Source organism: Triticum urartu, chromosome 1, assembly GCF_003073215.2.
Source record: "Triticum urartu cultivar G1812 chromosome 1, Tu2.1, whole genome shotgun sequence".
NCBI lineage: Eukaryota > Viridiplantae > Streptophyta > Magnoliopsida > Poales > Poaceae > Triticum > Triticum urartu.
In genome coordinates, this window is record NC_053022.1 from 516,196,250 (window position 1) to 516,267,177 (window position 70,928).

Genomic DNA, 70,928 nt, shown 5'->3' on the forward strand with positions numbered 1-70,928 from the left:
GCTGGCCTTCTTCTTCTTCTTCATCGCCGCGCGGGCCGGCGGGTCGTCGTCGTCGTCCTCGGCGGAGTCGAGGTCGATCTGCCAGGAACGACGGCCTGGCTCCGGTACCCTCGCTGGCATCTGCACCACTTCTTCTTCCTCCTCCTTAGGCTCCCCCCCGATGCCCGCCGGCGGCGCGATAGCCGTCTCCCAGTACACTGCGGCACGGCGGTCATTAGGAGCCCAGTTGGTCTTGTACTTGCACCACTTCTTCCTCTGTTTAGCGTCGACGGAGATGGCCTGATTCATGGCCCAGCGAATGATGTCAACTGACATCGCGCCCTTCTCTGGGTCAGGAATCAGCGTCTTCAGCTCTTCTTTACTGGCCTTCATGAGCACTACATTAGATTCCTTCTGCTTGTCCGGCATGGAGCCGAAGTTCGAGCACACCTTCATGGTGTTCTCGAACTTGGTCCGGTCACCAGTCGTTCATCCGAGGAAGAAGGCCCTCCAACCAATACCCCAAGAGAAGGGGTTGGCGTTGGAGCTAGAGCTAGAGCTCATGGCGATGGGAGGATGAAGGTTGACAGTGAGAGAAGAGAGGGGGTGGGTAAGTTGTGGTGGGCAGGGTGAGTAAATATAGAGGGGTGGAGAGGAGGAGAAGAATGACAGTCGTGCTGTTTTAACTACAAGCTCTTCAATTAGCCATGAACCCTGTGTTGTGCGTGACTCCATGAATTGTGTGCAGATCGAGGAGAGCAATGAGATGGCCACGGATGTGCTCCCAGCCGTTGACAACAAGGGCAAGTAGCCCCTTCACCCAATGCCCGACGAGGTTGTGTTGCCGCCCACCGCCGAGGAAGACCCGAAGACGCCTGAGGGTGGCGACGGCGAGGGCATGGAGGAGCCCCCCAGCAACAAGCGTCGCAACTACGACCATTACCATCACAAGGATGGCCCAACTCACTTCTGCAAGGTCATCCTTGCACCGAAGCTTGAGTGCATCCCCATGCCCCTGGACTTCACCAAGCACTTCGTCGCGGTGCCGATGGAGTTCAAGCTCAGGAACAACACCGGCTGCTCCTGGAAGGTGACGGTGAAGCTGATGAACGGCAGGGTGACCCTGGATCAGAGTTGGGCCACCTACGCAGCCGTTCATCAGATCAAGATCAGCTACATGGTGACGTTCAAGCTCCTCACTCCCGACACCCTCAAGGTCATCATCTTCGACGACGATGGCATTGAGGTCGTCAACAAGTGCGGGAAGCACGACGAAGCCTTCGCCGCCAAGGAGTAGGGTCGGGCCATCTCTTTCCAGCGTACTATCGAGTCTGCTTTGAACATGTTTGTGGTTTATGCGTTGAACTGTTATGAAGTGTGATACTGCTTATATCTGAATGGCTAGTTGATGCTCTTTTTGTACTCTGTTGTGCTTATGATGTGTGCTGCGGAAGTGTGATGGTAACCTCACCAACTAGCCAAAGAGGTTACCACACACCAGGCGTTGCATACAACCAAACATCATGCCTTGGGTTTGTCCACTAACATGCAGGCAAAACCAAACACCAGACAGTGTGGTTCTGCCGATGCAGGCAAGAGGGCATGCAGACAATCAAACAACATGCAGATGATTCAGTTGATGCTGCATTTGCATAGTCAGGTTGGATGAAGAAGTGTATGCAATGCAAGTATTGTAGCGCACGACAACCAAACACGCCTATCTGTATCGATAGCGTATTTGGCAATACAAAAGCACCCCCGCGAAATGTAAAATTTGCAACGCCCAGGTCACATACATGATGGGGCCGTCTTGTTTAACTTAGTAACTAAGAATTCCCGGAAAGAAAAAATGGTAAATAAGAGGAACACAAAGTCATCAAAGATGAGTACTGCCGTCAAAAACAAAAAAACATGCATGGAAAAACGACGGTACACAATCTACACGCAGAGGAGAGGAGGAAGCAACCTCGCCGCCGTCGGATGCGCGCGTGCGAGGACGTCATCGGAAAGCACGTGCCGTTTGAGGAGCGCACCACCGCGTCCGTGTGAAAGCGCGCGGCGGGGCTCGACGACGACGTTGGCAACAATAACCGCGTCGCACTCGCGCGCCTGGGCTTCGTCGGCCTTTTTCGGCCGCACCCGAACCGGTGGCCGTGCGTAAGGAGTACCTGCCCCCGGCAGCGGGCCAGCCGCCACGGCCTGTCTTCGAGCCACCGCTGCCTCAAGTCTCTGCTTCTCGTCTCTTTTTTTCAGTTGGAAATTGTTGTAATGGAGCATTAAACAAATTGGACTGACTCCGAGCCTACCACCGTGACAACACACGCCGACGGGACCTGGAACCAGGTTTGTGACAACACACATCTCACAAGCATGTGGCGTGCCATGTACAGTAACTTATATCCAGAGTGCAATCCAAACAAGTTCGGCGCGTACATGTGCAATGCATGCACACGCTGACAACTTTTTAGTTTCGAGAACATTCGAAACGAGGCAAAAGATTTGCCGTTTTCATTGATTAAGAAGAAGAGAGTTTCCCTAATAATTAAAAGAGAATCGGGCGAAAATCTAAATTACAAACCCCACACAGGGCATATGCGGATGATCTGGCCACAGACAAGATCACAACACAACCGTCGAGAGGAAGCACCGAGCAACAAAGCAACGCCAAACAGTAGGTCGCGGTGTCGAAGACATGTCAGCTCTGATTTTGCTAACGAGCTTCACATAAAAAGTTGCAAGCCTCGCATCGACATTCTTTTTTTGATAAAAGAGAGCTTGCCTCTCCGATTTCATTTATAGAAATCAAATGTTCACAGACTCCAGGACCGAACCAGGACCGAACTCGCACCAACAATCTGACGATGCTATGTTAAAGGAGGGATCCATCCCTCCCTCCTCCCACACAGCAGCATGTCAAGATTGGCTAAATCCCCAGCGCCAAACAGCGCCATAGAAAACCAACATAGCTAGCGTTAAAAGTTCTACTTGCTATTACATAGAGGGATATAAGTCATTGCCATCATAGGCCAGAAGTTCAGATCACAACCCAAAAGCAATGGAAAGGAGAAAAACAAAAGAGCAAGAGGCAGCACAGAGAAGATAAGCTTCAGCATATTCTGATCTCCAGGAGCCTCCCAGTCTTGAAACTCCAGTCGTCCATCCACGCGTCGCTTTGAAAATCTCCGTGGCCACCTGCTCAACTTGATTTACGCCCTCCTTCATGCGATCTTTCTTCCTTGGTTTTTCCGCAATACACACCATTCATGCAAGTTCTTAATGATTTGATTTACAGGAACACAGGGGCTAATAACCCCGTGATTATCAAAAACTAGTCTATTTCTCAGTTTCCACATTGTCCAAAGCATAGCCGATATACCAACTGTCAAAAGGTTCTTATCATTTTTTTTCAAATTTGTTTATCCATCTGCCAAATATATCATTGATTTTATTAGGAACATAATGTATGCCAAAAGAACATTTCATAATTATCCACCGCATTTTAGCCATAGAGCAATGTACAAATAAATGTTCTATATCTTCCTCTCGCCCACAAAAGGAACATTTTGTATCCCCCTGCCATCCTCTTTTTTTTTCAGGTTTTGCTTGGTAAGAATACTTTTCCTCGGCAATAGCCACAAGAATACCTTGATCCTGGGGGGGGGGGGGCGCATTTTTGTTTTCCATAGGAATTTATATGGATAACGTAGCCCATTTTGAATCAAGTATCTATAGCACGTTTTGACAGTGTAATTACCATCTCCAGACAGATTCCATTTAATCTTGTCTTGGATTTCATCAACCGTCACACTCTCACACACCTCTTTTATGTGCTCCCATAGATGCAGGGATTCCCCACATAACGATCTTCTAAAGCTAACTTTATCAAGCCCTTTTTCCAAAACATGAGCCATCGATTTTTCCTTATCAAAACATATGTTGTAGATGTGTGGATAGCTATCTTTTAAAGCTTTAGGACACCTCGCACCGACCTAGTCCAGCGCAACCTCCGGAGAGCAACACCCGCTGAAGACCGCCCTCATTGAGTCATCATTGCCTCAGTGGCCCTGCCGCCCGCGGCTTCGACTTCTTTGTCATAGCCAGAAACAAGCATAGGCACCAGACCTTCGACATCAGAAGAACAAGCCGCGACCCGGCTCTGCTTGTCACCATCGTGGTTGCCACAGGCGTTGCAACGCCACAACAACCTCACCGTCGACCGGGCACCTGCCGACCACGATGATGTGCACGTCCAACGTCCAGGAAGCATAGATAAGACCAAGAACTCCAAAATTGCGCCCCAAAGAGGGAATACGACATTGAAGACGACGCCACCGCCTGATCCAATCAAGATCTTGACTTTGGCCCGAGAGAAGAGGACATGACATGCTGACATTATACTATGTTCGTGTCACACGCACACTGTAGGCAGGCACGCGAGGCCTCTGACTTTGGGAGCAGCGAGTCGGTGCGGTGCATTTCTGCTCTGGGACTGGGACTGGGAGGATACATAGATAATCGTATATAATCATAACCCAACCCTGTAAGTATACGTACATTGACTCGTCTAATTCACACCGGCGTGCGTTGACATGTGGCTCGTGGTTACGCGTCCGTTGGGTTGGGTTGGGTTGGGTGTCTGTTTGCTCTTGGGCAAGCGCATGTACCGGGACCGGGAGAGAAATGGACAGCTCAGGTTTGTTTGCGAGTGATGATTGATGGAACCATTGCCGTGTGCCCTTCGTTTGACATCTACTCCTACTAGTATGTTGGTACGTGCACAGCACGTGCAAAGTTCAATTCATGAGTTTTGAAGGAATCATCTTGTTCTATGTGTATGTAAAGCTCTTGTGATAATTATCGTAATTTCATTAATCAGTACTACAACGTGTTTCGATGCGCTTTGTTTAGCAATGCATAAATCGTAGTTACCTTGTTCCTAGAAAAAACATATATACTCCAGTCTTTGCATAATTATGACCACACAAAAAATTGTAGTACTACTATAGGGAAAACATACACACCAAAAAAAACTTTTGGAGCTAATGTTATGCTAAATTACAAGACGGCTTGACTAATGTGCTGGCAACTCGTGCTCACTCCCTTTGCCTGTCCTTCAACTACTAAAAAGGACGGAGGTATGGCGAGGCGAGGCAACTGCTACGTCGCAGGCTGGGTAACATCGTTCTGCCTACGCAAGCCATTGCAAAATGTCCACGTGATCTACAGTCAATGCCTGGGAGGGTCTAGAATTTTCCTGAATAAAGTGAGATGACACACTGGTACTGTAGATGCGAATCCCTTCGCTGTGAACCGTAGGATTGGCCTTCATCAATGGCTCAAATTGCTTCCCAGGCCTAGGATTCAAATTTCAAAACTCATACACTATATAGTAGTATAGTATAGATATGTGGTGGAGATTTTCTCTTCTTCTAATATTGTCTTGTCAACATCGATCGCGTCTCACCTTTGCCTCCCTCGCTCCCGGGGGAGAGAGAAAACTCCGCACACTTTGGATTGTGCATGTGACACATGGCGAGATGGAGGCGTCTTGTGTTTATCCTTCCGAGTAAGTAATACCGTCAGGTGGTCAAAAGGTGGCGCACGCAAAGGCAGGCACAAGTCGCTACGCCGTCAGGTACGTAGGTCGCAAAGTAAGCAACCGCGTCGTGCTCGCGGCCCCGTCTGCTGCATTCGCGCCACTGTCGCTGGGAAGCGTTTTCTGGCCTGCTTCGCCTGCCTTTTTCCGTCTCCTTCCACGTACGCCCACCACTACCACTCCATCAGTCCTGATCCACACGAGTCCGCTAGCACCGCCCCGTTCAGGTGCTCATGCCACACGCCATCGCCACGATCTCCTTCAGCCGGGCAGGGTGTCTGGGAGACCCCTGAACAGCCATCCATTATACTGCAGTGACCCTTACATCAATCTTCTTCTTTTTGAAGAAAACCGTTACATCAATCTTACAAAGCACGTGACGTATGTGCGTACATGCTTTTATACTAAGGGGGCAATGAATCGGCGCAATGCATTTGACTTGACCGATCGCCAGAGATGTATAGCCGCCGTGCCTACTGTTAATCTATACCCAGTCCGTGCGTACCACGTAGCCATCGTGTATTGTTTACAGTCGGACGTTGACCTTTAGCCTATGCTTACGCTTCCCCTACAATTATCTAGCCAATGTAATTGTCACCTGATCAGCTTACTTTGGTTTGCTATAAAATGGAGTGCCCGCGTCGATAAGTATCTCGTGTTCTATGTATATACGTGTGGTTGCATGCCGTTAGCTAGTCTAAGCTCTACTTGCACTGTTGCACAGGGGGGGGTCTTGTTAGTGTTGGAAATAATGCACCGGTTCAGAGAATTCCAAGTCTGATGCTTTGGGCATATCCTGTCACGTAACAAACTGAAACTTTATGCACGCACGTTGCTGGCCGTTCGGCAAGCTGCAACTCCTTCCCGAGTCCTCTGCTAGGACGTGAGCATTATCCTGCTGTTCCTCCCGATTCTCCTGGTTCCAACGAGTGCACCGCGCTTCGCTCGGCAAGACGTTTCATTGAAACGTTGCTCGTTGGACTTCTTCCTTCACAATCTGTATAAAGGGCGGAGAGCATCGGGAGAAAAACACAACACATCTCCATCTTCTTCCTCACATACCACAAGTGCTGAGCCGCCGTCTGAACGAAGCCGGCCGTGCTGTCCGTCGTGCAACGGCAGCCCAGCGAGCGGTGTCTCCGTGACTCCGGCCGCATCCTTCGACCCTGCACGGGGGCGGTCTAGAGTTTTCTGGGCAGCGTCCGCGCGACCGCTCCTTCGCCGTCCTCGACGACATCATCTCCGACGACGGCTGCTTCGTCGACGTCCTCGACAACATCGTCTCCGGTGACCGCTGCTTCCTCAACGTCCTCGTCGACATCGTATCTGCGACCGCTGCTTCCTATACGAGATCGTCTCCGACAAACTCCATCCACGAACACCAGTGCACCAACTTCTAGACTGTAAGTTGCATCTGCTCATTTCTAGTACAAGATAAATCTGTCCATACTCTAGCCGTTCTCCATCAGGTTTATCTAGTGCCTTAGACTGTTTTCTGCTCTTGCTGCTAGTGGTTTCAGCCATGTCCTCTGTGTTCGATAGATTCAGTATCTCTGTTTTAATCTGCCTGTACTACTACTCGGCCGACACTAGTATGGTAGATAGTCCTAGCTCGTTACGTGATGTTTTCTTTTGCATGCTAATTATACATGGTTGGGTGCTATCAATCTGCTCATTTCTGAATCTATGCTGCATGCTTCTGAAGAAAACCATTTGGCTGTTTAACCTGCTCCCGTACGTACTAGTTAAAGGAATTAAATTGATGACAAATTATGTATTGTTTTTAACAGTTAGTTGCTTTAGCTAGATATATACTTCCTACGTCCATAAATACTTGTCCGAGAAATGGATGTATCTAGATGTATTTTAGTTATATATATACATTTGTATCCATTTTTATGATAAGTATTTTCGAACGAAGAGAGTAATTTATACCGTCAAATGATAGTCATGCGAAGTCATGATACTCCACGGAAAGGAAGGGAGCGAGCAGCCTCGCGGTCGCGTACGTACGAGGGCGTCACCAGAACAGAAAGCACGTACTACCACTTGAGCGCACCACCGTGTCCGTGTGAAAGCGCGCGGCGGGGCTCGACGACGTTGGCGATAACCGCGTCGCTCTCGCGCACCTGGGTTTCGGCCTTTTGGGACGCGCACCGCGTCGTCGTCTGCACTGAGCCATTTCGGCTGCCTGTATTGCAATTGCAACGGTGGCGTGCCGCCCCGGCCGTTGTAAACAAAGGACTTCCGCACGAATCCCATGTCCGATAAGGATTTGCTTTACGATGCCTTTGGGGTTGTAAGATTTTTTACCTTTGGAAATTCCTATAGGGATCCTTACTTTTCTTCACATTTTGAATGATTCTGAACATTTTCTCAAACATTCTGATTTTGAGAAATCTAATGCAATACGTGTCTTCCCCTCTTCTCTTTGTCTTGGAAGAAATTATTTCTTGCAGTGGACCATCTTTTTCCTTTCTGATCTATTCATCTTTAATCTTGACACACAATACATCAAACACCAAAAATAATAAAATATATATTCAGATTCATAGATTAGCTAACGACGACTACAAACACTAAAGCGAGCCGAAGGCGCGCCACCGTCATCGCCCCTCACTTGCTGGAGCCAGGTAAAATTTGTTGTAGTAAGCAGTCGGGAAGTCGTCGTGCTAAGGCCTTATAGGACCAACGCACTAGTACAACAACCACCACTGTTGAAGAATAGCATAGACCGGAAGGATCCAACCAGAAGCCACATAAACGTAGATGAACTATGACCAGATCCGAGCAAATCCATCAAGGACAAATCCGTCGGAGACACACCTTCACACACCCAACGACGATGCTAGACGCATCAGTGGGGCGAGGGCTAGGTGGGGAAAACCTTATTCCATCTTCAGGGAGCCGCCGTCATCTCCTCTTCGTCAACTGGACACAAAACCTAAACCATGTCTTCTTGCATTGGAATTGATTTGGGATGCACTATGTATATGATTAGTTACAAATATTGACATTATGAGAAAATTAAGAAATGATAGGCTAGACACGTGTCTAGTAAAGACACTTTGTTTGAAAAAAGCAATTCAATAGCACAACATGTCCTGTTGATACTGGTGATGCAGTTTTAATTGAGTTATGTTCTAATGGTGATAATTCTGATATTGAATTGGAAGAGAAATACTTGGATAAATTAAAACATGTATTTCTTTCAAGAAAATCGGGATCCCTTATCACCTACAACCGCTAGGTTGAGAAATGGTATTCCTGTCAATAGAACTGATGGTAATGGCAAAAACCCATGGCTATAAAATGAGAGTGGAAGTGCATCTAACCGCTTAGGTGGATTTTGGTAATTCATGCCAACATATCTCAAGGAACTAATGCCCGACGAACTTTGGGCCTCCGCTCTCTGGTTGTCCGGTCTCTAGACCCTCTAACACACGCACGGAGGCATTGACACATCATGAGCATCTCCCACAGTCCCACTAGTCGCGTCCTCGTTAAGCGCCCGATCAGACGACCACAGAGGTATACCCTATTCCCCCATATGTATATTGATAATTGAATAATTTGCCATCAATCATACCACCACAATGTACATAGCTTGTACACTTCAAATTTTGATGCAATTCTATGACCCTCTTTGTTCTTTGGTTACCTAAATTTTATTGACACCAATCAATTGTTCCGCCATTGTCTTCCTTGTGATCGAACCATCTTCGACCGCCACCCACGGCTGGTGTCATGCTACCATGTCATCCTGTGTGAGAACCTTGTACGGGTCTGGCACCGCGACCATCACTATAATCCTCTTCTTTGATGTCGGTGACCCCTCAGACCACATGACACTTGTATCAGTCAATCCCTGGCTTCGGCCTATCGACCGCGTCTTGGGTCTCGTCATGACCAACAACGGCCGTGCGCCTGCCCTGGTCAGGGGTAAGCAAAATTCCCCTCGCACGTTAGTTCAGTTTGAATTGGAGGCCGGTGCTTATTCGTGTAATCACACTCCTGGGTCTGGATTTCGTTCGGGAAATCCTGGTGGACATATGCATAAAATTGATTTCCCAAAATTTGATGGTTAAAATTCTGTTTGTTGGAAAACCTTGCGCGAAAAGTACTTCATTGTGTATCTTTGCCACATGTTACTTGGGCCAGTTTTGCAGCTCTGCATTTTAGAGGCAATGTTGCTTTGTGGTTACAAACTTATGAAGCTATGCATAACAATGATAGTTGGGAAGAATTAACAATTGCTATTTCTCAAAAAGTTGATAGAGATAAGTATCATAGGCATTTAGAAAGTTTGGAATGCATTAGATAGACTACTATAGTAGAAGAGTATCATCACAAATTTGAGGAGCTTATGCACAAGGTGTTGGTATATAACAGAAATTATGATGTAACATTCATAGTTACCAAGTTTGCAAAAAAGTTAAAACCTAAAATCCAGTCAGCTATGAATGTTACATCATAATTTCTGTCACATCATAATTTATGCACAAGAGTACCATCATTTCTGCTACATTCATAGTTACAAAGGCCCAGTTTGGATACTCTAACTCAGTTAGAGGTTAGAGTTAGATTCTAACCCTGAACTAACCCTGAACTAACTCTAACCAAAAAGTTGTTTGGATGATAGAGTTAGATTGATAATAAATATTTTTTCTCAATCATTTGACTATTTTGGACCCTGTTTGGATGGGAGGGGTAACTTTTTTTAATATTTTTTCTAGTGGGCCCAGGAGAACTAACCCAAATAAGCTCCTCTAGTGTGGGCTAGTTTTTTGGTGTGGATTAGATCCAACTAACCCAAACTAACCCATCATGTTTGTATACTTTTGGGTTATTTGAGCCTCAACTAACTAAAACTAACTCTAACTTAGGGATCCAAACAGGGCCAAAATCGAATCAACAGAAATTATGATGTAACATTCATTGAACATATAAAGGATGAGCCAGTGCGCCCAACTAGCGGCCGTGGCCACGTCTCCTTTTATTCCCGAGCGCTCGCTTCCTCCCGCCGCCTCCTTCTCTTCCTCTTCCTCTCCCTCGGCGTAGCCCCTCCACCTCCCTCCTCCTTCGACGTCGCCTGGTCCAGATCGGGCTCAGGTCGTCTCCATTGAGAGCAGGGGTGAACAACGGGAAGCGGTGGGGAGAAGCGAGTGGCAGCCGGCAGGGAGAGGCGGAGAGCCACGACGGGGTGGACAGCGGGAAGCGGTGGGGAGAAGCGAGCGGCAGTCGACAGGGAGAGCCACGACGATGGCCGGCGTCAGCTGCCACTTCCTTCCCTCGTCGGCGCCGCGAGGCCGCTGAGCCTGTGCCTGAGCTTCCTGTCCGTGAGCGATCGCTCCGCCCACCGGCCGTCCCCCGTCCGTGTGCTTCTTCTCGGGATGTCGACGCCACGGAGCTCGTCAAGGTGCCCTCTCGTCCCTCTTCACCTCCTCCACGCGTCTGTCTCTATTCGATTTGGTCCTCTGATTCAGATTTCTCACACAAGCGGATGGTTGTTGTCCTTTGTTCGTGTTCGCGCTCGTGCAGCTCCCTCTCTGCTGCTGCAGGAGGATTGGATTGGATTGTTTTCTACTTGCTCTATTATCTATTTGAGGAATCTGAGATGCCCTCTGTTCGTGTTCGCGCTCGTGCAGCTCCCTCTCTGCTGCTGCAGGAGGATTGGATTGGATTGGTTTCTACTTGCTCTATTATCTATTTGAGAATCTGAGATGCGGCCCTCCAAATCTTCGGCCCTAGAAGGAGGATTTGAGAGTGGAGAAGGGTCACCTGAATGTGATTTGGAGGAAGGAGTTGTCCAGGAATCAAAATGTTATTATTTTACTATTTTGCAGGGGAGAATCTAAAGATTATTTGTTTCTTTTTATGCCTGCAGATCGTGTTTAGTGTTTGGGATTCACACCATGCATTGATAAGGTCTGAATTAACATCCACTTTTAACACTGGGTTCCTCAAGTGTTTCAGTTCGTACTTTGCCGACGTACAATCTATTGGCCACATTTTCTAGCACACTTAGTCCAACTGAAGTCAGCTCCTGCTTGCACTTCTCCACTGAGTGAATGCTAATAGTTCTAAAAAGATAAACCACCCATAGAATTGGTTCTAATTAGATCCTATGAAAGATCCAAGCAGCTAGAGTACCTTAGTCCATAGGAGTCCTGGAACTGGTTCAGAAGTTCTTGAGTAAACTGGATCAGTGAGAATATTAATTGAGTCGCTGCTCAAGAAACAAAGTAGAATAACGACAACGTAACTAATACCATTTGTCCCTGCATGATGTATTTTGATCTCAAATGCATTTGAATGGCTTGATTTTTGCAGAGATCTTGTCACCTGCGCCCTTGTTTGGTCGTACATAAAACTGTCGTCTTGCTTTAAATTCAAGTGGTTAGGTCTTTGATAGTACGCATGGCTGAACCCACCTTTTGTTGAATTTGGGAACTGTCTAATATAGCTATTTTTTAAGAAGGAGCTATCTCAGTATATGTTAATTTTGTAGAACTAAAGGAGCCTGACTGACTAGGTAATTCCCAGCGAACTGAAGCAGCTAAGCTTGTAGGCATGTGTACTGTAAACAGAACCAAGTTCTGCATATATTGTATTTGCAGAAAATGTTTTTGGCATGTACGGTTCTAACAAATTTGAGGTGATAAATTCTGAACACTAAAAGAATTAGTTTTGTAGGACCAGTTTTCTTGTATGACCTTGCACCACTGTATTGATTTTCTTGTACTTGCATGGTCGGACTAATAATCAGCACAGTATATTACTAATTCAATAGGACTAATTTATTTGAACTAAAGCCTTAGTATGTATGTTCATAATATGTGCAAATCACCACATGCAGACTATTCATTCCTTGCCAAACTGCACATGCTAGCTACTGTTTGAAGATTGTTAAACAGAATATTATTATAGATTAGAAGGCTGTTAATATTTGTAGTTATCTCCTTAGCTCTTGTAACAACCTATGTAATCTCGGCTATGCCGTGCCCTAGAGGCTGCATATATAAACACTCCCCCGGACGCCCTATGGGCTGTGCCGAATCCCAATCTCTTCCTTCTGTTTCACATGGTATCAGGCCATCCCGCTTAATCACAAGATGGGTTCCCCGACGGCCTCCGCTTCCTCCTCCGCTGCTCTCACAACCCTATCCCTGCCCGCCGCCTTCAATGGGCCGCCGGCGTCCGCCGTCCCTCCGCCTTCTGCCAGCCTCATCACCGCCAAGCTCACCACCTCCAACTTCCTCCTATGGCGAGCTCAGGTTCTTCCTCCTCTGCGCATCGCCGGAGCTACGGGCTACGTCGACGGCACACTCCCAGCCCCTGCCAAGCTCCTGGAACCCGATGACAAGGGTGAGCGCGCTCCAAACCCTGCATATGCAAACTGGTACCATCAGGACCAGATTGTTCTCAGCTACCTCCCCGCTTCTCTCTCCGATGAAGTGCTGTAGCAGGTGCATCGCTTTGAAACCTCTCGTGTCATCTGGGCGCATGTCGAGGAGATGTACAACATCCACTGCCGTGCCAGCATCGTCCAGATCAAGCTGGACATGGCGGTCTTCCGGAAGGGCAACCTCTCCATGGCGGACTACTTCGCCAAGTTCCGCGCCAACGCCGACCAACTTGCTGCCGTCGGCCGTGCCATGCGTGATGAGGACATCATCACCGCCGTCATCACCGGTCTCGACAGCGACTACGAGCCACTCATCACTGCTGCCACGACTCGTCTTGATGGCATGTCTCTTGGGGAGTTTTACTCCCACGCCATCGCCTTCGAGCGCCGTCGTGAGTACAACGCCGCTCGCCTTCATCCCAGCGGCTCCTCCGTCAACTACGTCGCTCGGGACTCCAACGGCAACACCAACAACAACCCTCCCAATCGGGGCAAGGGCAACTACCGCGGCAAGGGCCGTGGCAACGGCGGTGACCGCGGCGGCTACAACAACTCTCGCGGAGGTGACCGCGGAAACCGTGGTGGTGGTGGTGCGCGCCAGCAAGGCGACTTCGGTGGCAACCGCGGCGGTGACCGCGGCGACTACGACGATCGCGGTGACAACCGCGTCTAGTGTCAGCTCTGCCGTGGCCTTGGGCACTATGCCTGGGAGTGCGGCCAACGCTACAACCACGCCTTTCAACCCCAACAATCCAAGATGGATGGTCTCGCTGCTGCATCTCCTCCTTCCATCTTAGGAGATCCCGCCTGGTTCACAGACACCGGCGCCACCGACCACATCACCGGCGACCTCGATCGCCTCACGATCTGGGAGAAGTATCCAGGGAGGGATCGCATCCACACGGCCGACGGCTCAGGTTTGCACATAGCTCATCGTGGTCATGCAATCCTTCCTACTCCCTCTGCCAATCTGAAACTTCGTAATATCTTGCATGTTCCTAATGCTGACAAAAACCTGCTTTCCGTTAATTGCCTTGCCGTTGATAATCATGCTTATCTAAAGTACTACCCTACTCATTTTCTTATGAAGGATTTGATCACCAAGAGGGTTCTACTTCAAGGCAGATGTGAGAATGGGCTCTATCCCATTCGGCCATCACCTCCTCGTGCTTTGTCTTCGGTTAGGTTATCTGCTGAAGATTGGCATGCAAGACTTGGCCACCCCTCCACGCAAGTTGTTCAGTAAGTTTTATCTTCAAATAAGCTAGCTTCATCTAGTCGGTCTTTGACCCATGTGTGTAATGCTTGTCAGCAAGGCAAAGCACACCAGCTACCTTTCCCTAGATCATCGAGTGTTTCTTCCTTTCCTTTAGAACTTATTTTTTTGGATGTGTGGGGACCTGCCAAAACCTCTTCTGGCGGGTTCCAGTACTATGTCTCATTCATTGATGATTATAGTAAGTTTGTTTGGATTTATCTTCTCAAACGGAAATGTGATGTGTTTGATGTCTTTCGTGATTTTCTTGCTCACGTTGAACACCTCTTGTCTCGCAAAATCCTATGTGTTCAGTCCGACTGGGATGGTGAGTACGAGAAACTCAGCAACACCTTTTTTCGCCAACTTGGTATTATGCATCACGTTTCCTGTCCACATACACATCAACAGAACGGTTCTGCCGAAAGAAAACACCGCCACATTGTTGACATGGGGTTATCTCTGTTATCTCATGCGTCTATGCCTCTTCATTTTTGGGATGAGGCATATCTTTCAGCTTGCTACCTCATAAATAGACTTCCTAGTCGTGTCATTGGCAACACAAGTCCTATGGAAAAACTGTTTAACACCAAAGCTGACTATACATCTCTTCGTACGTTTGGATGCGCGTGTTGGCCCAACTTACGCCCGTACAACACACACAAACTAGCTTTTCGATCTCAACAGTGTGTCTTTGTTGGGTACATCATTCGTCACAAGGGCTACAAGTGCTTACACTTGCCAACTGCCCGCGTGTACATCTCTCGCGATGTCATATTTGACGAAAAGGTTTTTCCATTCTCCAGTCCTCTCCCTTCTCCCATACCATCCAGGATAGCCGAACATGCCATATTATTATTTCCGCATGACCACATGAACTATTGTACACCTGGTTTGCATGCTAACTTGGATGCAGGATCTCCTACGGCACAGAAAATCCCAGGCGAAACCACCACGGGATCCTAGGAGGATCCTGGTGCCCGATCCGAGACTGATCCAGTCTTGGATCCTGCGCTGTCGGCGGACAGCGACGCGTCTTCCCCCGCGCCAGGCAGCGGCGGTGCCGCGGCCTCCACAGTGGGCCACGTGGCGCCTACTGACGGGCCGGCCTCTCCTCAACCCGCACCCGCGGCTTCACCCGCGCCAGTGGCGGGGTCCACATCTGGGCCGGCCTCCCTCCAGCCCGACATGCCTCTGGCCGAGCCACATGTGGCTTCCAGGCGGGCTGCCGCAGCAGTTCCTGCCGCCCCACCAGCTTCCGGCTCGGGATCCCAGGCGGATCTCGGTCCCGCTCGCTCTGCCGCTGGTACGGGATCCCAAGAGGATCCCCCGCCTGGATCTTCTGCTCCGCGCGGATCCGATGCTCCGCCCGGCCACCCCATGGTGACTCGCCTACGTGACAACACCCGCAAGACCATGCAACGTACCGATGGCACGGTCATGTATGACTCGTCTCGACGTGCGTTTCTCGCCTCACGGGAACCTTCTGATCATCGTGAAGCTCTCCATTCTCCCGCGTGGCGTGCGGCCATGCAACTCGAGCTTGCGGCTCTTCATCACAATGGCACTTGGTCTTTGGTTCCACCACCTTCTCATGTCAACGTAATTGACTGCAAATGGGTTTTCAAACTCAAGCACAAGGCGGATGGAACAGTTGATCGTCATAAGGCACGACTCGTTGCAAAGGGGTTTAAACAACGATATGGCTTGGACTATGATGATACCTTCAGTCCTGTCGTCAAACCGGTCACTGTTCGCTTGGTTCTCTCCATTGCGGTCTCTCGTGGGTGGTGTTTGCGTCAGCTGGATGTCCAAAACGCCTTTCTTCATGGTGTGCTTCAAGAAGAGGTGTACATGCGACAACCACCTGGTTTTGTGGATCCCAGGGCCCCACGACATCTTTGCAAGCTCAAGAAGGCAATCTATGGTCTTAAACAAGCTCCTCGAGCATGGTACTCCAGGCTCAGTTCTCGGCTTCTTCAACTTGGTTTTGTGGCGTCTAAGGCGGGTACCTCCTTGTTTGTCTTTCATCATGCTCGTGTCACCATGTTTATGCTTGTTTATGTGGATGATATCATTGTGGCCAGCTCGTCTTCTACTGCTACCACCAAGTTGCTTGCTGATCTTCAGGCTTCCTTTGCTATCAAAGACCTCGGTCCCCTGCGTTACTTCCTTGGAGTTGAGGTGAGATCGTCGCCAGAGGGGATTGTACTTTCCCAACAGAAGTATATTGGCGACATTCTTCATCGAGCAAATATGGAGAATTGCAATATCTCTACCACACCCATGTCTTCGGCCGAGAAGCTTACCAAGGAGAGTGGGACGCCATTGTCTCAAGATGATAGCACCAAGTATCGTAGCCTGGTTGGTGCTCTTCAATATCTAACACTTACCAGGCCAGATATATCCTTTGCAGTAAACCGTGTTTGCCAGTTTCTTCATGCACCCACAACTGTACATCTCTCAGCAGCCAAACGGATTTTGAGATACTTAAAGTATACTCGGAGCATGGGTCTCTCTATAAGGAAATCTCCTTCAATGCTGTTGAGCTGTTTTTCTGATGCAGATTGGGCAGGGTGCAGTGATGATCGGAGATCTACTGGTGGTTTTGCTGTCTTTCTTGGTCCTAATCTTGTGTCCTGGAGTTCGGGGAAACAAGCCACGGTTTCTCGCTCAAGCACAGAGTCTGAATATAAAGCACTTGCAAATGGAACAGTTGAGATAATCTGGATCCAATCAGTCCTTGGTGAACTTGGGGTTTTCATGGCAAGACCACCTGTGTTGTGGTGTGATAACTTGGGAGCTACTTATCTATCTGCCAATCCAGTATTTCATGCCAGGACTAAGCACATAGAAGTAGACTTTCACTTTGTCCGAGAGAGAGTTGCAGCCAAGGCACTAGATGTTCGGTTCATCTCTTCTAAAGAGCAAGTTGCTGATATATTCACAAAACTACTGGCTGAGACAATGTTTGTCTCAAATAGATACAATCTGAACCTTCTTGAGGGAAGTTTAGATTGAGGGGGGATGTTAAACAGAATATTGTTATAGATTAGGAGGCTGTTAATATTTGTAGTTATCTCCTTATCTCTTGTAACAACCTATGTAATCTCGGCTATGCCGTGCCCTAGAGGCTGCATATATAAACACTCCCCCGGCCGCCCTATGGGCTGTGCCGAATCCCAATCTCTTCCTTCTATTTCACAAAGATGACGTTGTAAAAAATGCATAAGCTAGGGATGGCATGGTGATGCTGCTGGTCGAGAAGTACCATCCCAGTGCGTACTTCCTCCAGCCCATAATTTCAATTTTCTCTTGTTGAATGGCAAATTTATGCTTGGCTAGGTTCGGATTCTGGCGTTTAGTGCATCCGCACTGAACTGATTGCTGGATTTGGTAGGGGTGATATCATTTCGTTCATGGGTGAACCTGAACACTGATGTAGCTTCCCAGATTCCTCTACGCTCCAGTCGTTCAAATATTTTGTGATGCCTTAGTTCTATCTTCAGGAATAAATTTAACATCAACACGGTGATTTGAGAATGCAAACAAACTCATCTTCTTGGTTGCAGTTCCCTCCTTACCCGCCAATGCTTCCTCCTGCCTTGCCAGCCGCATGTGTCCTCACCTTTGTTCATCAATTCATGTGCAGGTATGGATTGGTGATGTTTTTGACGCCCATAGAGCCATTACCTCGTGCATGTGTATTTTGTGTGCCAGTTTACCAGTTAATGAGTGATAATGTCCGTATGAATGTTTCATCGTTTAGCAAGTGATCAGCAACAGGCATCTCTTACTTTTGGATTGAAGTGCAGATCTTGCTAAAGAGTTGACCATGGAGTCATTTATGTATTCTTATGCCCCAATGCTTCATTAAGTATTCTTATTATGCAATATGAAATTATTTCTTACCGTCTTCTATTGTTTCCTCTGTTTTTCTCAGTTATTCAGAGAACACCACATGTTACATGAATTCTAGACTACTTTCCTAGAGGTAGTTGTTATTTCTTACCGTCTTCTATTGTTTCCTCTGTTTTTCTCAGTTATTCAGAGAACACCACATGTTACATGAATTCTAGACTACTTTCCTAGAGGTAGTTGTTAGAATCATCTTCTTGAATTTGCCTGCTTAGCATCTAATATTTCACACTCGCCAATTGAACACCACATGTTACATGAATTCTAGACTACTTTCCTAGAGGTAGTTGTTATTTCTTACCGTCTTCTATTGTTTCCTCTGTTTTTCTCAGTTATTCAGAGAACACCACATGTTACATGAATTCTAGACTACCTTCCTAGAGGTAGTTGTTAGAATCATCTTCTTGAATTTGCCTGCTTAGCATCTAATATTTCACACTCGCCAATTGTAATATCTCATGCTTGCCAATTTTTAGAATCGGGTTCTTGAGTTTGCTTGCTTAACCGTGTCCCTGTGCAATTGCTCACCAACCTCACCAATTGTGAGTTTGTCCCACATAGTGGAGTTTCTGTGAGTTTTTGTAGTCTATAAATTCTTGGAAGTTCTCTTGTTGCTGCTATAATGTGGGTGTGTTCGGCTTCCTTCTTCATTTAAGGTGAATCCTTGCTTCCAGGTTGGCCTATGAAATGATGTATTTTTTGCTGGAAAATAAGTTGTTATGCAATTATAGTTAGGTTGCCAATTTTCCTTCATAATTGCATTTAATGGTGGCTGTTATGCTCACTTTGCTCAAAGAAAGGTTGTCTAGCCATGCTACTTTGTGATTTAAGAAATAGGCTGACACCAAATCAATAATCCCGGACTTCTGCTTTGTTGGCCGAAATTTACTAATTTTGTTTTTCTTGTTATCTTTACCATTCCAAAACATTTATCTGGTTCTGTAGAATTACAGACCATAGAATTATAGCTGGCCATAATTTTGAATGCGTGAACCTCGCATAGATATCATGCTAATGTAGTTTGACGGAAGTTGTAAAACCAATGGATAGGCATCGTCTTCTGCTAAGGTTCCTTTCACCCTTCTTTAGAACCCAACAAGCATTCATCAAAAAATTAAAGATCTTGGTTGGTGATTCGTTTCAATGGCCGGTATAGTAAGGCTACATCAATTATCATCTTATTTTTCATTTCTTTTTGCCTGCCCTTGTTTCACAACCTAATACCGATTGATCAAGTACATTGCAATGAGTGCTTACTTATGTTTTGTCTCCTGTTATTTTTTGATTCCAGTCTTCATACTTTCAGACACCTTTGATAATATAGGAAGAAGAAAGTATTCGCTCCAGACGAAGATGTCTAGCTTGCTTGTGTGCTATAACATTAATCAGTGCATCGGGCCCAACGTTTTCTATCATTGGAACCTTGATGATTTATCTCATTTGAACATAATCAAACCTCTCTGATTTTTGTCAGTACATGATTGTACACCTCCTATGCCCACTTAATTGTGTGTTCATTTTGCTAATCAAAAAGCATCTGATTTTATGGCTGGGTACGTTGAAAATATATAAAATCTTTCTTCTTTTGGATAATTTGTTTCCCTTTGACCAATCTTTGTTACTTGCCTACACATCTGTGCATAGCGTAATGCTCCAGCATGACCGCTTCGTGTGCTGCCTCGAGTCGCGCGGCCACTACGCTCGCGCCGAGGCGGAGGCAGCTGCCACTCTCGACGCCCTCCGCTGCGCGCTCTCGCCGGCGGCGTTCGCAAAGCCTTGTCACCACGCTGCAAGTGTTGCCCCCTCCTCCCCAAGGGCATGGTGAAGAAAGGTGCCTATGTGGTTCTTCTGCAGCTCGCAGCGAGGATTGTTGTGTCCAATCTGCACAATAATGCCAAGAAGTCCTTGGAGACGTAAGTCACGGCGCATGTTTTTGCCATGATTTCCTTCGGTTGGTTTTCATGGATTTAGGTGTTGAAAAATTATGGGACGTGGAAGCAGGATTAAGGACATGTACCTGCACTACAACGAGAGATCTGGGCTGCTTCTTTGTGGCTTCCAAACTTGAAATTTTTGTTTGGAAGTTAGTTTAGTTTTTTGTTATGGATTCACATCTTCTCACATATACCATCCTCTTAGACCTTTAGATTTCCAAAAAAACTAAATGAAGATATGGTGGTATGGTCTCAGTAGTACAACTTAAAGCCTTGCATGCTTTATATTTTCTTTGAAATTTGGTCTTGAAGAATCATGTATCTATGTTAGATCCGGTGAGAAAAGGCGGCTTCCAAGCAGAGAATGAGGGAGTGTTGGCTACATTTGGCTTTGGACTTAAGTGTCTAAATATTCTCATAATACTTGGCTCCTTTTTAACCTTTGCGCCATTGACGCAACGAGTCATCTAGTAGTTACAAAAGCAGCGTAGGTGCAGCTCTGCGCATGGAGAAGAGAATTCACCACATTTCGGATCGCCCGTATCACCAGTCTCGGGGTTGCAGGTCCTAGAACCATCTGCAAACTCAACGGCCGGCGCGTCTCCACGCGTCCCCCAATCCAGCCATCCGTCCGAACCCAGGTGCACCACACCTCTCACTCTCTCCCGGGCCCATCTTCGAACTTCTCCAGCCGCGAGCTCCCTCCGGCCGAGCTCGCTCAAACGAATGGCAGCCACATCCGTCGCCTCCGCCCCGCGCCCGCTGCGCGCGACGCCGCGCCCGCATCCCTGCGCGCCCTGCCGCCACCACCACGCCGCGCCGCCCCACGCCCTCCGCAGGCCGCGCCTCGCCGTCTCGGCCTCCTCAACCACCGACGAAGCCAGCAGCGCCTCCTCCTCGTCGTCGTCCCGGTTCTACTTCAACTTCACCGGCTTCCCCTTCCCGCTCGGCCCCTTCCTCAACCGCCGCACCACCCGCACCGAGGTACGTAAAAGACAATCGCCTCAGCCTGATCCTCTCTCGCCTCACTTCGCTTGCTCTCTGGAGTCTGAGCTCCTCTCCGAATGCAGGCGGTGAAGGGCAGCGTATGGCTGTTCGAGCAGGAGCAGGCGCTGGGCTTCAGCAGCGTCTCCACCAACACCCGCATGACCGTCGTCAAGCTCCGCTCCGGCGGGCTCTGGGTGCACGCCCCCATCGCCCCCACCAAGGAGTGCATCCAGGTACGCTTCAGTTTCTGCAAAGGAAGCAACAGTTCGCGCGGCTCCTGTTCGACATTAATCCGGCGCCATGCCATGCGCAGCTGATCAAGGAGCTGGGCGCGCCGGTGGAGCACATCGTGCTGCCGACCTTCGCGTACGAGCACAAGGTCTTCCTCGGGCCCTTCTCCAGGAAGTTCCCCAGGGCGCAGGTGTGGGTGGCGCCGCGGCAGTGGAGCTGGCCCGTCAACCTGCCGCTCGAGTTCTTCGGGGTCTTCCGCTCCAAGCCCCTCGAGGACGAGGACGACGCCACGCCCTGGGCCGCCGAGATCGAGCAGAAGGTGCTCAGCTCGCCGGAAGTTGGTATTCCCAGTTCCTCACCGCCCACTCTCATCTCTGAACACCGTCGTGAACGCATTGATGCATACTATACATGATAATTATGCCTCTGTAAATTGGGTGCGTTCAGGGATTGGGCCGTATGTGGAGGTGGCGTTCTACCATAAGCCTTCCAGGACATTGCTGGTCACGGATGCTGTCATCTTTGTCCCTCGGCAGCCGCCCGATTGCATCAGCAAAGAGTCCTTGTTGGCAGCTGCCAAGAACGGCTTGGCAGTTAAGATATTGAGCAAAGGGAGAGAGGTTCCTGATGATCCCGTTGAGGACAACAAGCTTACCCGGCAGACAGGTAAATACAGTTTGATGCCATTTCTGAACAAGAATTAGCTGGAAGCAGTGAGATCTGCACTTCATGTTAGAATTGAGGTAGTGTAGTAGTAACACCTTGGCAAGATTGTTTCCCGTCTAGGTATGCTCATCCAGAGAAGTGTTTTCACAAACTTGTCCATATTTGCTTTTTTTTCAGTTATTTTTTCCCACATTTTGGAAAGGGGCAACATTCATCAGTCTAACGTTTTAACTGCAGTCTAATCGTGGAAATGCTTCCATTCTGTACTAATTGTTATCACAACGGTACAAGAATTATCTGGAATGTGTAAAATGTAGAATGCATGTTTTGAATAAGGTAGTGTAGTAGAACACTAGATTGATTTCCATGTAGGCATCTAGGTATGTACTGCTCAGAAAAAAGGTTAGTGCTAAAACTTGGCCGTATTAACTTATTCACTTCAGTTAGCCTTTTTGAATTTGAAAAGCAGCAACATTAAGTAGGAAGGTCATCTTGCCAGTATTGGTGTATTGTTTATGTTCTTGTTGCTTAGGCTTTGTGTATCTGAATGTTGTTTACATGACAATCTCTGTCCTCAGCGATTCCATGTCCTAGAATCAAGAAAGTACTCGTAGTAGAGTACGCCGGGTACACGCGCTTGTGATTGGGTTTTCTCATTTGCCTACTATCTTCCTGCGTTCAGGAATACCATCATTCCTACTATCTTGTCATTGTATTCTTGATATGTACATCATCAATCCTGATCATGTGTATTGTTTCAAGATTGCCAATGATCAAACCTGTTAACTTTCAGTTTGAAGCTTTAACGTGACAGATAGAAGCAACATTGTAATTGCTACTAGTTGCATAGCACAAATCATATGTTGATGTACCAACAATCTTGTATATTTGCATCAACAATATCGACAGGATTATCTTTAACCTCGTCTATGTTCCAACAGGATGGGAGAGGATGGTACTTCAAATACTGTTCCTTGGTCCCTCAAATCTCCTCGAGCCCAACGCGAGCTTCGCTCAAATGTCACAGAAACTGATCGTCTCACCAATCGTGAAGACGCTCGTTTTCAGCAAAGTTCCAGAGAAGGTATGTTTTGTCATAGCTAGCACTACACTAAATGGTTACACTTCAGTCATCCCTTCATGGCATGCTAACATCACCCGCTTGTTGTGCAGGTGAGGGACTGGGTGGACAGGATCGCCGCGGACTGGCCGTTCCGGCGGATCATCCCGGCGCACTTCGCGGCCCCGATCAACGCGAGCCGGTCCGACTTCCTGGCCGCCTTCGCCTTCCTCGACGAGTTCCTCCCGGACCGCCCCGCGGCCTCGCCCGGCCTCTCCCTCATTTTCGCGTCGTTCATGGGCAAGGCGGCCAGCTACTTCCCGCCGGACGACATGAAGACCCTCTCGTCGCTCGATGACTTCCTGGTCTCCGTCGGCGCCGTCAAGAAGACCGTCTCCGGAAGGAAGCGATGATACATATACCAGAGAAACCGCTGCCTTGTCTTTTCTTCTGCTTAGTTTTGTCACGAAATGAAACGTCACTGGCTGCTGCTGTGAATGATTTATCCACATTGTTGCAGAATGCGTGTATAGAGTTAGTTTACCCAGATTGTACAGTACAGTACGATGAAATGGTTACATTTTCCAATAGAAAATTTGTGATCCGAAAGCTAGAATCGGCCAGGGCACAGTGAAGCGTTTGCCTTCGTGTGCATCTCGTTGCAACTTACAGCACGCATCTTGTTGGCCGGCCACGGACGAGTGAATCGTACGTTGAGACGGCACAAGATTGGGATGGTATGCACGGTGGATTGGGATTTGGGAGTTAATTCCATGGCCCGACCGATCCAGTTTCCGTCGAGTAAATGCGCGGGGGCTGCCTCCATGAGCCGGCGGGCACACGGGGAGCTGCACTGCACTATCCTCACGCGGCAGACAGTTGCCTCATTAACCTGCACGTACGTACTTACATCGCTCGTTGAGTAGCACATCATGTGTGCTGCAGTCGGCCTTGCTGTACCACGTACTAGTACATCAATTTTTATTTGAGACACTGTAGTTTCTTTTTGAGACACTGTAGTACATCAGTTTTTTTTTTTGAGGGAAACACCAGTTGTTGTAAGACGTACGTACGCGTACATCATTTTGCGGTTCATGGCTAAGTGGGCTGGTACTCCGGCCGGTTTTCACTTTTGTTGATGGGCTCAACCTCAACGTTTAGCTTTCGAGCTTTTAATAAACATGAATTATTAGGCTAACCTCAACGTTCACGCAGGAGGCCGATGGTAATGAATGTTCCATTTAGGCCTTGTACAATGCAAGGTGCTTAGGAAAGGTGCTTATTTGTACATAGGAACGCTTAATTAGGTGTCTCTTCTGTAAAAATAGGCACCGGTGCTTCTAGTAGCTTGTATGATGGAAGATGCTTAGAAAAATAAACTGAGTTTTTCTATAGCACCGGTGCCTATTTCTATAGGAGAGACGCTTAGTTAAGCGTCTATCTTATAGAAATAAGTACCGGTGCTTAAAGAAAGCCGGATTTATTTTTTAAAACACCTTCTCTAAGTATCTTTCATTGTACAGGGCCTAAGGAAAAGATCCTTGGCACCCAAGACACCACGTACGGGTAAATGCAACGGCAACGCGACGGAGAAATTTTGGCCAATCTCTAGAGTTGCACTATGCCCGTAAAAAAGATGTGAACACGTTACACTTACCGCACGATGGCTGAAAACGGTGCCGGTGTCGCGCCACTACACGTGGGCGCAGTAGCAGTACTCGCGACTTGTCCTACTCCCGAAGTCAGAGGCCTCACTGCGTGTCCGTATCCCTGTCAGGCCCAGACCAGGTAGTTAAGTCAGTTACCACGGCCACAAGTCAGAACCAAGTCATCATCATCACAAGTCAAAATTACTACTGTAACTTCGCAATGCAGATCGAAATTAGTAACCACGAGCGAGCGAAATGAATGCCACACGACGCAAGGGCGAGACGGAGGCAGACAGACGGTGGTGCGCCATTAAACCTCCTCCAACCTTGCCTCGCCGTCACAGGGAGGGGCAGCGCACATTAAACCCCAGCGGCGCGGCCCGGCCGCCGACGCCGTCCACGGCCGTGGCCGCTGGCAGGGCACGCATGGCCTCGTCTTCTGGTCAGATACAAGGCACGCCAAGCCTGGCCTCATTTTCAGTTTAAGAACGGATACATCATACGTGTGAAAGAGAAGAAAAATAATGGCGTGGCGTCGCGCCGGTGCCCACGCCGTCAGCCACAGCGAGAAATTGACAATCGAGCGGACGTCACGTCGGCGGCGGCACAAAAACTTGCGGGCTTTTCTTCCTTTGCATTGATTGATGGCGCGAGCCGGGTAACGGCGAAATTATGCTACTAGACTAGAGCAAAAATGACACGAAAGAACCAAGAATTCCAAGGAAGAAGAAGAAGAAGAAGAACTGGCCTATACATATGCTATATCTATGTTACTGGCCGCGGGCATCGATCGTTCCTCCATTGTAAGTCCTTTCCGGCCGCGCAGTCGAGGGGTGCGCCGCCGCGGAAAGCAGGAACAAGAGAGGACGATCGATCCTCGCTGAAGAACCCGGGCGCCTGCCGGTGATCCGTCCAAGAAAGCAAGAACTGGCCCCGCCGTCGTCGCCGGCCGTCCTCAGTTGTGCAGCGGGTTGGGGCCCGTGGGGACGCGCCGCTTGGAGACGCCGTAGCGCATGTCGACCTCGTCGCGGCCCGGCGGGGGCAGCGGCACCGCGGGCGCGCCCTGGCGGTGGTGGTGGCGGTGGTGGCGGTGCCGCGCGCCTCCCCTGAGGGCGCGCCGCTTGATCAGGTGCAGCTCCTCGCACCACGCCGGGCGCGGGCCGGCGCGCGGGTTGCACATCCTGGCGAGGACCGCCTCGTCGGCGGCCGTCAGCTCCGTCGCGCTCCCGCGTCCCGGAGGCGGCGGCGGCGGCAGGGCGGAGCAGAGGAGGAGCAGGGACGCCAAGAAGAGGAGGCGGAGGGCGCAGGACCAAGAACGCGCCATGGCTGCGCCGGCGCACGCGCGCGCGCGCGACTGGGCCGCCTGCCTTGCGTCGCTCCGGTGGTTCTTGGAGGGCGGAATGGTGGCTCGGGGAGCGCGTGCGCGTGCGCGGCGAGGGGCGGCCCGGCGAGAGGTGGAAGGGGGGCTGTGGCGAGCGGGGGAGTTGAGCCGAGAGGGACGCGGTGGAAATTGGGCTGGGAGGGTGCGGTTGGCTTTAAAGGCGGTGGCGTGAGGTGCATGAGGAGCTGGAAAACAGAGACGGGCCAAAGGCGAAGTCAAGCTACGGTACGTACGTATCTGGGGATTTCGACCCCCCAACTGATTTAGAGGCAGGCAAGTTATGCAGAAAGGCGACCCTCTCGCTCGAAAAACAAAAGAAGCTTGTTAAAAAGTCTATTATAACCGTCTATTATAACTGGTCCGTAGAAACGGAGTGGTCAGATAAAAGGTCTACCTCGTCATATGGCTGGCGACGTACGCTGGAGGGTTCGCTTCGCGGCGGACCTGGCGACCGCACGTCACGTCACGCTCGACAACGGCGAACTCTGGCTGCGCAGGGAGGCTCTTCGGATCGTGCTGCTCGATACTAGGGGGTACACGGTGGATGCACGATACCTACGCCCTGGTGAGTGGATCGATATCGGGGACATCGTCGCCTTTCCCTGCCACTTTGCTAGGGTTTATGACAGATCTCCGGCGAACGGAGGAATCTCCGGCGGGGATGCACTGCCGCGTGGCTCACCGCGTGGGCTCGCGGTACATGGGAGCGTTCGTGCGGATCGGGACATGCACCGCCGAGCGTCACGTATGACAGATGGACCAGGGGTTCTGGGGCGCGGACCGGTCCGCCATGGGACGGATGCGCGACACGTAGGTGAGGGGAGATCCAACCGCCATGAGAGCGATGGAGCTAGGGTTTCCGGGGGCGCCGCGGGTATAAATCTTGCGGCTGCTACTCCTTCCCCCATTTTGGATCTCGACGAGGGGCTCGCCCACTTCTAGAGCGCTTCGCCTCTCGCCAGATCTAGAGTTCGTCCTAGCTTTGCTTGGTGGGAGGGCAAAATCCATGGCGATCTGCGTTCTTTTGCCCAAGTAGTTGCCTCTCAATCCCCCACAAATCCCCTTGCTAGATCCAAAGAGAAGCCACCTACGAGTTCTTTCGTGAATCCTGCTGCTAGATCCAAAGAGAAGCCACCTGTTGAGATGAGAGGGGACGGATTTGGTGTGGGCCGCCATGGGCGCGGCGCTGGCGCTGGGCGTTTCGATCGTGGCCGCGGCCGCGGCTTTGATTCTAACGTCTGGAAGCGCAAGACGGAGATGGGAAGCTCTTCCACCACCAACGACAAGTGGGATGAGGCGGCCGGCGCCCTGCAGGCGAACCGAACCCGGCAATCCAGATGGGATGGGGATGGTGGCGACCTGCAGGAGTCTCAGGTGCCGGCGACGACCGATGGGCAGCAGGCACCTCCTCCCCACCGCCAGGAGCTGCGTGGTGGTGATGCCGGAAGCGACAAGGCTCACCACGCCTTCGACAAGAACACTGCCACTGCTGCTAACCGCGAGTACTCCTCCTCTGGTACTATCGTTCCTCCTTGTGATGCTTGTCAGATCTGCCATCTTCCTGGGCATTTCACTGTTAGGTGTCCTCAGGCTCTCTGTGATAGATGTAAAAAGAGAGGTCACCTGTCCTTTGTCTGCAATGAGTTCTTTCCTTGGGATTACACACCTGTGATGTGTGCTTTTCAAACTAAGGGTCAGGGCTTCTTTTACATTCCTGATTACAGCGTGGATAGGCAGAGTAGGGATAACATTTTCAACATTGTTGTTACCATTACTGATGGCTCTGCTCAGACCAAAGATATTGAACATGAGTTGAGTGTTTACGTTGGCCAGGGATGGCGATGCTCTGCTAGATTCTTTACTCCAAAAAAGTTTGTCATGAGAATGCCGAACCCTAGAGAGGTTGACAGAGCTCTTTTTGTTGAAAATATTAAATTGAAAAAGTGTGGGGTCAGTGTCAAGTTTTCTCCTTGGTCTGAGGATATTGATTCTGAGGGACTGTTAGAGATTGCTTGGGTTAAGATCGAAAAAATTCCACCTAACAAGAGATGTGATAAAACTGTAGCTTATGTGGGAGGCCTTGTTGGAATTACCCTGGAAGTTGATATGTCTACCATAAATCGCCCATCCTCTGTCAGAGCTAAAATCTGTTGTAGATCGATAGCTCAACTCCCTGCCACTGCTGAAGGGGTGCTTGCAGGACGTTTCTACAGGTTTACATATGAGGTTGAGGAGGTTTTGGTTAAAAATCATGTGGACACAGAAACCGTTGATCCTATTCCTGATGAAAGGACCAAGCCAGACCAGACTCCCAAGAGGAAACGTACTGAACAAGAAAAAGGGATGCCGCAGCCTGAGTCTGCTGGGCATGGCAATACTGGGGGCTCTTACCGTGGTGGCAAGGCCTGTCGCCTGCTATACGATGATAAAGAGGGATCTCCCTCTACTGAAAGTGATGGGGACAATTCCCTGCTCATTGAAACATTACAGAGAGAAATTGAGGAGAAAATGAAGGATGGCGAGGGAGATTCCTCCAACTGGATTGTCCCCAGGAATCCTGTTGTCATGGAGAAAAATGCTCAAGTCATTCAGGTGAAGAGAGCCATACATAATAATTTTGCATCACCCTGTCAGACTGCTTCTAACCATTCTCAGATTGTGGAGGTAACTGGTGAGGTGGACCCTGGGATCAAGACTTCGTGCAGCTATGTGGTACAACTCCCGTCCCCTGAAAGCACTGAAGAGATCATTCTCACTCCTCCACTAGCAACTGAAGCCCCATTGAGATTCAGCAAGCGTAACCTTTCTGGAATGCAGGACAAGGTGCAGGATAAGGCCAAAAAAATGGCTAGTAAGAGGAATCTGGAAGGTAATAATATTCCTACCTCCAAAAATTCATTTGATGTGCTTTCTGATAATGAGTTAATTAGCAGAGCTCATAAGATAGGGGTAGAAATACCCAATGATGATTTCGTTGTTGTTGACATTATTAGAGAGCTTGAGTGCGTCCGAAAAGAATTAGATGATAAAAAAGAAGATAATAATGATGATAACGAGCAGGATAACATGACTGTGACAAATGGCTTAGGCAGGAATACCCCTGTGATATTAGAGTGGTTGGACCAGGAAGAGCATATTTTTGAGCGTATTTCTTCTGTGAAACCTAAGAAGAAAAAACATAATAAATCCAATATCAAAATTTCTAGGCCTGTGACTAGGAGTCAGAAAAGAAACAACACTGAGAAAGAATTGTTATGTAACCCTTCCCCGTCTCCTGGTAGGGTTACTAGAGCCAAATTCCACAAAAAACGTTCCAAATGAGAGGCCTCATTTGGAACTGTCGAGGGGTAGGCAAGAAAGGGATGGCCACCTGCCTCTCAGACATGATTAGTGACCATTCCCTTGACTTCCTGGGTCTACAAGAAACTATAAAAAAAAGAATTCACACCTAAGTGTTTGAGAAGAATTTACCCCTTTGACATATTCCAGTGGAACTGGGTGCCCTCTATGGGCAAATCTGGGGGCATTTTATGTGGTACGAGGAAAGATACTTTTGATATAGTATCTTGTGCTAAGGGCAAATATGTTCTACAACTAGTGTTGTTTGACAAAAAGAAGAAAATTCAATGGGGCTGCTGGTAGTTTATGGATCGGCGCATGATGAATTCAAAAATGAATTCCTGGTGGAGCTAGCATCCTTTTGTAGTGGCATGACCATACCCTACATTGTGGGGGGAGATTTTAATATCCTGAGACATTCGGGAGAGAAGAATAAAAAGATGGTGAACAATAAAGCCACTGACATGTTTAACTCCATTATCAATACACTAGCTCTTAGGGAGATCCACATCAATGGGGGGAAGTATACTTGGACTAACAACCAGACTCATCCCACGCTGGAAAAACTAGACCGAATCCTTATGTCTGAATGTTGGGAAGATATTTTCCCATTGATCTCAGTGAGGAAACTAGTTCGGGAGCTGTCTGATCATAACCCACTCCTGCTGTCCTCCGGGGAAGAGGGGCGCGAAGCCCCGAAACCCCGTGAATTTTGTTTTAACCTGTCCTGGATCAATGATGACAAGTTCATGCCCACTGTGAGGAGAATTTGGGCTAGAAATGTAGCTTCATCAGATCCAATTGATACCCTGAACATCAAGCTGAAAAGAATCAAAACTTATTTTAAAGGTTGGGGCTCGAATAAGTATGGGCATGATAAGAAAAAGAAAGAAGAACTACGTATGGAACTAGCTATGCTTGAGAAACTGGAAGAAGAAGATATGTTGCCTCCTGACTTGTATAGTAGAAAAATGGACATCAACGCTGAGCTCTATGAGCTCCTGGTTAATGAGGAAATATTTTGGCTTCAACAGTCCCACGAGCGCTGGCTGCTCAAAGGAGACCTGAACACTGACTATTATCATAAAATTGCTAATGGACGGAAACGTAAAAATACAGTCCAATCACTTAAAGTGGGAGAGACATTGATTGAAGGCACGGACAATTTAATTGCACACGCCACTAAGTTCTACAAAGAGCTGTTTGGACCAGCCCCTGGTAACCGGGTTCACCTTGACCCGGGAACCTGGTCCCCTGAAGAGAAATTAGACGAAAAAGATAATAAAGATCTTTGTCGAGAATTTACAGAACAAGAGGTCAAAGAGGCTCTTTTCGACATGGCTCCTAATAGAGCCCCTGGACCCGATAATATTCCTGTTGAGTTCTATCAGGTGTGCTGGGATATAGTCAAAAATGACATTATGGCCCTTTTTAAAGCTTTCCACCAAGGGACACTGGATGTTCAACGGCTTAACTATGGAGTTATTACTCTACTCCCTAAGGTTTCTAAAGCCGAGAAAATCCAACAATACAGGCCTATCCGCTTGTTGAGATGCCCATATAAGTTGATCACCAAAGTTCTTGACCGTAGAGTTGCCATTTATGCGAACAAACTCATTAGTACTACTCAAAACGCCTTTGTAAAAGGGAGAAACATCATGGACGGGGTCATGTCCCTTCATGAAATCCTTAATTACACTTATGTTAAGAAGAAAGTGGGAATCGTCCTTAAGTTGGACTTTGAAAAAAGCCTATGATAAGGTGAATTGGGACTTTCTCCTAGAATGCCACAAGATGCGGGGCTTTGACAAAACCTAGTGTGGTTGGATTGAAAAGATACTGCACAATGGGACGGTGAGCATCAAACTAAATGGTAGTGTTGGGCCGTATTTTCAAAGCAAAAAAGGGGTTAGGCAGGGGGACCCACACTCTCCTTTCATGTTCAACCTAGCAGTTGAATGCCTCACTAAAATGATCAAAAATGCCCAAAAAACAAACTTATTGTGGGCTTGGCTGCAGACCTCATCCCTGATGGGGTGGCGGTCCTGCAATATGCAGATGATACAATCATTTGTATCGAGGATAATGCTGATAAGGCTGTCAACCTGAAGTTGCTGCTATATATGTTTGAAATGATGTCTGGCCTGAAAGTTAACTTTCAGAAAAGTGAGATCCTCACTGTGGGTGGAGATGAAAATACGGTGAAAAAATATGCAGAAATCTTCAACTGTGAGGTTGGCAGTTTCCCGCTCAAATACTTGGGAATGCCTGTGAGCTATACTAATCTAAAATCTTCCGACTAGGAGTTTATTGTTGGTAAGTACCTCAAGAGGTTCGAGGCCTGGATCGGCAACGCTGCCTCAATAGGAGGGAGGCACACTTTGCTTGATTCTGTTGTCACACAGATATCTCTCTACCACATGTCTATGTGGCTCATGAATAAGACTTTCATCGAGAGGCTAGACAAACACAGACGTAGATTCTTCTAGCAAGGGTGCAACAAAAAGAGGAGATACTATCTTGTTAAATGGAGCAAGATATGTAGATCCAAAGACAAAGGGGGTTTAGGTATTAAAGATCTTAGAAAGCAAAATATTAGTCTCATGGTCAAATGGTGGTGGAAATTAGAGACACAAAACGGGCTATGGCAAGATATAGTCCGGGCCAGATATCTTCGCAACACCTCTGTTGCTGAAGTTTCCCCCAAATTCTCTGACTCGCCCTATTGGAAAGCTTTGCTCAAGATTAAAGATATATATATGATGGGCAGAAAGATTGAGACTGGGGCTGGGAACTTGATCAGGTTGTGGAAAGATCCGATAAATGGGCTGATCCCATTTCAAGATCAGTATCCGCGCTTGTTTGAAATCTGCAACTACCCAACAAGCACCCTGGACCGAAAAGATAGGCTTGACGACGCCTCTATGTTCAGACGTAGGCTTACCCCTGAATTATTCAAGCAATGGGAAGATATGCGTGTTGTGGTCAATAAAATCCCCCTTACTGAGAGGGATGATCGTATTTTCTGGGGACTCAACCAGAATGGCAAATTCACCACTAAGTCAATATATAAAATGCTGGAGAAACCCCTGAGTGGGTGCCATTATAGATGGATTTGGAAAGCCAAGATCCCTCTTAAAATCAAGATCTTTCTGTGGCAAATGTCGCAAGACGCAGTCCTTACTAGACAAGTGATGAGCAAAAGAAATTGGACAGGGAATCCCTGTTGCTCTTTCTGCAAACAGGTGGAAACGGTGAAGCACTTGTTCTTTACTTGTCCCGTGGCCAGAATTGTTTGGCGATCCATTGGAGTAGCTCTTGGCACCGATAGATGCCCGTCGGACTACTGGCAATATTTTGTGTGGTGCCACAAATTCCTTCCTGGGAAGCAAAAGTTTCATACGGTGGGCCTAGCGGCCGTATGTTGGGCCATTTGGTTGGCACGCAATCGAGCTACTTTTGAAAAGAAACAAATTAAGACTCCTTTTGAGATTGTGTTTTCTCTATGTTCCTTTCTATTATATTGGACAGGGCTTCAACAAGGAGAGGACGCCAAGGATCTTCGCGATGGAGCTGAGATGATCAGGACTGGGACGATGCAGCTGATGAAGATGTGTGGTGCTGTCAAGAAACTAATCCAAGGTGCCTGATGCTCTCTGGAGGTGTGCTGGATGAGGAGATGACGGGCGTGCGATCCCAATACTGTTTCCCCTTCGAGTTTCATGCGACTGTGTGTTTTGATACTTTGATCTGATCTTTTGAGAATGTAATAGGTTAGGTGTTATGCTGTGCTACCCAGGTTTTCGCCCCATGATACTCGTTTCGACGGCGAGCGAGTATTGTGGGTTTCCTGGTAGTGCAAGAACTCGCTATGCCTCTTTCCCCCCTCCTGTTTTTCTAGCTTGAACTGGTTGTATTTCCGTTCTTTGCAATGGAAAGGGGTAAAAAGCCCGGTTCTAATAACCGTCTTTCTAAAGTTACATCTAGATGTGCCCTAAGTGTTGCACATAAATGTGATGTATTGTTATGATGTGATTACATGTTGAAAACAGACGTACGTGCCCATCGAATCTACTTATTGGCCTGCAAAAAATGTAGATTTTAGCCGCCACTTTAGTTTTCTTATTGACCTATAAAATGAAACATAACCGGTAAGACGCATAAAATAAAACATAATCGATAAGTTTTGGGCACGATGGGCCTGTCACCGTCGGTGGGAGACGAGCTACCAACATGGTGCACAAGGACCATACTTCATGGAAAGCATGCCAAGACCCTACCAGCCATCCACCTGCTAGTCATGTGGGAGTTCTGCAAACACAGAAATTCTATCGTGTTTGAAGGAGTGAGGCCGGACGAGCAACATGTCCTACGACGGATTGCCTCCGAGTGTGTGACATGGAGGTAGGCAGGCATCTTGCATGGTGACCTCCAAGTCTCCTTTGTAGGGGTAGATGGGCGGGCCGAGGGTGAGTAGTCCCTTTAGGTCGGCGTGTGGTGGAGTGCGTTGTGTAAACACTCTGTAAATAACTGTGCTTGGGGTTCTTCCCCTTTCCTCTCTTAATATATGATACGCACACTCGTGCGTATTCGAGAAAAACATAATCGATAAGACGTACTTCATCTCACATCAAAATTTTATGTCATTGATTTTACACGGAGATTCGTATATTGTTATGATGTGATTATATATTGAAAATGGACATATGTGCCGTTGAATCTACTTATTGAGATACAAAAAGCAAGCTTTTGTTTCACGTTAGTCAAGTCAATACGATGTGGAAGATTTTTTTGATTGTTAATGTGGTTCCATATCAAATGTAGATTTTAGCTGGTAATTTAATTTATTTATTGACTTTTAAAATAAAACATAACCGATAATGTTGTTGACATCACCTTCATCTCTGCCAGGAAGTCGCGACATCTTCACCGATGATGGTTCAGGTTAGGGTTCATCGGGGTATAAGATTCATACCGCCACCTGGACTTATAATAACAGTTAGTAATTTTATCTAGTGGTAGTTCAAGTAGGATGCGTTGGGCGGGGGTGGGATGAGCTGGCGTATTGATCAATGGTAAGACTAAGAAGATGACGACAAGAGGTTATTGCCAGGAGGTGGTGTTGATTCAGTAGTCACAAACGACAATAGAATGGGAGAAGGCAAGGGCGTCTGACTATGATGAAGAAGACATTATAGAAAATGGATAAGTAGAGGCCCAACTAGGTCTCTACGCCGATAAAATGTGGTTTTTCACTGCTAGAGATGGTTCGGCACGAAGTAAGGGCAATAGAGCAGCCAATCTTTTAGGATTAAAGGAGGCAATGGAGTAAAGTCGTGTATCTTGATTTGACGAGCTAATGAGATCACACATGACTCAGAGGTGGGCACTCAATTTTGTCTTGCTGCAGTGGATCTTGGGTTATATCAAGGGTGTCATTCATCACACATACTATTCAAATGTTGCTATAAATATCACCAACCATTTAGTACGACACTGACAACATAACAATCTCGCCCAAAAATGGTTCACATTGACTTAGACAATTAAGCAACTAGCCTATCCCTAAGATATACCGGTCCATCCACATTAAATCGATTGGGATTGATTTTCTTATGTCCAAGTCTGCTTCTAGAAATGCAACGTCAATATAGTGAAACACACAACTTCAAGTTCTTATTTTTTACTACAGTAAGATACACTTTTCTTGGAAAATAAGTTGTTATTTCCAATATCCTTAAACTATGCTAAAGCCACCCTCTTCTGAAATGCGGCGAGAATCAAAGACTTTTGTCTCAATTTGGCAACCTAATCAAGTCGCAAAAGACTCACAGATGGGCACTCAGTTTTTTCCCTTGCTGTAGCAGATCTTGGATTATATCATCAAGGGTGTCGTTCATCACACATACTATTCGATCGCCGCTATAAATATCACCAGCTATTTAGTACAACACCAACAACATAACAATCTCATCAAAAAAATGGTTTACATTGACTTAGACAATTAAACAACTAGACTAAAGATATATAACGGTCCATCTACATTTATGTCGTCCGGGGTTGAATTTCTTACACCATCCGAGTCGGTTCGGAAAAAAAAATGCAACGTCAGTTTAGTTAAACATGCGATCTCAAATGTTTCTTTTACTACGTATAAGCTATACACACACTTTTCTGGAAAAAGTTGCAGTTTTGAGCATACTAAAACCATGCAAGAATCGCCGTTTTCTGAAATGCATTTATACATGTAACAAAACTCTCAAGCGAACCAACCGAAGAGGTAGATAGTAGTGCCTCTTCTCTTTTTGGGGGAATCTGCTGGTTATGGCAAAGTCAATAATAAGTTGCATGCATTTTTGGAGAGTTCCGTGAGGCCCATGCCGCCATGAAACCCCGAGATCCGCCTACTTCCCCGGCTCGTCTAAAAACTGCCCGGGCAGCCGTTTCACCTCACCTATATATGTCGGCAAGCCTTGTGCTGGGCAGACACCGCTGCCGTGTGGGAAGAAGAAGACGCAAAGACTACGGCCCCCAGCTCCCAAGTCTTGCCATCCCCAGCTGGTTGTCGTCAAGGCGCGGGGAGAAACGGCTGTGAAACCCTCGGCTCGGCCCGTGCGTCGCCGCGCTGGCCGGTGAGCGCGGCGGCGACGGGCGCGATCCCGGCGGAATGCTGTCTCTCTAGATAGACGTAACGTGTGACCTGCGTGCAGGGCCATGTACCGCTCTCCAGCGAAGTGGATGTGATCGCTGTGCGGGCCGGGGCACGCGGTGAGATTGACGTCGACTCCCCGTTTGTGATGGCAGACAAATCTGAGACCCGAGCGTAGAGCGACTTTTGTTGCCCGCGCGGTGTGAAGGAAGGATGCACTAAAATCGTGGTAGGCAAACGTCAACGAGCACAAGACACGGAAGATTTCTCTGATGCTGTTACCAGCCGTGTCAATCACTACGATGGCGTGGGCGAGTGAAAGGGAAGCCGGGCTTCTATGCAAACTGTACACGCAGTCAAATGGCAGCTTCATTTTTATACAAACATAGATTGTTCATTGCATACAATGGTCCTGATAATCTCAGGAACTTGATTAAACCAACCGGCAGGACCCAGGATCATGTTCCGATGGTTTTGCCGGAACATGAGCAGCCATATTACATGACTGATTACCATGAGTGAAGAAAGAAGACACAAACTTTGGAGCCCTACTCTTCTTATAATATAAAAATCTATGGCACCTGTTTGAGATCGGTCCATCGCAGCACTTTTTTTAAAAAACGGAGGCAACAAATTTGCCTCGTCGTCCAATGACGGCGGCATTCGAGTGTCGCTCTCTTATTAAAGGCATTGCTGTTGAAGAATCTCGCCGTTCATGTCATGTCATGAGATGGTTGGTGCAGATATGGTCATTACTGTAGTTTGCCGCGCAGATCTGACCACTTTAGGGCTTTTTTTCCTTTTTTCCTCGCCTACACATAGCTTCCGTCTTATATGAGGTTGCTAGTTATCGGCGTGTTTTTCGTGTGCGCAAATTGGTATCACTTTTTCGTGTGCATCCTAGTTATGCAGAGGGCCGGATGTACGCTCATTGTGTTATGTATCTTCTTGATGTTTCATTTTGAGTTAATAAAATCCATTCTTTATCAAAAAAATAAATTTGCCTCGTCGATTGATTAAGCAGAAGAGAATTGCCCAAATAATCGACGAAAAAGCCAGGCAAAAACCAATCGCATCACTTGTCACTTTGCTCTTTGCTGACCAAAGTGGTAGAGTCGGATGCCACGACAATTCTTTGGAAGCCTGCTTCTTCAGCAAATTCTAGTCACAACGCATAGCGATGACCTCCGCCAGTTCAGGGTTAACCACTTGGTCCGCATACCTCCTTTTGGCTGCAACTATCCTTTCATTTGTATGTTTACATCGAATAGTTTAAGGGTTGCAGATTCACTCTCCATCAGTTGCACAGGCAAAAATGACACGTTCTCCTTTCATCGAGGTCTACAAGGGTGTTTCATTAGCTTTGGCGTACCGGCACGACAAAGGGCGAGGCACCCCTTTGCTAATAATTCAGCACTCCAGGCTAGCACCATTAGAGAGTCTAACCTCAGTGTTTTCCAGCCACAACTTCCATCTATCAGTTCAGCTATTCGAGGACTTGTGCAGCATTGAGAGGCACAACATCTAGTCTCAAAAACTACAGAGAACACACATTTACGAAAAACAACACAGATCCTCAATTGAAGCGTTAAAACAACATGAGTCTTCTCAGCATACAGAAAACTACATTAAGATAGCATCACTTCAGCCTTAGTAAGTCGCTTGTTCTAGCAACAGGCCAGTAACGGATCTGATTCATTTCTAATTTCAAGAACCCTGACCCTGTACAGCCATGCTAGAAATGTCTACCCGACAGTGTATATTGAGCACCGAAGAGACTCGAGCCTTGCTGCAGTTCACATGTTCTTCTCATCAAGGTCCTGCTAAAATGATCAACCTTGTATGACGAACCAGGCCCAGCGATCAAAAAAGGAAAAAAGAAAAAGAAAAAGCGTAAGCAAAGCCCAAACGAAATTTTATTTCCGGATCCAAATGGGCAAGATGATTCCAATCAACGGAGCAGACAATACCAAGTTAACGATGAAACACCCAGAGACACTTGTTACTGAATTATGGCTGAAAACATCATCACATGGATGGCCCAACTAATGGAGAAACACTTATGCAACACGTGTACACAGCATAAGTAGACGCAACCAAACTGACCCCATACGATAATTAACAAGCGGGCCAAAGGATAAAGCACCAACTTCAATCTGTCAAGGTCAAGAAGCAATCTAGAACTATTAATGACAAAATCAGAAATCGGCGCAGTTGTGTAGACGCGTTCTGATTCATTGATAAGGTGATGAGCATGACGTATAGTTCACCTAAACACATGTTTGCCCAAGATCCCACAACTATGACATAATTAGTGGAACAAAATGATCCAAGCTAGACTCTCAATGTTTAAAACTATCAGTAGTACTCCCTCCGTCCCAAAATAAGTGTCTCAAGCTTAGTACAACTTTGTACTAACTTTAGTACAAAGTTGAGACACTTAGTTCGGGACGAAGGGAGTACAATGCAGTAACAAATGTAACAGAGAGAGAAAACAATAGTCTAAACATGATCCAAGATGCGGTTCACATGTCCTTTTTTCATAGTCCTGCTAAAATGATCAACCCCCATATAACGAACCAGGCCCAGCAAAGAAACGTTAGCAAGGCCCAAAGAAGATTATATTTCCGGATCCAAAATGGGCATGCTGATTTCATTCAACAGATTCAGACAATACCGACTTAACAAGCACCCAGAGACACTCGTCATGAGTTATGGGCTTATGGCTCGAAACATCATCACATGGATGGCCCAACTAATGGAGAAACACTTACCCAGCACATGTAAGCAGCATACGTAGGCATAACCAAACTGACCCCATGCGATAATTAACAAGCGGGCCAAAGGATAAAGCCACAACTTCAATCTGTCAGGGTCAAGAAGCGATCTAGAACTATTAATGACAACATCAGAACAAGGTGCAGTTGTGTAAACATGTTCCGATTCATTGATAAGGAGATGAGCATGACGTACAGCTCACCTAAACACATGCTGTTTGACCAAGATCCCACAAGAAACATGACATAATTAGTGCAACAAAATGGTCCACGTGTGTGACAAAATGATCCAATCTAGATTCTGAATGTTCAAAACTACCAGTGGTACAATGCAGAGACAAATGTGACAAGAGAGGTAATACAACAGTCTAAACATCGTAGTTGCAGCACAAACTCTACCAACTAGCAGGCTCCAATCTAATTTCAAGAAACATGATTCTAAACATGAGGTAACATTACAAGATGCGAGACCGAGTTATCACATTTCCCCTCCAGTTCTCCTTGACTCCATGTGTACTGGCACTGGGGCTGCAAGCCCAGGCTTGCCATTGGCACTCTTCTTGCTGTTTGCAGCCTTCCTCTCATCGGCCTCGGCAGAACTCGAGCTCTCAGAGCTCTCATCAGCCTCGGTATTGGCCTCATTACCGCGGAAACTTACCTTCCTGTTCACAGTTGGGCGATTCATCCCATGACAACCTTCAGGATAATCGTCGAATGCGCCGTCCACGCCCATCTCCTCCTGCTCTTTGAGGAGCACCTTGTCAACGAACTCCAGTATCCGGCCGAGCTCCCGGCTCAGGGCGTGCTTCCCCTCCCGGATCATGGGGTCCCCTCCCTGGTCCGAAATCCAGCATCAAAACCCCACACCAATGGCATATAACCGATGGGACCGAACAGAGGTCGTTGCATCACCTGGATCCCGTCGAGGCGGTAGAGCATGCCCAGGGCGGCCTCCGAGACGGCCATGGGGTCCTTGCACCGGCGGCGGCCGGAGCCGGAGAGGGCCGCCCGGAGGGACGCGGCCTTAGAGCGGAGCATGGCGAGCTCCTTGAGCTGGCGCAGCGTGCGGGAGCGCCGCGCCAGGAAGCGGCGGAAGTGCTCCTGGATGGTGCGCGCCGCGAGCTCCCTCTCGGACGGCGGCCCCCGGCGCGCGCGACGCGGCGGGGGCGGGGGCGGGGGCGAGGGCGACCGCGACCGCGGGTCCTCCTGGTGCGCGTGCGCGGCGCGGTGATGCCGGCGGGGGTTGGGCTGCTGGGGATGCGGCGGTGCGGGAGGGGAGGGGAAGCAGTGCGGCAGGGTGGTTTCGAGCGCGGCCACGCGGCGGAGGAGCGAGTGGAGCAGCAGCTGGCCGTGGTCGGGCGGGTTCGGCTGCTGGTGCTGATGCTGCGGCGGCGGCGGCGCAGGGGCGACCGCGGGCGGGTGGGGATAGGCCGCGTGGGGGGCGGATCCCGGCTGCTGCTGGTGCTGGTAAGCGTAGGAGGCGTAGAGATTCGCGTGGTGCGCAGCGGGATTCGGCGGCGGCTGAGGGTGGGGCTGCGGGTGGGGCTGGGGTTGTGGGGGAGGCGGGGGCGCGGAGCTGAGCAGGAGATGCGCGGCGATGGCGTGGAGGAGCTGGTCGGACCCGGGCGCCGGCTGGGGAGGGGGCACCGCGTAGTAGCCGCACGGCGGCGGGGAGCAGGCGCAGGCGCAGCAGGAGCAGCAGGGCGGCGGGGCCGGGTCGTGGTGGTGGTGGCGAGACATTTCCTGGGGGCGATGGGATCGGCGCGGGGACGGAGTAAGGGCGAGGGCGGAGGCGGCGGGGGATCACATCGGCAAGGGAAAGGGAGCGGAGGAAGTGTGTGCGAGTGGGAGTGGTGCCCCGTCCCCTGTCGCCATGTGCGTGCCGGCCGTGGTGGCGCCGCGGTGTGGGTGAGGGTGGCCGACTGGTGGGGTGCGCGCTGACGTCGCCAGGGTTTATCCATAGATCTGCTCACAAGATACGAAATCAAGCCGCCCGTGGGTCTGCACGGGCTCGCACGAAGAGCGAGTGTTTGGTGAGGGACTGTTGTGCCACTGCTCGGTGCCCGACGCGACGCGATCTAGCAGCTCGTCCATTCACTCGTTCTTTTCATTCGTTAAGTTGTACTACTAAATCAACAATAATTAATATGCATCGAATGGGCCCGTTAAAAAAATGGATCGAAGGGAGTAGAATTTGCCTGAAAAATATAGGAATGGTCGTTTGAGCGGAACATAGAAAAACACATGAAAGTCGTCTCGATCCAAAAAACATATCTATATGCATCCGTATGTACTCTAGTTTGTAGTGAAATCTCTAAAAAGACTTATATTATGGAACGGAGGGAGTACATGATTGGGTTGCAGGGGATGTTCAAACTTCTACGGAATATATGCAAAAGAATTTGAGTGCCAACATTTGTTTGATCCAAAGGCAATCCACTAATACGGACTACTTAGGGAAGGATCCTATAGAATTCTCCCGTTCGGTTTGGAGGGACCAAAACCTAGGATCTAGGAACAGTATAGAAAGTTGATAGGATGTCACTTGTCATTCTAAGGAATTGTCTTCCCACGTTTATACGCACAAAAAAGAGCTTTAAGTGGATTTATAGATTCCTTGAAAAATACAGAAAATGAATAATATTTCTATAAAATTCCCGTCCGCATTTTCTACAGACCGAATGCATCTATAGGACATTCTTCTCTGGAATCTTTGCTCCTATGCTTTTTTTCTGTAAAAAACCTTCAAACCGAATGAGGCCTGGACCATTCGACCGGACCACCCTTGCTGAACAACGAGAGAGCAGGCGACTGATTTGTGCCAACGGCGGTGGCGTGGCGATTGCAGTAAGATGCACCAGCCACACACACTCTCATCCCCAGCCCCCAGGCACACCACGGGGGCACAGATAGGCAGGCTGCTTTCAGTTTCAGCTAACAACGGGATGACAACACAAAGGGAACAACCGAAGCGAAACACGTGATTTTGAACCTAAATGCACGGACTTATAATAGTTCATCGGGTATCCAAGCAAAACAGAAGCTGTACAACAGCACAGGTTAAGTCAGTGAACAGGAAAGTCTCGATCCTACATGATCAACTTTTAAAATGGGTTCCAGACTTTCAATGGATGTTCAAATTTCTATGAAAAGGAATGTGAGTGCCAACATTCATTTGATCCAAAGGCAATCCACTAATCCTTAGGAAATAATCCTGTATAATCCATGCAGTCCAAAGAGGGCCTGAAAGATTTGTCCGGACCACCCTTTGAACAACAAGAGGGGACTGATTTGTGCCAGTGGAGGTGGCGGGGTGATCGTAATCAGAGCAAGTACAATAATGAACTTATAGTCTGCTTACATGGCATTTTTGCCTATATGAAGGAGAGAGACGTGAAAATAATGATGGAAGAGGACTCTCATGCAAAAGCCTAGCTATATGCGTACTCCTAAGCAAATGCAATACATATAAAGGGGAAGATAGAGATAAAATGAAAAAAAAATTACTCTTATAGCCAACCTTATAGCTAACTTTATTGTATAGGTGACTATAAGTGATGACTATACGCGACATGGCAACATTATATAGCCAGCAGTTGGCTATACTATTAACAATGCTGTCAATATGCAGCAGCCACACCATCATCCCCAGGCACACCACGGGGACACGGATCGGCAAACTGCTTTCAGTTTCAGCTAACAACGAACTGCCGACACAAAGGAAACGATTGAAGCGAAACACATAATTCCAAACCTAAATGAGCAGACTCATAACAGTTCATCGGGTACCCGAGCAGAACAGAATCTGTACAACAGCACAGGTCAAGTCAGTGCGCACCAACACAGCTCATCAGCATATATATGGGTGTTCTGTTCCAGGCTTCTAGGGCAAAGACTACAGGGGGAAAAGAACACAAAGAAACAGCTAACTTGCACATCATTCTTCCTTCTTGAAGAAATTGTCCGGCAAGGCAAATTCTTCTGTCTGACCGAAGTTATCCTTCTCATCGTCGTCCGGTTTCTGCATTTGGTTTAGACAAAACTCTGTAAAAATAACGCCCATGCTCCCAAAACTAGGAACAAAGAAGATTAAAGTAAACATGTCTTCAAAAGACAAGATCTCATTTGGGTCGTAGCGTCGATGCAAAACAATCACAAAGCTAAAAGAGGAGCGGTAACAAAGTAGTCCAAATCGACGAGTGTTTCAATCACCAGCATTTCTAGGTTGAAGAAGCGGTCCAGCAGTTGCAAAACTTCATCCGCCGAGAATTGTCTGTCGAGGCTGAAAGAATTCATAGGTTGTCAGCTCTCAGATCCCGCTAATTTCATGAAAGTGCAAACTGAAGGATTCTCATATGGTCACCTTTTTCTCAAGTATTCCATGAGGCCGTAGAGAATGAAGTGGCGATGAATGCCTACAAGCACACAGCTTTAGAATGCATACTGAACAAAAACAAAAACAAAATTCTTCATCAGCATTTCAACAGCTGTATCCTGTATGTAACAAACATCCGCAAAACCATTTTTTGCCAAAACTCCCAGGGCCAAGGGAGGACACGAATCAGTGTGCAAAGTCTTGTAACTCTGTGAGTTGAGCTAGTTCCGTGTCCGATTGTTTTTTTCTGAAGTTCTTTTGCTATATTCACCTTGTATGCAAGCATTGACATGTTAACAGAAACAGCGCACAACTCATTGTTATTTCTGCTTTGCTATTTACCCCCCCCCGCCCCCCCCACACCTCCACACACACAGAGTTAACCCTAGGAGGACATTTCTTTCAGAACGTTAAACCAAACTCTGTAAATTCTACTTTTGTGACAGATCTGAAAACGCTCCAAAGAAATCCATACTCAATACTTTCTAATTGCATGCACTCAAGGACCAATCTATGCCAGCTAGAGCTAGCTGAGTACAGCTTTCAACAGATAGTTGGATGCCCCTCCGAAATAAGAAACCTATGCATACAGCCGTACCCCATCATATATGGAGGGATGGCTGTCTTCCTCCATGGTTGCTGGCCCCCATGACAGAGTGCAATTAAAAGACAAATGAATGACTAGCTACTCCTTAAAACCTCATCAAATCCAGGAAAAAACAATCAAGACCAAGCACACTACAGAAAAAGGTGCCGGTATCTTCTAAGTTTCTTCTGATCTCTGCGCTACATAATATTGTAAGTTTGAATATCTATTCCTAAATAATCATGTGCTTGTTTCAAGTTGCAAAATAAGATCTCCTAAATGTAGCAACTTTGTCAAATGGGGATAATACAGCTTGTGTGTACCAAATTCTAAAGTTAAATGTTTAATGCTAATTGACCACAGGGAGATTAAAACTTAGCCCCAGCAATTCTAGTTACATAATGGATTTATGCAAAGCCTTGCCAGCACTGCTCGGAAGGGCGAGCCTGTCGCAGTGGTAGAGTCTCTCCACTTGTGGCCTGGAGGTCTTGGGTTCGAACCGGCCTCCTTGCAGAATTATTGTGCAAGGGTAAGGCTGTCTAGAAATTCCCTTCCCCAGACCCCACCTTGTGTGGGAGCTTTCAGCGCTGGGTACGCCCCTCGCCAGCACTGATTGCCACGTTCCGTGGTTTCTCTTCTGCTGTTAAACTTGGTAATTGATGGTAGACTATTCTTCTTAGTTGGACGCCCTTCCAAAAGAAGCAATTTATGCACACAGCCGAACTCCATTACATATGGAGGGATGGCTGTCTTCCTCCATGGTTAAGTTTGAACATCCTATTCCTAAACAATCATGCACTCGTTTCGAGCTATGAAATAAGATCTCCTAAATATAGCAACTTTGTCAAATGAGGGCAGTACAGCTTGCGTGTACCATATTTAAAATAAATCATAGATAATAAGCATAAGAGATGATGCAGTTCAGTGTTGTATGTCAATTAACTACAGGGTGATTGAAACTTAGCCCCAAAAATTATAGTTATAGAGAGGATTTATGCAAAGGCTGGCCAGCATTCTTTGCCATGTTCTGCGTGTTTCTTGTTTGCTGTTTAACTTGGTAACTTATGGCACACTATTCCAAATTTCAGTTGTCTCTGGTGTCATCACCAGTGTTTTGGTTACCGAACGAAATTTTGAGATTTCGAGCGGTTACCGAATATTTCGTTGCCCCCTGGTAAATGGGCGTTTCAAGCCTTTTGAATTTGAACAATCAACATGTAGTCAAGTAGGATGGAAACTCACATTTGACACAGAAAACGATGGTGTATTGTCTAGGGCGCTGGGACTTTTAAGACGACAACGTCCTGGGTTCGAATCCCTCTAGTATCTTTTTTGTCTAATTATATGGATATACAACAGAATCTTCTTTTTTTTAAAAGGGCGGGCAGGGGTCAAACTCGAGACCACGAGGCACCGACGACGTAAGGGTAGAGCTGAGGAACAACCAGTTTATGAAAATTTCTAATTCCGTGGCAATTTGACTTGAGCCAAATATTTGAAGTCAAATTTCATTTCAAAATTTTGAACGGTATTATGTCGGTATTTCGCGGTAACCATGGTAACCACGTTTTTCTCGCCCCCCCCCCCCCCCAAGGTAATTTTTTTAATGTTCGGTAACCAAAACACCGGTCATCACGACAAAAACCTAATAGTAAAAGAGTGCTCCTAATCCTAAAATACTCCCTCCGGCCCATAATATAAAAGCCTTTTTTACACTAGTATTTTTTGAAATGTGTCCTACTATATGGTTGGCTCTTAAGCCTGACCAAGCAAGGCTTTATGACACACTCAGAGTATACTCGGTTAAATGCCTTTTCCTTTTGCTTAAAATGACAGCACAAGTATGTAGTTGTTTCCCCATTTTTCACAACAGTAATGATACAGGAGGCCCTGCAGGGGTACACAGCTCGCCTGAAATTCTGTACTTATTTCCTCAGAGGCCCATTTTCCTCATATACTAACTAGGTACAAAGAATGGACTCCAGTCAACCTACTTTAGCTGAAACCCTGACCATAAAATTCATAGCATCATAGGAAAAAAGTTGGAGATCCTCAACAGCAGCAGTGAACTTGTTTCATCATGGGAGAAACCGAGAAAGGACACGATAGTACTATTACTACACTACTATGGAGGCTCAGTCGTTGTGTTTCTCTTTCAGTGTCCCATAGGTTGGCTATCCACAGAATTAGCAATTAGGTCAGCCATGATTGCAAGACTAACTACTCGTGTGGCACATACACAAATGAAGTCACGGCCACTAAGACAGAAAGATGCGTTACGGGTATCCACAACGGCGAAGCATCACACCTTTGAGTTTGGAGGGAGGGTAGAACTCGAGAGCCTGGAGCAGCCTCAGCTCCAGCTCCACCTGCGACTGCTCCTGCGATACGAGGGAAACGCATCAGGCCACGAGACCACGCGCGATCTTCAGAGGCGAAAACAGAGGAGGGGGTGAGGTGGGGGAGGGGGCGGGGGGAGTCGGGAGGAACGGCGAGGGACCTTTGGAAGGGAGGACGCTGATGAAGGCGGCGCCTGTGCCGGCGACTGCGCGGACAGCCCCTCCTGCTCCTCGTCGGCGGCCGCCTCCATACCCGAACCCTTCGCGTGCGCCACCACGAAATTGGTTGGGGAGCCCGGTGAGCGAGACGAAGAGACTGTGGTGGGTCGGGTGAGGCTTAGAGGAAAGGCATGGGGACACGGGGGATGGTGGCCTACTAACGGCCCGTGGTTGTTCAACTCAGGTTTTTTTTACATGGTCGTTCAACTTAGTAGGCCGTCCGTGTGGGTACGAGGGGAAGCCCAGGTTGAGTCACACGATGTTTTTTCTTTAACACGAGTCACACGATGTTACTCAGCAAATCCCTGAAATCACTAATTGAGGAATACTTCTCCCAAAGATCACTTCCACCTCCCCAGGTTACGACAAGCGGCGTGTTGCATGTGCGTCACTTGTCGCAACACGGGAGTTTTCCCCTTTATTGAAGATCCGTTTATTTAAAATGTTTTATCTATTAAATTGTGCATCCAAATCTCAAATCATTTTCATGTTGGATTCCTCACATTGAGATCTTCAAAATTAAATCCCATGTTAATAGGTTTTGACAAACTTTTCTCTCACGAAAAAAGGATGAAAAACCATACCAGGAGCACATTTTTTTTCCTTTTCCGGGAGTTGTTTCCGAGAGGCACGACCATGTCTCTCACGGAAGCAAAACCATGCCTCTAGCGAAGGAAAAAAGGAATGCATTTTTTCTTCATTTTCGTGAGGCACGACAGTACCTCTCGCGGAAGGAAAAAAAAGATGCGTTTTTTTTGTTTCCAATAGGCACGACCGTGCCTTTCGATGAAGCAAAACCATGCCCTCGCGAACGAAAAAGAAACACATTTTTTTGCATATTTTTTCAAAAGCTAAGAAAGATATGTGAAAAACGAAAGACCAATAAAACCGGGGAAAATATCATATAAAAAGCCGAAAACACGTGCAAAATAAAAATAAAAATAAAATTCGGAGGGAGCGCCTAGAGCGCGACCTGTGGCAGCGGTTGAGAGCACGTCAACATATCCCAACTGACTTTTGGGGAGGCTCCCGAACGAGCGGTCCTCGATTGGTGGTTCTAACCCCCGATTTCCACTAAAAAAACTAAAAAAGCAACCTCCTGATCCTATTCAGCACAAAAGGCGCTGCTTATAGCGTTAAGCCTACATGGTGCGCACCCTGCATAGCAATGGACCGGCCCATCTAAGGCAGTCTCACTAGATGCTCGTCCCGGTTTTGAGAAGCTTCTAGAAGCTCCCATTTTCTTTTTTTGGTTAATGGTTTTTGGATTAGTTTTACGTCCGGTTTTGTTGGATTTTTCATTTTTCATTCTTCTTCTTTTTAATTGCACAAACTTTTTTGAATTCGTGAACTTCTTCTCTAATTTCATGAAGTTCTCTTCAATTTGTGAACTTTTTCCATTTTTTTAACATGAACCTTTTGAAATTCATGAGCTTTTTAAAATCTGTGAATAATTCTTAAATTTGGGGATTTTTCAAATTCACAAAAAATTCTAATTTAAGAAGCTTTTTCAAATTTGTGGTCTTTTTAACTTTTTGAAATTCATAAACTTTCTATTAAATATTGTAAAAAATTGGCAAAATAAATTTCAATTTTAAGATTTCCAAAAAGTTAATGGCAGCTGGTTAACAGGCCAACCATGTTGACCAGTTTCTCCCGAGTGATGTGTGAGTGAGCTCTGAGCTGGACGAGCTTCGCTTGCTGGGCCAGCCCACAGGAGGGGCGCGTGGATTTGTAATGTTGTTTAAAAAATGTATTTATCTAGTCGTTTAAATTCGATTTGCAAGAAATAATTGTTCCAACTCAAAGTGCATTTGTGGCAGACAGACTCATAACTAATAATGTTTTGATGGCATGTGAATGCATGCATAGTATATAGAATAAAAAGAACATGTAAAGATGAGTAATATGTTGTTAAGTTGGATATGCATAAGGATTATGATAGAGTGAAATGAAATTTTGAGAGCAATGATGCTAAAGTTTGGCTATAGTGAACTGTGGGTGGATCTCATCATAAATTGTGTCTCTTGAGTGAGACATAATGTTCGATTCAATATTGTGTGGCATGATATTGTAATATGAATAATCATATTTAGCTATTTTCCCTGTTGCAAATCTCGGACATGGATTATTATTTGACAAGACACGGTGGTTTTGTCAGAAAAAAAATCCAATTAACAGTGTCATTATCTAGATTATTAATGACATGTGTTCTCACTATATATTCAAAAAAATCAATTCGTCAAGGACAATTCATGAAATAAACATGTATGAGAACACCAAAGCGGAAAGATACAGGGAAAACAATGATGGAAGGAAAAGATATGCATATATCTTATCAATTATTCCCCTGCATATCAAAGCACAGTCAACACGAGCTCAAACCTCATGTCACATTTTTTTCTTGAAGCGAAACGTCAGAAGCGCAAAGCTTTCACCTTAGGGTACATCTTCATATGCCTACTATCCTTCGAACTAACTGTTTGTATGCTTTCAAAGCCTACGTTACACACATACATTTTTATTTTGTTGATCTAAAGAGAGAGACATTCAGGGTGGCGAGGCGCCTATGTATGCAACAACACTCTATAGATTCATAAGCTACAACTGAACTGAAGAATCATTTTTCGGAGGAACACCAAAGATTTGTAGAATATCAAAACAACTTCAATTCTCCTAATGTCTGTATGTTTATATGCATATCCATCTTTACATCACATGCTCTATAAATCTAGTTCTTTTTAGCACTCGGAAAGTACTCAATAATTAGATTTGTAATCTTATTCATATGCAATGTATATATGGGTGATCAATAGTGACTCTAGTTAGAGCAACTTCAATAGACCCCGTATTCTGTAAAAAAAAAACTACTATTTACGGGAAGATATGCAAAAAAACCCTCAAACAACTCTCGTAAACCCGATTTTTTCATGGATTCCCGTATAATTCCGCCCATCTCCCCTCACATCTACATGAACATAGCCTTCCTTTTATGTATACCACTGTATAGTGTATGAATATCTTTGAATGTCGGTTGTTGGGTGAAGCTGATCCAATGGTTGAGAGGTGCCAATTCCGAGTAGTGTTGACCGTCGGATATTATCTCCACTACACTGGATTGTGCCATGTGTACTAATTTAGAAGGTTCCATACTTGAGCTTATACACAATCACAGTATGCACAAACCTCAAAACAGAGATACTTCTCCCGTCATCTAGATTATTCCATACTCCCTCGTCCCAAAATAAGTGCCTTAACTTGATTACAACTTTGTAGTAAAGTTGGGACACTTATTTTGGGATAGAGGGAGTACTTTAATTCTCCAAAAAAAATCTATTAAAAGAATTGACATTCATTTTTATGTTATCATTCACATGCCATAATATGCGAATAACACATACACTTCTTATTTATTCCAGGATCTTCCATATTTTAATCATCTCAAGTTTTTTTCTTGCAAAAGAATAAACATTTTTTACTATATTGTTTTGGTTCAAGGTAAGGTAGCATGGTCCTAAAGTTCAATTCTCTTTGTAGATGGAGTACTTCGCTATCCACATGAGTTTTGCGTGGTGTATACCATGCATTCATCGGTTTTTTTTGTAGTATTAATTTGATTTCCAATGGATGGCCGGTGAGAGTAAAACCCACATCTTAAATATCATTCATATGTGAGTTCAAATTTATATGTTGTGTATTATAATGTGTTATGTTAATATCCGGTTGCACTTACTCTTACGTACAATGTATTAAAACAATTGGTAGTACGAGAAAACATTATTAATTTTTGCCTCGATTACAATTAGTGGCTTTGTATAGATGCAAATTATATTTTTCATAGTGGCCTTGTATAAGGGAATGGAGGGAGTAGTAATTTTGGCGGGCTAAAACTTCAGGAGAGGAGCTCCTCGCCCCGCCATACGGGGTCAGCGCCGCGCCTCCTCCCTTGCACCAGCTCTAGCTCCAGCCTCTGCCGCAACGAGGCCGCACGTCGCAACTCAACCTCCTCCATGTCCTGCCTCCCGCTTTGGACTCTGTCACCGCGAGGCCGCGTCCCGCTGTTGCGCCCCACAACCCAGCCTCCTCCCCTGCCTCGCCTCCACGCTCTAGCCTCTGTCACCAGGCTTCCCTGTGCAGCCACGCCTCCGCTCAAGAACCTTTGAGGGGAAGAGGTTTGCAGGAACTGAGAAAAGTAGCTGTTAGACAACTTCCCTAAAATTTTACTGTCATCCCATAAAATGTTTTTTTTACAGAATTTTCTTTATGGGAGCTATTCGAGTTGCTCTTATCATTGCGGAGACGTTTCTCCTATTAAATGCATCTGCCACGTTATTTGCTATTTTACCCCTGTTTGTGCTTCCGTTCCAAGTTGATTGTTGTGAGTCTGGTTGATGTTTTTTTTGCGGGATGACTCTAAATGTTGATAGGCATAGTGATTACTATTTTGAACAAATAACTGCAGTGCATTTGTAAACATGTTAGACATAGGTCCCTACCACTCACAAGGAACAAGCCATTTTTGCCATGTACACGACGGGCCATGTGAAGGACACAGCAAACCATGAAGCAAGAGGACACAGGAAGAGGGTAAACGTCCCATGTGAGAAACACCCAGAAAACAGTCGACGCATCAGGCCATGTGAGAGCACCCATCATACGGGGAAACAAAAGCGAGCGCAAAAGCACTTCACTGTCAATCCACGCTGGACTAGTGCAGAATCTAGTAATAAAAAGATGGAGCAAAAATAAAGAGCACCAAGTACACCATCCGACCGTTAATCCGCACTGCCGACTGGCCGTCACCACTCGCTTTATTTTTGACAGTGGCTCACCACCGCATGCACACTGCGCGAGTAGGAGTAGTAGTCCTGGGTTTGGTGGAGAAATAAAGCCATCCCGGGCGAGCGCAGGAGGGCAATTTTTCGTATTTTGATAAACCTATTCGAGATTTGACCCTACTTTAATTTTTTTTTGAGATTTAACCCTTTTGCTACCGTCAGATTCCATGACGGTAGGGTCTAATAGCCTACCGCCATAGACTTTGACTGTAGGAAACATTGCTACCGCCAACCGGGCTCTCTGGCGGTAGGGTTGTGCAGGCTATCGCCAAGGTGCTTTGTGGTAGGCATGAACACGCAATGTGTTCAATACTTAGGAGTTTTTTTGGCGATAGGGCATGCAACCCTACCGCCATGATCCCTGTCGGTAGCAAAAGAGACATATGTCAAAAAAATTCAAACTAAGATCGAATCTTAAATATGTTTTAGAAAATGGTCAAAACACGAAATTTAGCCGCGCAGGAGCACAGTGCCGCATGCCCGCCGCATCGGCCACTCCCACCCATGCCGCGCCAAAGCGGGACAGCGCGGCCAGAGCTCTCTGCACGCCTTTGCACGAGCCGCACAGGACGATCCACCCATGACTCACCACCGCCGCTTGATGCGAGCGAGCGAAATAAAGCCGTTGGCATGCGGACACGGCCCGGCTCGTCACCCCGTGGCAAGGACACTGCCGCACGGTCGCACGCCGACGCCTCCAGAGACACCTCCACCTCCAGGGGGCGGGCCAACGAACGGCTCGATGCGGGCTTGTGTGGCCCGTGTTCGCCGATAAAAAGGGTGCCGCGCTCGGGAGCTTGACCGCACTGCACACACTACCACACTCCCCACTCTCCCACGCCACGCCGACTAGCCTCCTCCGTTCCCCTCCTCTCTTCTTGCTTGCTCGGACCTCGGCGAGGCGTCGGCGAGAGAGCGAGAGCGAAAGCTCCCTTCTGCTGCTGCAATGGCGGTTCCTCTGGTGCTCGTGCTCTTGGTCGCCATGTTCACCGGCTCAGGTCAGCGGCCCAGCTCGCCCTGCGCAAACATAGTAGTTTTTGACCGTCTAGATTGAGTTCCTAGGTTTGTTTCTTTTCCATTCACTCCCCGGACCTGAATCTTTCTTGCTCTAGAGCACTTCTTGAATGTCCTATGCAACATCTCCAACAAATTTTCCCTTGTAGTATGTTCTTGAACTGTTGCTGTCCCTAGATCAGAGATGCTAGATGGTGTTCTTGCTATTTGTGCCTAGTTTTCCCCATTCTCCGTAACTGTAGAACGACAGAGATTTATTTCATTGTCAGATTCGTGAGCTAACCGGCTTATTATTGCTGTTTGAGTGGGTGAGCAGATGCGATGTACTGCGTGTGCAAGTCGGACGCGAACCCGGCGGCGATGCAGAAGGCCATCGACTACGCGTGCGGCAAGGGCGCCGACTGCACCCAGATCACCTCCAGCGGGCCCTGCTTCCAGCCCTCCTCCGTCGTCGCCCACTGCTCCTACGCCTGCAACAGCTACTACCAGAAGAACGCCGGCATGGGCGCCACCTGCGACTTCATGGGCGTCGCCACCCTCGTCGCCGCCGACCCCAGCGCCGGATCCTGCAAGTACCCCGCCAGCGCTAGGTTAATAGCCCCTCCCATCTATGCTCTTCCTCCCACATGCTTGCTTGGCTTAGAACATGCTTACCACTCTACTAGATCAATGAAGCTGTTTAATAATAGATTTACGGGCATTTCCCTTTTAATACTCCTGATTGGATTGGACTACTTGAATCTGGCAAGTATATAGAGTATCTTAATAAGCGAGATGCAGTATGGGCTCTGACTGCCCCTGACTGCTGTCACCAGTCGCTCGGCATAGTTTACTTGGGTTATTCTTATTAGTGCGCCGTAATCTAGATTCTTCACAGGGCCGCACATACACCACGTACGCACATGATAGTTCATTCAGCTAGGTGTTCCTAGTTCAGAGTTCATGGTTACCGGAGTTACCCAGCGCTACCACTACCAGACCTGTATACTGAAGTGCGTAGTAGTACCGTGTTTCAGCTTGCAATATTTCTGATCTGAAAAATCATTGGCAAAGGCTGTCAAAGTAGATTCGAGGAATATGTGCCGTGCCCACTAATGATGCACGAATATTACAGTACATCTGCAGCTTAACAACATAGTATGCATCTTCACATGGTAGTAGTGCCACTGCTGATGTCCGCTCTAGTAGCTGGACGTGTTCTCCCTTTGGGCTACTGTTCTTGAGTTCTTGCTTTGCCCATGTGAACCAAAAAGGCGTCTGAATCGGATATCTCTAGTCCGACCCTTAAAGATACACCCGTCTTTCGCCGAATGCCACCCGTTCAAAGTGGCATCGGACCTGGGCAAGCGCGTCGGCATCATTGCATCCGCATTATGCAATAGATAGATTCGAAGCAACTTTCTCGCTTTCTTGAAGATGGGACGTGTGAGACATTTCGCCGTGCAATGTACTGTACTGACGGACGCTGTGTGTGCGCGCTTTGTGTATGTTTCTTTCCTTGTGCAGCGGCGTAGGCACCGGAGCAGGCACCGGCGGCACAGGGATGGGCACCGGCGGCACAGGGATGGGCACCGGCGGCATGGGCACCGGCACAGGCAGCACCGGGACAGGCACGGGCGTCAGCACCGGCGGCATGGGGAGCATGACCCCGCCGGGCGCGACCAGCACCGGGATGCCGGGGAGCCCCTTCGGCGGCGGCGCGTACGGCCCGTCGGGCATGAACCAGGACTACAACGCAGCCGCCGTCGGTCGCCGCGTGGCCTCCGCCGGGCTCCTCGTGGCGGCAGCCGCGCCGCTCCTCCTCCACCTCATCTGATGCGGTGGTGACCACTGGCTGGCCGCGCGTCGGCAATGCGGGTGCGGCGCCGGATTCGGTGGGCGCGCCCCCGCCGCTTTTGTGCCCGCTCGCTCGCCTGCATTTCCGGCGTCGTTTTGATGGTTCGATCGGACGTACTGGTAGCGTAGTGTGTGTGTGTCTGTCCATGAGTACTAGCACTCTTATTAAGCTGACCACCCCATGTGGTGTCTGTACCGGTGCGGGTCGTGGTAGAGTTGATGAGATCTGGTAGGGGATTCTTTCTTCCTTCTCGTAGCGGTGACGGTGTTCCGAGACATATAATTATGTGTTGTCGTTCCAACCTCGTCTGTTTGCATGCCACTTTTGTGCTGCTAGCTCATGATCACCGCGTCTCGTGTTTGTCTTGGCGCTGGGCCTGTCGGTCACGGCCTCGCATCATCAGGGCGACCCACCCCACCCATGATGCCATGCTCCGTGTTGAGCTTGTTTTGTGTGTGCATGCACGGTGGAGTTTTGGGGGTTTCCGGCGGCACATGGAGCTTGGACGGATGTCGGGCAAGGAGAAATATCGCGGCGACCGAGGGAGGGTGGGTCTCGTGCTCGGAGCCAGAGCGCGGAGTCCACTTTGATCTGGACTCTTGTCTGTGGCGCACTACTGTAGTACAGTACTCCGACACCGACACAGGAAAGGCTCACGAGGCGCCCCACTGTGCCTCTCATCTCCTCGGGGGCCGCGCGGTTCGTGACGGGACCAGCCGCGGGCGCAGCCAGGTGCGCGCACGGGATTGGGGTGCCGGGCGGTGGTCTTGGGTGCGGTCTGGGGCAACGCATGGATCGAAGAGCAGTCTGGGACTCTCGGGCTGGTGTTGTGCCTTGGAGGTGGCACATTTAGCAATTATTAGGCCAACTCTACCGTGACTTTCGTTTTGTCCGTTTGGATAGCGATTTGAAGTCGTGTCCTGGGATGGGATGCAGTGACCGTGCGTCCAGCGCGCGGCTGCATCCGTTTGCCTCATTCTGTCCGTTATGGCCAAAAATGTCCATATTCTCATCAAAACTACTCCCTCCGTTTCAAAATAGATGACTCAATTTTATATAAAGACTTATACAAAGTTGAGTCATCTATTTTGAAACGGAGGAAGTAGTTTGCACGTTCAAATATTTGTCTGAAAATTAAAATAGTTTTATAATCCAATTAAAATTGTTCTTAATAAAAAGTTTTACAATCAAATCGAAATTGTCTTGACTGAACATAAAATGAACCAATACGTCTGCTGGTTGCCAATGTGATCCCACACATGCTCAACCAAGTCATTTTGAAGATCCAAATGACTGTGCCAATCATGCATCTCACGGTGGAATTGCACAAATTGTTTAAATGTGGCCGGGTCTTGGTGCAGGGGCTCAATATTTTTACCTTGATAATCAAATCCTTGGTCGAAGATACTCTCATTACGCTCGTCCTCGACGATGATGTTGTGCATGATCATACAAGCAGTCATCACCTCCCAAAGCTTCCTTTTATCCCATAACAGTGCAGGGTTTCGAACGATACCCCACCGGGATTGAAGCACACCAAAAGCACGTTCCACATCCTTTCTAACACTCTTGCATTTGGGCAAATCTCTTTCTCTTCTCACCTTGGGGTTTCGAGATTGTCTTCACAAAAGTTGACCACTGAGGATATATACCATCAGCTAGATAGCATCCCTTGTTGAACTGGTGGCCGTTGATCTCAAAGTTGACAGGTGGGGAGTGGCCTTCTGCAAGCCTTGCGAAGACTGGAGAACGTTGCAGCACGTTGATATCATTGTGAGAACCTGCCATGCCGAAAAAAGAATGCCATATCCAAAGATCCTGCGAAGCCATCGCTTCTAATATGACAGTGCACGCGTTGACATGCCCCTTGTACTGGCCCTGCCAAGCAAATGGGCAGTTTTTCCACTCTCAGTGCATACAATCTATGCTGTCAAGCATGTCTGGAAAGCCTCTAGCTGCGTTGGTCGCCAACAATCTCTCTGTATCAGCTGCAGTTGGCTGCCTCAAGTACTCTGGGCCAAACACCTCGATCACAGCCTGGCAAAACTTGTACATAGATATCAGACATGTTGTCTCACTCATAGGCACATACTCATCCACCAGATCGCCTGGAATTCCATATGCAAGCATGCAGATGGCCGCGATGCATTTCTGGTAAGAGGAGAATCCAAGCTTGCCAAGGGCATCCGTCTTGCACTCGAAGTTGAAGGAAATATGCCCTAGAGGCAATAATAAAGTTATTATTTATTTTCTTATATCATGATAAATGTTTATTATTCATGCTAGAATTGTAGTAACCGAAAACATAATACATGTGTGAATACATAGACAAACAGAGTGTCACTAGTATGCCTCTACTTGACTAGCTCGTTAATCAAAGATGGTTATGTTTCCTAACCATGAACAAGGAGTTGTTATTTGATTAACGGGATCACATCATTAGGTGAATGATCTGATTGACATGACCCATTCCATTAGCTTAGCACCCGATCGTTTAGTATGTTGCTATTGCTTTCTTCATGACTTATGCATGTTCCTATGACTATGAGATTATGCAACTCCCGTTTGCCGGAGGAACACTTTGTGTGCTACCAAGCGTCATAACGTAAATGGGTGATTATAAAGGTGCTCTACAGGTGTCTCCAAAGGTACATGTTGGGTTGGCGTATTTCGAGATTAGGATTTGTCACTCCGATTGTCGGAGAGGTATCTCTGGGCCCTCTCGGTAATGCACATCACATAAGCCTTGCAAGCATTGCAACTAATGAGTTAGTTGCGAGATGATGTATTACGGAACGAGTAAAGAGACTTGCCGGTAACGAGATTGAACTAGGTATTGAGATACCGACGATCGAATCTCGGGCAAGTAACATACCGATGACAAAGGGAACAACGTATGTTGTTATGCGGTCTGACCGATAAAGATCTTCGTAGAATATGTAGGAGCCAATATGAGCATCCAGGTTCCGCTATTGGTTATTGACCGGAGACGTGTCTCGGTCATGTCTACATTGTTCTCGAACCCGTAGGGTCCGCACGCTTAAAGTTTCGATGACAGTTGTATTATGAGTTTACGAGTTTTGATGTACCGAAGTTAGTTCGGAGTCCCGGATGTGATCACGGACATGACGAGGAGTCTCGAAATGGTCGAGACATAAAGATTGATATATTGGACGGCTATATTCGGACACCGGAAGTGTTCCGGGTGATTTCGGAGAAAACCGGAGAGCCGGAGAGTTACCGGAACCCCCCCGGGAGAAGTAATGGGCCATATGGGCCTTAGTGGAGAGAGAGAGAGAGGGGCAGCCAAAGGTGGGCCGCGCGCCTCCTCCCCCTGGTCCGAATTGGACTAGGAGAGGGGGGCGGCGCCCCCCCCCTTTCCCTCTCCCTCCCCACTTCTTTCCCCCTCCTAGTAGGAGTCCTACTCCTACTAGGAGGAGGACTCCTCCTTGGCGCGCCTATAGGGCCGGCCGGCCTCCTCCCTTTGCTCCTTTATATACGGGGGCAGGAGGCACCCCTATACACACAAGTTGATCCACGTGATCATATTCTTAGCCGTGTGCGGTGCCCCCTTCCACCATAGTCCTCGATAATATTGTAGCGGTGCTTAGGCGAAGCCCTGCGACGGTAGTGCATCAAGATCGTCACCACGCCGTCGTGCTGACGGAACTCTTCCCCGACACTTTGCTGGATCGGAGTCCGGGGATCGTCATCGAGCTGAACGTGTGCTAGAACTCGGAGGTGCCGTAGTTTCGGTGCTTGATCGGTCGGGCCGTGGAGACGTACGACTACATCAACCAAACGCTTCCGTTGTCGATCTACAAGGGTACGTAGATCACACTCTCCCCTCTCGTTGCTATGCATCACCATGATCTTGCGTGTGCGTAGGAATTTTTTTGAAATTACTACGTTCCCCAACAGAAGTATGGGTCATGAGCAACCACTCCCTCTCGGATACGATTGAACACATGCCTTGCCATTCGAAAACGGCGACGGAATTTATCCGGCTTAAGGAGCAGGGTGTTGGAAAAGTAATCAGCATAGAGTAGGGCGTGGCCTCTCTCCCTGTTGCGGTTCAGGTTGGGAGCACGACCAGGGACTGACCCCCTGTACCGAGGAAGCTGCCGTTGAATATGGTCGTGAACGACCAATGCAACCACCACAAGATCGTCATCATCCGACGACGAATCGTCCGATGAACAAAGGAAGTGATGGAAGAAAAACTCGTCTCCACTGTCCATATCTTTGTTGGCAAAATGTCGAACACCTTGCGGTCGTGGTGGCGAAGAGGCCGCGATGATCATCTCGATGCATCAGGGGTGGTTGCCGGCCGGCTACTGGCCGCTCTGGAGCTCTCGTCGGAATCTGTCGCGGCCACCGTGGTACGTCACCGGCTGTCGTGTCCCTTCTTCCACCGGCAAAGACGGCGACGACCAAACCTCCTTCGATCGACGGCCAAAACTACGGCGAAGACGTGGTTTGGTATGGACGGCCAGGGACTGCGCGGTGAGGAGGCGGCCGGAGAATAGCGGCGGCGCCGACGGTGGGGCGGGGCTGGGAGAGAGGGTGGAAGCGTTGGGAGTGAAGGGACTACTAGTGTCCCCGACAGGCGGGCCACGGGGAGGGGGACAAGGGCGTGCGTCGAGGCCGTCCGCGCGCGTCCATTTCATCCCAAATCGAGCGCAAGTTTGGGCCAGGGATGGGTCGAAAACGGACGAAATTTGGATATTTGTCCGTTTGAGGCCGCGCATTGGGCCGCGCTATTCGTCCGTTTTACCCCAAATGGACACACCCGGACAAAGATAGGGTCGCGCGGTGGAGTTGCCCTTACATCTTCCTCCCTCCCCTCTCGTTAGGGTTTCTCGTACTCTGGGCGACGGTGGCTGACCTCCCGTAGAGACTTCTCTCTCCTACTGTCCTACCCTTCCGACAGGGGCGGAGCCAGAAAATTTGACCATTGGGTTCACTCATTCACTCTATGAGAACTTTATATTAATTTTTGAAGATTAAAGTCTAATTGCGACAAAAATTATAGCACCCATAAACAATATAACAATAAGAAATACATTATCACATATTATGTTGAATTAAAAACTAAAAAGTGCAAGACATACCTGTTGGGGAACGTAGTAATTTTAAAAAATTTCCTACACACACGCAAGATCATGGTGATGCATAGCAACGAGAGGGGAGAGTGTTGTCTACGTACCCTCGTAGACCGTTCGCGGAAGCGTTATATCAACGCGGTTGATGTAGTCGTACGTCTTCACGTCCGACCGATCCAAGTACCGAAAGCACGGCACCTCCGAGTTCTGCACACGTTCGGCTCGGTGACGTCCTCGCCTTCTTGATCCAGCAAGAGGGGCGAAGTAGTAGATGAGTTCCGGCAGCACGACGGCGTGGTGACGGTGTTGGTGAAGAACAATCTCCGCAGGGCTTCGCCTAAGCACTACGAAAACTATGACAGAGGATAAACTAGAGGAGACGGGGTTGCCGACACACGACTTGGTGTTTCTTGATGTGTCCTTTGTGCTAGCCCTGCCCCTCTATTTATATGTTGAGCCCTGGGGTCGAAACTTGGAGTAAAAGCCTCCACAAAGTCGGTTTCACCCGAAAGGCAAGAGTCCTTCTCGGACTCCAGGGCCAGACGCCAGGGTTCCCGGTGTCTGGACCCAGACGCCAGGGACCCTGGCGTCTGGCCCCTGGACTCTGCAAAACTTCCTTTTGCGCTTTCCAAAAAACCTTGTGGGCATTCCCCTTTGGCCCAAATAACGTGTTCTCGTACCCAAACATTTCGGGAAACATCCGGAACCCCTTCCGGTGATTTCCGGAACCCTTCCGGTGACCAAACACTATTATCACATATATCAAACTTTATCTCTGGACCATTCCGGAATTCCTCGTCATGTCCGTGATCTCATCCCGGACTCCGAACAACATTCGGTCACCAACATACATAACTCACATAGTACTATATCGTCAACGAATGTTAAGCGTGCGGACCCTACGGGTTCGAGAACTATGTAGACATGACCGAGACACGTCTCCGGTCAATAACCAATAGCGGGACCTGGATGCCCATATTGGCTCCTACATATTCTACGAAGATCTTTATCGGTCAGACCGCATAACAACATACGTTGTTCCCTTTGTCATCGGTATGTTACTTGCCCGAGATTCGATCGTCGGTATCCAATACCTAGTTCAATCTCGTTACCGGCAAGTCTCTTTACTCGTTCCGTAATACATCATCTCGCAACTAACATATTAGTTACAATGCTTGCAAGGCTTATGTGATGTGCATTACCGAGAGGGCCCAGAGATACCTCTCCGACAATCGGAGTGACAAATCCTAATCTCGAAATACGCCAACCCAACATCTACCTTTGGAGACACCTGTAATGCTCCTTTATAATCACCCAGTTACGTTGTGACGTTTGGTAGCACCCAAAGTGTTCCTCCGGCAAACGGGAGTTGCATAATCTCATAGTCATAGGAACATGTATAAGTCATGAAGAAAGCAATAGCAACATACTAAACGATCGGGTGCTAAGCTAATGGAATGGGTCATGTCAATCAGATCATTCAACTAATGATGTGATCTCGTTAATCAAATAACAACTCTTTGTTCATGGTTAGGAAACATAACCATCTTTGATTAACGAGCTAGTCAAGTAGAGGCATACTAGTGACACTCTGTTTGTCTATGTATTCACACATGTATTATGTTTCCGGTTAATACAATTCTAGCATGAATAATAAACATTTATCATGATATAAGGAAATAAATAATAACTTTATTATTTCCTCTAGGGCATATTTCCTTCAATACCTACGTCTAATGGGTGACATTGAGATGCCTGTATCAGATATCTGGATCTGATGACAGAGTTCTCTTTGAAAAATACTGTTTGATAGCCTAGATCAATCAAAGTCCATCGAGAAAAACAAATAAAAAACCTAGGGCAAAAATATACTACAGTGCTAGGCAAATAGTTTAGATAGAACATGTACAAGAGAGGGAAGATGTGGCGACGTAATCTAGTTGCCATAATTTTTGGGCTACAATTGTAGTTGTTGTGGATCTGCAGCAGCCTGCTTGCTGGCGGCGTGCGGCGGCCGAGGCACCGAGCAAGAGGAGAGTCAATCAGGAGAGATGCGAATTTGAAAACGAACGGATGAGGGATTATGCATTCGGCTGCGTGTGTTTTCTGTAGGCTAATCATGGTCTAGGCCTAGGAATGGACTAATCGACATTTGCTTATGGGGTTTTTGGGCCCTTTATTTAGCCATCCACGTGTGGCCCTTTATTTGATGGGGTCAGTGACCATTTTGTACTGGGTTCAAGTGATCAAATAATAAGTACCTACACGCACGTAGCAGGCAAATTCTGTTGGGTTCACTTGAACCCAACGCTTATAGGCTGGCTCCGCCGCTGCCTTCCGGTGATCTCTAAGGCCGTGGTGCCATGGAGTCGTCGGGGGATCGGCGACGGTGTTAGGGTTCATACCGCCCGCGGATCCAGACAATCTCGGGCTAGGGCATCATGGAATCTTTTGCGTCAAGCTCGGGAACAAGCAAATCGGATCTTGAAGCAATGATGGTGGACCTAGGGCTTAAGGAGGATGAATTGCAGGATGTGGTGGTGGAAGAAGGCGAGCTGCCGGGGGAGGCGACCCGCTGGATGGCGATCGTCAGGGTACACACCGACAAATCCTACAGTCAATACGGGTTTTATAGGAATATGCGGGTAGCATGGGATCTGGCGCAAGAGGTGCAGATCAGGCCGCTTGAGGATAATCTCTACACTCTGCAATTCTCTTGCCTGGGTGATTGGGAACGAGTGATGGAAGAAGGACTATGGAGTTTCAAGGGGAAGGCGGTGGCCCTCGCGTCGTATGATGGGTTCACGAAGCCCTCATTGATTGAACTGAACAAAATTGACATATGGATCCAGATCCATGACCTACCAGATGGATACTTCCCTAAAGTAAAGGCTCTTTCATCGACAGCGGGCGAATTCATATTTGCTGAATCCAAATCGCACGACTTTGAAGGTAACTTCGTTCGTGTCCGGGTGAGGATTGATGTGACGAAACCCCTCAAAAACGTTGTTTCACTTGTGGTCAGAAAGAAGGATTCTCTAGAATGAGTCATATTCAGGGTAAAGTACGAGAGATTGTCGGATTGGTGTGCTGTGTGCGGCAACTTGGGGCATTTGTTTAAGGAATGTGGTGACGGGATTCATCCTGCGAAGACATTGGTGTTCAAGGATCTCGGGGCGAGCTGGTTCAGGGGAGGCCATGGCAGGGGGCGCACTGGTAGAGGTGGAGGCCGTTCGACCATGCAAAATAACCCACTGTACAGCTAGGAACGGGAAAGCTCAGAGTATGATTCAGATAAAGATGTTGTTATGGAGGAGGTAGAAAAGAACAGGAATAGGGTAGCTTCTAAGGCTGCTCTCATGAATGATCAACATCCCCCAAGCCAAGCGGTATTGCCTAAAACGATGCTCTCGCTCCCTGCACCAACTGTTCCAGCAAGTCCTTCGTCCAAGCAGGAACCGAAGAGAACCAAGCCTAGTTGTAGCGACCAGACCTCAAACAGTCTGATCTCTGTGCTCCGGTGTCATCCCTGGATCAGTAATGCTGACACCACACAGTACTCGGAGGATTTATAGCAGAGTAGCACTCACACACTTATTACATCGAGTGTCTGAAAAGAGAACTTATTACAATAAATATGGCTTAAGGCCATCTAATAACGATAACAACGGAAGGCTTGGAAGATAAGTGAGTCCATCAACTCCAACGGCATCACTGAGTATAGAACCACGACCTAAAACTCCTTAATCATCGTCTGAAAAGTCTGCAACATTAATGTTGCAGCCCGAAATGGGTCAGCACATGGAATATGCTGGCAAGGTAACACATAGAGAGTAATGGAATGAAACAGCTATACTATATGCATATTTGGCTGGTGGAAAGCTCTATGGTTACAGTTTTGCGTAAAGCCAATTTTTCCCTACTTCAAAGGAATAAATTTATTTAACTATCTTGGTAGTTGTTAAACATTGAGAATGGTTGACAGCATTCTCAATCCCAATTAAACATCATCATTAAACATAACCCAACAAAATTAATTTAGAGTAACATGTTGAGATTCACATGATAATCCAGGTACTAGATACTCAAGATGTCCACAACCGGGGACACGGCTAACCATGATTAGTTTATTACACTCTGCAGAGGTTTGCGCACTTCTCCCCACAAGACTCGATCTCCTCCGTTGGATTTCTCGCACTACATGGTGTTTGAGAAACGGATGACCAAGACATAGTCTTTCAGAAGCGTTTGCACCTTACGATGGGTAGACCGTACCACCTACAACCCCTACATCTGCTAGTTTATCACTGTAAGAGTTCACGACTTAGTCAACTATGCTAGAGCCCATAATAGCTTGTGGCTACACACGGAAGTTTCTAGTATGAATAGTCTCATGATCCCTTTGAGCCTGGGTGACGGTCCAAAAGAAAACAGGCAAGTCCTGGAATACCCAGGTGCCTCAATCCACCCAGATGTGTGTTTAAGTTGCCACCTTAGATAAACCATTAATTAATCAAAACTCACATCTGTCATGGATATCACTCACCCAATCCACGTCTACTAGCATAGCATGGCATAATAAGCAAACGTAGAAGTAACTCCCAAAGGTTTGATAATAAACAGGTAATAGGTACTACCTCATCTACTTTCCATCCCACAATTTAGTTAGATCCTAACCATGCAATGTGTGAGGATTGATCTAATGCAATAAAACTGGGTAGTAGGAAAGGTATGATCAAAGTGTTACTTGCCTTGCTGATGATCCGGGAAACCTAGCGATTCAAAGTAACAAGCGGCGCACTCCGGGTATTCTATCGCAGACAAACAAACAAGCATACAATAAGTACTCATCTAATGCACGGATAAAACTCAAATAAGAGATCTAACCAGAAGGTTCAACTTAAGAACTCCAGTTGGCAAAAAGAATCAAATCGAACGAAGCAACGAAAGTCAAGCGGCGAAAGAAAACAACTTCATTCTACTAATCTGAATCTAGGGCAATTTTTACAGTAGCAAAATTTTGTTTAAGTTGGTTAAACGGATAGAGGGTTTCGAGACGAAACGCTTGGCGCTTGAATCGCCTGAATCCGATAAACGAGCGAAAAGTTATACTAAAACAAAAATCGGATCAGGAATCGCGATCAAAAAAATCGCGGATTTAATCCAAGAAAAAGAAAAACGACGAACGTTCGCTAGAACGAACGAACGGACGAACGATCACTATTTAAATAAACCAGAAAAACCGTTCTATTTAAAAAAACCGAATCTAAAAAAACCGACAAAAAACCAAACGGTTTTCCGAAAAAAATTTAAAAAACGACGCGGATTTCGAGGCGGCGGCGAACCTCAGCGAGCGTGCGGCGGCGGCGGCGGCGGGGCTACGGCGGCGGTTGGGGCTGGGGCGGCTCGGGCTAGGGTTGGCTCTGGCTGGGCCTCCCCCGGCTTAAATAGCCTAACGGTCCGGGAGTCCTAGTCGGACACGGCCCTAGGTCGGTTCGTTTTTTTAAATAATTACGCGCAGAAGAAAAAATAAAAAGAAATACTAAACGGACTCCAAAAATTCCGAAATAAATTTTCACGAGCTTCTAAAATCAAGCTGCACAAGGTGAACATTTATTTGGGACCTAAATGCAATTTTGAAAAACGCACATTTTTCGTAAATTCAAATAAAACACCGAAAAACTCCGAAATAAAAACTTATTTGATTTTATTATTAAATCCTCAATATTTCTTTATTTTGGGAAAGTCATTTTATTCCCTCTCTCATATTTTTGTCATAGAAATAATTGATGATAAAATAAATAAAATCAAATGATCCTATTCTCAAAATTTGAGAAAACTCAAATATGAAAATATCGAAATCCTCAACTCTCTCCGTGGGTCATTGAGTTGCGTAGAATTTGTAGGATCAAACAAAATGCAAAATAAAATATGATATGCAATGATGATGTAATGTATAACAATCCAAATTGGAAATTTGGGATGTTACACTAGTTCATCTACCAGTGAAGTCGCTGTGAGCAAGGCTCCAGCCCTCAACAAAACCACCGATGCGCGATTGGAGGGCCTCCCAGTGGTGTTGCGCCCAGCACAATGAGTCTGCTAAGTTGGAATTGTCGCGGAATTGACAAAGCCGCGACAGTCCGTGAGCTTCACGACTTAGCGAGGTACTTTGCCCCCTATATCCTTTGCATTGTAGAAACACAAATAGAGGGTTCGAGAGTTGAAATTTAGCAGATACTCTAGGTTACAATAAAAGCTTTGCTGTTAGTAGTTCTGGACGAAGTGGTGGTTTTGGAATTTTCTGGAATGATGAAATAAAAGTTGAAATTTCTGGTTACTCGAAGTACCATATTGATACACTTGTTGATGGTTTGGCGGATGTGCAGGTCAGGGTGACCTTTGTTTACGGTGAAGCCCAAGTACCGAAACGATATCATATGTGGAATACCCTACGGGGGATAGTTGAAACACAGAATAGGCCATGGGTGGTAATAGGTGACTTTAATGAAGTTTTACATATCCGTGAACATGACGGAGTTGGTACCCGGAGTCAAGCTCAAGTTGAAGCGTTCAGAGAAGTTGTGGACTTATCCGGCCTGACAGACATTGGATATACTGGAACGGATTGGACTTTCGAAAAGAAGGTTGCGGGAGGCACATACACAAGGGTGAGGCTTGATAGGTGTCTTGTAAACCCTGAGTGGCTCTTGGCATTACCATCTACGACCCTAACCCACAAAAGTGCAGCCGGATCAGACCACATTCCAATCCTTCTCACGCTATGTGAGTTGCATGCATGCACTGCGGGTCCCAAACTTTTTAAGTACGAAACTATGTGGGAGGGGGAAGATTCATTATTTATCACTGTCGGCCGCTGATGGAACATGCAGCCAACAGAATCCGCGGCCTCTCAGCATGAGAAGCTTGGGAATCTGGTAGGGGACTTTTCGGCTTGGGATCATACCCACTTTGGCTCGGTCAAAAAATAAATCAACCAATTAAAGGCCCACCTGGAGTATATGCGCTCTGCCCCAGGAAGATCCGGTCCATCACACGATGAGACAAAGGTTGTAGACAGACTGATTGAACTGTTCCACCGCGAGGAAATGTTGTGGCGCTAGAGGGCACGTCTTGATTGGTTAACTCATGGGGACAAAAACACCTATTTTTTCCATTTGAGAGCGAGCAGACGGCGTCGGAAAAACCAGATAAAATCACTTCAACGTGCCGATGGTACTTTGACGGAGGACAGTGCAGAGATGGAAGCGTTGACCACGGAGTTTTACAAAAACTCGTACACTTCGGAAGGGGTGAAAAACATGGACCGAGTTCTTGATACAGCCCCAACAAAGGTTACTCCAGCGATGAATGAGATCCTTCATGCACCATATACCCGGCAGGAGGTCAAACAAGCACTGTTCCAAATGTTTCCCATCAAGGCGCCGGGCCCGGACGGGTTCCCTGCACATTCCTTTCAGAGGCATTGGGAGGTCTGTGGGGATGAAGTGATGAAGGTAGTGCTCAAGGTTGTCGAGGGAACTGAATCGCCAGCATGCATTAATGATACTATGTTGGTCCTCGTACCAAAGGTAAAAAACCCCACCTTACTCTCACAGTTTCGTCCAATTAGGCTTTGTAACGTGTTGTACAAGATCACTTCCAAGGTTATATCCAATAGGCTCAAGCAAATCCTTCCAGATATAATTTCAGATGAGCAATCAGCATTTATTCCAGGCAGGTTAATCACGGATAATATAATAACTACTTATGAATGCTTGCATTTCATGAAGAGGAACAAGGCAAAGAAAAACCAGTCTTGTGCTCTGAAGTTGGACATGATGAAGGCTTATGACAGGGTAGAATGGGACTATCTACGTGCCATAATGCTCAAGTTGGTATTCACAAGTAACTGGGTTGAGATTGTTATGAGTCTTGTTACTTCAGTAAACTTCTCAGTCATGTTTAATGGGAAAAGGCTTGAGGAGTTCAAACCTTCAAGAGGGATCCGGCAAGGTGACCCGATATCTCCATATTTGTTCTTGATAGCAGCTAAGGGCCTGTCATGCCTTTTTAAATCAAGAGGGGAGTCATCCAATTTGAGAGGGGTGCATGTGGCAGCTATGGCGCCACCAGTTAACCATCTTCTTTTCGCTGATGACAGCTTGCTGTTCTTCAAGGAAAATGTTGTGGGTTCTACCGAGGTGAACCAAGTGCTGGAAACCTACTGTCAAGCAATAGGTCAGAGAGTAAATTATGCTAAATCATCCATATTCTTTAGCAAGGGTGTTCCTGAGAGTGTCCGTAATGAGATTAAAGGACTTTTGAACGTCCCAAATGAAATGTTGAACGAGAAATATTTGGGTATGCCGTCGGATGTCGGGACCTCGAAAAATGGTGCTTTCAAATATCTCAAAGATAGGTCGTGGAGAAAAATTCAAGGCTGGACTGAGCGGACAATGTCTATGGCAGGGAAGGAAGTGTTAGTCAAAGCAGTTGCGCAAGCAGTACCTGTCTTCTCAATGTCATGTTTTAAGCTGCCAAGAGGACTTTGCGAGCATTTGAACATGTTGATTCGGAAGTTCTGGTGGGGAAGCACTAATGGGCAGCGAATACCTCATTGGGTATCATGGAAGGCAATGACGCAACCTAAGAGTATTGGAGGGCTGGGTTTCAAAGACTTTGAGTTGTTTAACCTCGCGATGCTGGCAAGACAAGCGTGGCGCTTGCTACGGGACCCAGAGTCTCTTAGTGCCCGGGTGCTTAAGAGTATATACTACCCCCACACTTCGATCCTGCATGCAACGTTGGGAAGCCAGCCTACACTACAAGAAATCTGTTAATACGTGACGGATCCAATCCGTCACCGACATGCACAAAACTGTCATGTAGGGGCATACGTGACGGATTTGAAATCCGTCATGTATATCGCATCATAATTTGACCATTTCACGCTCCTTGACGGACCATCCAAAACCGTCACAGATCATGAAGGTTCCTAGCCGTCATGGATGGTAGTTAACTGACATGCTCATAACGGCGTTAACGTGTGTACCACGTCATCATCTGACATGGATCTGACGTGGCAGCCCATGTAGTAGTCAGCCCATCAGATTTTTTGGCCCACTAAATTTTAGCTCAGTCCAAGATTGTCGGCCCATATAGTAATCAACCCAAACATTAGAATTTCAATCCATTATGGCACGGCCCACTAATTTCAATTCAGGACATTATCCCATGTCTCTTTTCACTTGGTCCATGGAAATTTAAGCCAATAATAATTTGACAGAAAATATATGCTCATGTCATTAAAAAAAGAAGATTACGTAAACACACTAGAAAATACCAGTACATGAGCAAAAAAAGAGCCAAAATTATTAATTTTACAAGCATATCTCAAAGAACACTATGCTACTCTACAACCAGCGCCGCCCCCATCAAGCAAGGCCCAACGCTCGTCGAACATCAATCACGGGTCGTCCCACATTCCTAGCCGTTTGATCCACCCCTCCACACCAAAGTCGTGAGAACACATGTCTTCATTGTTGAAAATGCTCCCATAAACCAATATCTGCCACATGATAAAAAATATGTCACAATATATAATATTATAGCCAGTAGGTTAAACTAGAAGTAACTTACTATTCCCTTCGTTCCTAAATATAAGTTTTCTTAGAGATTTGAATATGTACTATATAAAAATAAATATAGCCTTATTTTAAAGTGTAGATTCACTCATTTTGCTCCGTATGTAGTCCATGTTAAAATTCATGAAAAGACTTATATTTAGCAAGGGAGGGAGTACACATTATCAAGTCCTGTATTTTTTCACTCCCGCAATGCAAAGTAGTGCAACAAAATAAATCGTGTGAAAAGAAACAACTGACGGCAACAAAAAGGAATGATGAGCATATATAGATCAATAGAGTTGGCAGTAAACTTCACTGTGCTTATTTGACATGAAGTTCCAGACTATCACTACACTAAATTTGAATCATGCTATGAGAAATTCTGAAATTCCTACTATCAGTCTCTAATGAGTTGTGAAATATAGAAGTATAAAAAGTAAGGCAAGGGAAGGCACTTTCGTACCCACTGTAAGAAATAAATAACATAAGCAATACTTTTATTCTGGTAACAAAGGCAAACATCAAAATAGAAAGGAAACAAACCCTTTTTCCTCTTAATAACGTTATTATGCCGCAGGAGAATAATAATATCACAAGTACCTTCCAACAACAACAAAAATAATACTAGCTTCTCGTACAACAATCAATGATATTGTGATGCATCCACAGTGTGAACCTAAGATGGACAAAGTAGACTACCACGATTAAAATCTTCATTTCAACCATCAAAAGGGATTACCCAAGCCCTTGGTATGAAAAGAAGTGATAATTGATGTATCATATATGTATTGTGGGATGTTGAACTGAAGGGCAATTGTTGAGGGCCGGGACACCTTGAAACAAGGTCTAATCAAGCGTATAGGCAATGGAGAGAGTACATACATTTGGGAGGACAATTGGTTACCCCACGAGGAAATGATGAGACACTACGGGTGTATCTCAGCTAACCCGCCTCTGAGGGTCTCCGATCTTATCGACGCCACTAATGCCACATGGAACAAACAGCTACTGGATGCCACCTTCATGCCTTTTGACGTCAGTGTGATATCAAACATACCAATATGCACCATGAACATGCCTGATTTCTGGAGCTGGGCTCATGACAGGAGCGGCCATTTTACCGTTCGGTCGGCCTACAACATGCTCGTCACGACGAGGAACAGGCGGGAAGCATGGTTGGAGGGTTCGTCTGGATCTTCATCAACTAGAACCGAGGAGGGGTCATGGAAATTGTTATGGAAGACGGAGGTCCCGGCAAAAGTACGCATGTTCTTGTGGAGACTGTCAAAACAGTCGCTACTGACGGAGGATGTCAGAGCGCATCGCCATATGACAAACACGAGCACTTGCAGTTTCTATGGTGCAGTGGATTCATGGCGGCATTAACTCTTGGAGTGTACCGTTTCGAGATGCATATGGGCCCTGGTGGACGAGGAACTAGGGAGTACAGTGGTTGCTACAACAGAAATGAATGCGAGAGTTGGCTGTTTAGTCTTCTTGCTGCGCTTTCTCATGAAAAGTTTGTTCTCCTCTCAGTAACACTTTGGGCAATCTGGACATCGAGAAGAAAGGCTATACATGAGGCAATTTTTCAAACCCCCCATGCAACACACGCTTTCATTACCCGCTTCATATCCGACTTGGAAGCAGTGAGAGTTCCAAAGCCTGTTCGCCAAAGTACAACAAGCACTAGCATGGTCAGACAGAGACCGAAGGCGTCCCAGCAAATTATGCCAAGATCCATGTTGATGCAGCTATATGGACACATAGAGGGGGAACGGCGGTAGCTATTTGCAAGGACAACAATGGTGTTTTCTTGGGGAGCTCATCTTTGGTCATCGCGGGGATTTGGGATCCGGCAACACTTGAGGCTATTGCATGCCGGGAGGCTATTGCTCTAGCGAAAGATCTTCATATTCAGAGAATGGTGGTTGCTTCAGATTGTAAGCAGGTTATTGGTGACATAACAAGAGGACACAAGGGCTCCTATGGTTCGATCATCTGTGAAATTAAGTCAAGATCATTATCGTTCCAATGTAATTTCTCTTTTGAAGGTCGTCATGTTAGTTTAGAAGCCCATAAGCTAGCTAGATTTGCTTTAAGCTTAGCTTTTGGTCATCATGTTTGGCTTGGCCAGCCTCATGACCAAACTTGTAT

General features: G+C 47.2%; 5 protein-coding genes and 1 long non-coding RNA gene across 6 annotated transcripts; 3 read left to right on the forward strand and 3 right to left on the reverse strand.

Annotated features, from left to right (window-relative positions):
* The first annotated feature begins 17,506 nt into the window (after positions 1-17,506).
* On the forward strand, positions 17,507-18,881 carry LOC125537211. Its single transcript, XR_007295690.1, has 3 exons — positions 17,507-17,516; positions 17,811-18,232; positions 18,540-18,881. It is a non-coding gene; the product is annotated as an uncharacterized LOC125537211 (long non-coding RNA).
* A 1,881-nt stretch (positions 18,882-20,762) lies between these two features.
* Positions 20,763-23,643, forward strand: LOC125524596. Its single transcript, XM_048689636.1, has 6 exons — positions 20,763-21,074; positions 21,161-21,310; positions 21,391-21,649; positions 21,756-21,974; positions 22,916-23,058; positions 23,148-23,643. Exons 1-6 carry the CDS (start codon positions 20,817-20,819, stop codon positions 23,445-23,447), a joined length of 1,329 nt encoding a protein of 442 aa, XP_048545593.1. The 5' UTR covers positions 20,763-20,816; the 3' UTR covers positions 23,448-23,643.
* Positions 23,644-25,284: 1,641 nt separating this feature from the next.
* Positions 25,285-26,149, reverse strand: LOC125524603. The gene has a single exon (XM_048689647.1). The coding sequence runs from the start codon at positions 26,005-26,007 to the stop codon at positions 25,639-25,641; it is 369 nt and encodes a 122-aa protein (XP_048545604.1). The 5' UTR covers positions 26,008-26,149; the 3' UTR covers positions 25,285-25,638.
* Positions 26,150-39,096: 12,947 nt separating this feature from the next.
* LOC125524611 (formin-like protein 5) lies at positions 39,097-40,763 on the reverse strand. Its single transcript, XM_048689653.1, has 2 exons — positions 39,742-40,763; positions 39,097-39,664 (listed from the first exon to the last, which is right to left on the reverse strand). Exons 1-2 carry the CDS (start codon positions 40,567-40,569, stop codon positions 39,308-39,310), a joined length of 1,185 nt encoding a protein of 394 aa, XP_048545610.1. The 5' UTR covers positions 40,570-40,763; the 3' UTR covers positions 39,097-39,307.
* A 1,794-nt stretch (positions 40,764-42,557) lies between these two features.
* On the reverse strand, positions 42,558-46,470 carry LOC125524618. Its single transcript, XM_048689660.1, has 5 exons — positions 46,291-46,470; positions 46,099-46,171; positions 43,193-43,244; positions 43,042-43,111; positions 42,558-42,850 (listed from the first exon to the last, which is right to left on the reverse strand). The coding sequence occupies exons 1-5, from the start codon at positions 46,378-46,380 to the stop codon at positions 42,767-42,769; spliced, it is 369 nt and encodes a 122-aa protein (XP_048545617.1). The 5' UTR covers positions 46,381-46,470; the 3' UTR covers positions 42,558-42,766.
* A 5,450-nt stretch (positions 46,471-51,920) lies between these two features.
* On the forward strand, positions 51,921-54,338 carry LOC125524624 (PLASMODESMATA CALLOSE-BINDING PROTEIN 4-like). Its single transcript, XM_048689664.1, has 3 exons — positions 51,921-52,184; positions 52,517-52,790; positions 53,707-54,338. Exons 1-3 carry the CDS (start codon positions 52,133-52,135, stop codon positions 54,014-54,016), a joined length of 636 nt encoding a protein of 211 aa, XP_048545621.1. The 5' UTR covers positions 51,921-52,132; the 3' UTR covers positions 54,017-54,338.
* The last annotated feature ends 16,590 nt before the right edge of the window (positions 54,339-70,928 follow it).

Coding starts and splice junctions, on each gene's coding strand:
- LOC125524596 (XM_048689636.1), top strand. CDS start 20,817: ATGGCAGCCACATCCGTCGCCTCCGCCCCGCGCCCGCTGCGCGCGACG. Junction 21,311..21,390: donor CCACCAAGGAGTGCATCCAG/GTACGCTTCAGT, acceptor TGCCATGCGCAG/CTGATCAAGGAGCTGGGCGC. Junction 21,650..21,755: donor GCTCAGCTCGCCGGAAGTTG/GTATTCCCAGTT, acceptor GGGTGCGTTCAG/GGATTGGGCCGTATGTGGAG.
- LOC125524603 (XM_048689647.1), bottom strand. CDS start 26,007: ATGGCGCGTTCTTGGTCCTGCGCCCTCCGCCTCCTCTTCTTGGCGTCC.
- LOC125524611 (XM_048689653.1), bottom strand. CDS start 40,569: ATGTCTCGCCACCACCACCACGACCCGGCCCCGCCGCCCTGCTGCTCC. Junction 39,665..39,741: donor ACCGCCTCGACGGGATCCAG/GTGATGCAACGA, acceptor ATTTCGGACCAG/GGAGGGGACCCCATGATCCG.
- LOC125524618 (XM_048689660.1), bottom strand. CDS start 46,380: ATGGAGGCGGCCGCCGACGAGGAGCAGGAGGGGCTGTCCGCGCAGTCG. Junction 46,172..46,290: donor CAGCGTCCTCCCTTCCAAAG/GTCCCTCGCCGT, acceptor CTCGTATCGCAG/GAGCAGTCGCAGGTGGAGCT. Junction 43,245..46,098: donor CCCTCCCTCCAAACTCAAAG/GTGTGATGCTTC, acceptor GTGTGCTTGTAG/GCATTCATCGCCACTTCATT.
- LOC125524624 (XM_048689664.1), top strand. CDS start 52,133: ATGGCGGTTCCTCTGGTGCTCGTGCTCTTGGTCGCCATGTTCACCGGC. Junction 52,185..52,516: donor CGCCATGTTCACCGGCTCAG/GTCAGCGGCCCA, acceptor GTGGGTGAGCAG/ATGCGATGTACTGCGTGTGC. Junction 52,791..53,706: donor AAGTACCCCGCCAGCGCTAG/GTTAATAGCCCC, acceptor TTCCTTGTGCAG/CGGCGTAGGCACCGGAGCAG.